Below are 72089 nucleotides of genomic sequence, written 5' to 3'. Positions count from 1 at the left end.
ATTATCAACATCCAAAATTTCTTAATGTTTTTATTCTTTTTCCGCTTTTTCTGAAACCTTCGTTAAATTTTTTCTTTATTTTGTCTGTTTCCACCAACATTATTATTCAAGGGTTAATCCTTCCATTTCGGTGGAAGATGACGGGATTTTAGTATTTATTATCATCTTTTTTTATTGTGATATTAGTTCAGTGTTTATAAGGTCACCTAGACTAGCGAAAAAAAATCAATCAAATGACTTCACTTTACTGAATTTGATAATGAAGAAAATAAGCAACAGGATTCTCCATGGTAAATAACAAATGGCAATCATTTATCAATTGATACACGTATTTTACAAGCTTTGAAAATATGTGCAATGTTAAACTTCATCCCAAGATGAAAAAAACTATAACAGTGCACGTATATATATTTGATAAATAACACCATCCATCGATGTACTAAACAGCCCACAGTATGTCGTTTTAACTTGATTTCAAAACAAAATACATTATCCTTTTGGCAATTCTTTCATCATTCATATTTAGTCTCTTCAGGTTTTTTCTGAACGCCTTCCTTTTGAGCTTGGAGCAAAAAGAGGATTTTGAATTCAATCTTGGAACAGTAAAGATACAAACCAGTGTCTCTCCATCGTCCATGTCAACTCGTTCGATATCCGTCAAGGTGAATGACTGGAGGTGTGGTAGCAAGAGAATGGAGTGTAGTCTCCGTGGAGTCATCATGGAAACATCCTTCATACTCAGCGTCTGGATCTGTGCCAAGATAATTTATCAGTTCACACCAAAGTGAAATCCACGATGGAATCCAATTATTGTCTTTACTAACATAAACACCTTTTTAAAACACAGCTAATATCAGATGAATCTGCATCTCAGTAACTTTATCATTTACTAAGTCTGATTATCTTGTCTCAATTTCTGATATAGGTCTAGTTCAACTTCAAATGAAACAACGTACCGGTATTATAATAAACCAAAAAATATTTCAATATGCATATGGCATGATGTATTTTAAAAGAGGTTCTTAAGCTATTGTATCGGTGGAAAGATATTACATCAAAATGGTAGTATTTTAATAATTCTTCTAAATTCACTAGATACCAAAGGACACTTGCATGAACACACATTGCTTTAGATATGTGATACATCTGTCACTGGACAGGCAAGCGAATTGACATTGTGCCATATTATTGATATCAGGTATACCGGTATTTTACAAGAAAATTGTAAGAACAGTCTTAGGCAATAGTTGCTACCTTATATTTGGTCATGTGGACTACGGTTAAAATCATTAAAAGTGGGATGAAATCCAAATATAAGTTGATTCCTGTTGATGTGCAGGGCTGCATACAACTCATTTTGACCTAGCTGCTAAGCTCCACCCTAAAAAAATGCTCCAGATCTCATTCATATTGTAACATCATCTTTCAATCATTCAGTGGTATGTAGCTTCACCAGAGCTGAGTCGCTATCTTAGACGTGCTGTAGCATCACCAGGAAAAGAAAGGTAATGTGGAGGCATTGTATGCAAGAATGCAATTCTTTTATGAGCATGTGCTGAGCCGGGGGAAATTACATACCACTGTCTCTTGTTAGCTCACTAATGATTGACAGATGATGTCACAAGATGAATGAATTTGTTGTTGTTTCTGAATTGGGTATGTTTTTTATTTTTTATTTTTTATTATTTTTTTACAAACGGGTATAAACCAGGGAAACATAGATAGAAAAAAAGGGCAAATTATCTTAGGAGGGAAATTTTCCTATCGTGGGAGGGGCATTTGTTCACTTCGAAGGAGCCACTTCCTGTCGGAGGAAGGGCACATGTCTCGATTTCGCAAATTGTGGGATGATGTATCAAAACCTGACCCTGGTCACGCCGCCCTGTCGAAATGATACGCATTTCTATATTCACATATATATTTTTTAAAAGATGTGTTTGTCTTTACATTATACCCGATTTCACTTTGACCATTGTTATCTAAAGTGTATTGAAGAATATAGCTATCATCACAAGAAAATAATGTGTAGTTCCAAACAAATATTCTAGAATGACTCAAATGACTGAAAGTGAGAATCGATTGAATTTATCATAATCATGACACTGAAGTCAATTCTATTCAAATGATTCACTTTCATGATTGACAGCATGGTCAGACTATTGTTATATAATGAGCGTGATTTTGACTATTAACCAAACATTATGTATGAAATAATATTATGTTTAGTTTGGAGAAAGCAATATAAAAAATTATGAAGAAAATCGTTTCCAATAGAAGGGAGAGAGAGAGAGAGAGAAAACCAAGAGACAATGCTGTGGTACGAGCAAAAAAAAGACAAACAAATGTCTTAAATAGTTGAAAAGGAGACCATGTCTTGTCAAGCAAAATAACATGTTATAGCTATATTTATATACCTCACTTAAGAAATCCAGCCATCTGATTGGTCGAATTGCATTCATAAACTTCAACTGTTCCTGTAAAATTCTCGGTAACCATGCATAAAACATTTCAATATTTTTAATAACCATGGTTATTAAAAAAAGTTGGTCAGCGTCCATGGTTACCCCATAGGTTTACATGTTAAAAAATGGTTTGAGCGATGGAGGATGCCGTATGTGTGCGAAGGATTGGTCGGTAATTTCAATACAATTGAATCTCGATCGATCTTACCGACAATTTTATCTTGCATTGTTGACATGAAGACGAAAATAAACTTCCAAAAACAAAAAAACAACATCTGCCGATAGATCTTGATCTAAGTTCGTGCCAATATGCATTGCAAAAGTAAAAGAAGAGTCCGTATATGGAGCTTTTGCGAAGCATTCATCACACGCGAAGCCGGTTTCAATCCATTTTAATGTATATATTGGAGAAAACTGCCAAGCATGTTAACGGCGGGCCATAGCCGAGTGGTCTAAGCGTTGGTTTTCGGTACACCTTTTGTTGTACGCAAGAGTTCGAATCCCGTCTTCGACAAAAATGATAAATATTTTTAATTTTTCATTTTTTAGTCTATTTTTTTCGGCATATAAAAGTATTAATGACTGCTAGTATTAAAAACAACATCTGCCGATAGATCTTGATCTAAGTTCGTGCCAATATGCATTGCAAAAGTAAAAGAAGAGTCCGTATATGGAGCTTTTGCGAAGCATTCATCACACGCGAAGCCGGTTTCAATCCATTTTAATGTATATATTGGAGAAAACTGCCAAGCATGTTAATGGCGGGCCATAGCCGAGTGGTCTAAGCGTTGGTTTTCGGTACACCTCTTGTTGTACGCTAGAGTTCGAATCCCGTTTTCGACTAAATTGATAAATATTTTTCATTTTTCATTTTTTAGTCTATTTTTTTTCGGCATATAAAAGTATTAATGACTGCTTTAATATTCGAGAAATAGTTGTTTTCATACGCTCTCGGGAAGGTTAGAATTGGGCTATTCCCCTCGGCAAGCCTCGGGGAATAGCACAATTCTAACCTTCCCTTGAGCGTAATAAAACAACTATTTCTCTCAAAGCAGTCATTAATACTATAATATTGTGCATGTAATATCTTATTGGGACAATGAATAATCGACACACAAAAAAGCTGAATACTAGGCCTATCTACAGGATATCATATGCACTTAAAAATATGCGTTTTTATCCGTCTATTTGTATGCACATTTAAAATCAATTTCTGGCAACTATTGACAAAATTTAAATAATTTCTAAAAATACATAGTGTGAAGTACTATTTGTAGGAAACGTGCTTTAAACATAAGCATTTATATGAATCTATTCATTATAACACTAAAATCCAGTCTATTCACACGACTCATGCTTCTTATTATCAGTATTGTAAGAGTTATTTATTGATATGAGGATAATTGTGACTAATGATAACAAATCATTTCTACTGATTTTTTTTATGTGAAAAACATTTTTCCACATATGTTTAGTTTGAAGATTGCAAAAACTATTGGGTAAAAAAATTGATTCCAATACAAATCGTGTTTGGGTATACCTTTGATTTTGATGCCTCAGAGGCCATCGTTGAGTAGAACTCATCACTCAGCTTTACACTGGTCAGACGCAGTGATCGAAGATGAGGCATGGAGCAGAGACATCTCGCGTAGTATGCGCATGTCATAAAAAAGTGCTACAATTGCATATATTCATGTACAAGCAGAAATGTGAAGATATGAATTGATATCATATTGCTTTTATATGTTTCTCAAAGTAACTTGATGTATTCTAGAACAAAAGAATACATTAGAAATAAAACAATAGATATAATAAGAAATAAGAAATAAAAAATACATAAGAAAATAAATAGTTGAAAATCGCATCAAATTTGCATAAATTATCATTATTAATTACATCAAAATAACTATTTTGTGTTAGAAAAGAAGTTTCATATGAATAATGAGTTTTAACATTCAAAAAGTGGAGTCTGACAATTTTAGTAATGATTCTAGGTCCCTATATATATTTCCAGATTTGATATTCATGATTGCGTAATTTGCGTATTCATAATTTATGCAAATTAACCTATGCATTTTCAAATATCATAAAAATAATGAAACCTCATGAATTTGAGATGAAGGAAATATTTATTCAATATATTTTCAAAATTCTTCACAAGTCTACGGACAAATATTCGTGTTCATCGGACATTCAACGGCCGAGATCATAGAAGGGGGGGGGGGACTCCCAGCCCCCCCCCCCCATCATTGAGGTGCTCAAAATAGCCAAGTACAGTAAGGGATAAAGCAAGAGAAAGAGAGAAGACAGATAGAGACAGAGAGAGATAGAGCTAGAGAAAAGGCCAAAAGTGAAATGGGTGTGGTAAAAGAAAAGAAACACGAGATGAAGAAAGTCAAATGTGATTAATTATGAACAGTTGAAAAAGAAAGAGAGTGTCTGTTCAAGCAAAATAAAGATGTTATTTCTTTATATCTACAGTGTTCATGTAATATCTCCTTGAGACTATTGACAAACTATAAATAATTTCCTAAACCACACATATATATGAATAATACTTTGTCAAAATAAAGTCCATTCACATGATTCATTTTTCTTGTCAGCATGCTTCTGACTCATGACAATAAATTATTTCAAAAAACATGCGAAATACTATGTATAAGATAAGGGCTTTTAAACCACGGATGACCAACCCGCGAGCTCTTTTGGTGCGGCCCGCGAAGCATTGAAAAAGTAATAATAAAAATGGCTCATAACTGAAATGCGGCCCGCATAGCAGCGATGAAATAGGGCAAAACATATACACCCAGCTATCTCTATTTCCATTCACAACATATTGATTCGTTTCTTGGTTGATATAAAACTCCTCAAATTCCCTCTCAATACATTAATATCACTCGCCGTGTTATTTTCAGTTTGTAATTTCCGCACGCAGTAACGTTTGTAAATATACATGTTGTGAATCAAGAAATATGTTTGAAATACCATACTTGTCTTGAAACAATTACAACCCTTTTCTTTCGCCATTGAATTTTCTCATGAATCTTAATCGTAAACTGTATAGTCCCCTTCTCTTTACACCGCGTTTAATGAGATGTACAGTGTACAACTAATACAGTTAGGATATTCTTTCTGCTGTGTCCTTGATTTTGTTTGAAATAACAACTATCATGGCAAGGTTCTGATGAAGGCAGAAACTTTGAATCAGATCGGTCTCTGAAGTATTTCTTCATAGAAGAGAAAAGTAAACCACCTTGCCTCATTTGTCACCAGAGTATGTAATAAAGGTTAACAACAGGTTTGTTTTTGCAAAATTACAGGTGTGTACATGTATTGCATGTAGGTGTGTGTGTGTGGGGGGGGGGGAGGGGGGGGGGAGAAGACTACTTACAGCCCGCCAAGTTATGCCAATCGTTAGCTGTGCCCCGCGAGCTTCAAAAGGTTGGCCACCCGTGTTTTAAACACACCTATAGATCCGAGAGGTAGTACGTTAGCTTCTCAGTCTGGTGATGTGACAGGACAGGTTGAATAAAGTGAATACTCATCAACATGTTTAATTGAAGTATTATTTATGTTCGGTACTTTAACATCATGATGATATTATTCGATATATATATATACTTTGACTATGATGGGCTTTTTTTAAAGCTAAATTGAAAGAAACACGTATACAGAATGAGCAAACCAATTTTTTTTGTAGAAGAATGACATTGTGTACAGGGAAAAGTGAGTAAAATGGATCATATATAATCTAATTATTTTCCTTCAATCAAAGTTTTACTTATTGCATGCTTTTTGAATTTTTCTTTCACCTTTTCAAATAGAAAGATAAAAAAAGTATGTTCTTCCATTCCAGTATAACAACTCAATATATTAACAAGTCAACGCAAAGCGTAGCATCCCCTCGCAGGGTACAAATGGCCTATATATACGTCAGAACAAGTTACCTCAATTGGACTATACTATTATATTACTAGGTAAGGAAGTTAACCACATTTTTACATATAGGTTTTGCATATTTAATGAGCTATGACCTTTCACCTTTGACCTACATACTCAGAAATCGAACTTAGGCTGTACATGTATTTTGATACCATGTACCTTCATTTTAAATTTCATTAAAATTTGTCAAACATTACTCAAGTTATCGAATGGAAACCAGGGGGGTGTTTCACAAAGATCCTAAGTCAAACTTAACTCTAAGTTGGACTTAAACATTATGGAAAGCCATTTGTAGCCTTGAAATAAAACATAATCAAAGGCAAAAATTCAAGTATTTTAGACTTTTTATAAATTCCACTTCAAAAACATGATATCTCCTTGATAATAGAAAATATGAATGATTTCAATCAACATTTTAGACCTTAAAAAATAAATTTTACAAAATATTTTCATAGATGCTAATGGCTTCCCATAATTGTTAAGTTCAACTTAGGATCTTTGTGAAACACCCCCCAGAATAGCATATTTAATGAGCTATGACCTTTGACCTACATACTCGGAAATTGAACTTAGGCTGTGTTTTGATACCATGTACCTTCATATCCAATTTCATTAAAATTTGTCAATCATTACTCAAGTTATTGAATGGAAACCAGATTCGCATATTTAATGAGCTATGACCTTTGACCTACATACTCCGAAATCGAACTTGGACTGTGTTTTGATACCACAAACCTACATATCAAATTTCATTAAAATCTGACAAACAACACTAAAGTTATGGATCCGAAACCAGATTTGCATATTTAATGAGCTATGACCTTTGAACTATATACTCAGTAATTGAACTTAAGCTGTGTTTCGATACCATGTACCTTCATATCAAATTTCATTAAAATCCGTCAAACATTACTGAAGTTATCGATCGGAAACCAAATTTGTTACGGACGGACGGACGCAAGGAAGGACGCACGGAAGGACGCACGGCAGCGTTACTATATCCCCTCCGACTTCGTCGGCGAGGGGATAATTAAATTTATATACCTCATACATAGATTGTCATTCACTGATTGGTCAAAACTATATCACATGACAAGGAGCATTTCGATCTATCAAGTATCATTGCGTCAGAGGGTTTGATATAATAGCTACATAGTGTTTTACCTTCTCAATATGCATGACCTAATACAGTGAAGGTAAAGAAAATTTAAATTCCTTTTCAGGTTAATCTCATATTCGTTAATATTGTAGAAGAAAGTTGCGCAACAGTGCCTTTTCTCGTTAGCCAATTAATGTAGAATTTACTCGATATATTGTAAGAAAAGCCTAAAATGCGTCAGAAACAAAAACAGAAATCTTGGTGTGGGGGGGGGGGGGGGGACAAAAAATCAGAGCAAATGGTGATCCATTTATTTCAGCATGAAATTCACTTTTTGGACCCTCATTTACGTCGTCAGGGGTGGGGTAGGGCGGCGGACGACACTGTTTTATCCTCTCTTGTTAATTTGGCAGTTACAGTTATATGATTTAAATACGATATTACTTGTTGAAAGTTATCAACATTGTAAAATCACTAGTACAGCTGTAAAATATGGAATTATGTTCAATCATGATCATAATTAGAGACCGACTTTCCCTCTAACATAAGAATAATGGTGTCCAGCTTTATCTTTTCGGCTATATATATTACAAGAGATGTGAATCCAATTGCCTCTTCTCTTTATATTGACAGTTTGGCTTTTACATCACTAGAAAATTTGTGAGAAATTTTCACAATTCAAAAAGTTTCTGCCAATAATTTGACCACGGTACCTTCAATAATTTCCAAGTGAAATGAAAAAGCAATTTATTTTCTCTGTAAGACTGCCCCCTTGCCCTCTTTACATAGGCTAGTGCGAAGAGGCTGACGTACTATTATCTGGTACTGATGGGGGAGGCTTGGCGCTACTGCCCCCTGTACAGGCCCCTTTCGCTCAGGAATTCAAAACATGTGGCGGGACCTGATGAAAACTGACAATATTTTGCGCAAAATAAAGTGCAAACGGCATGCGTTTTGCAAGCGCTTGGTGTAGGAGGGGGTTCTAGCGATCTAGCTTGATGTGTACGTAATGCAATGCTCTGATGTCCGACCAGCCGGCAGGACGCGCGCGCCGCAGCGGTGATTATGTATTATTGTTGCGTTTTGTTTCGTTGGCTGTCTGGAAGAATTTCAAAGTGCAAAAATATTCTCATACCCTACCCAGCCGCCTTTACAATAGGCTTACATACAATATCATGATTTTTCTTTCAAATCTGAGGGAAGATGGTTGAAATAGTACTGCAAAAAGATGCAGCAATTCTGGGTTCACTATGGGATATATCCACTGGAGGTTTTTTGTAAGTGGTCTCCCTACCAATGAATAATAATTAGAATATACCCATGGAGTTGATGTACTGTGAAATGTCTATGAAATAGAATAGCTGCATAGACTTCTTATTTCAGGGAAGGGTGGATGTAGCCCCCCCCCTCCTGCTATCCACGCTAATGAGCGTGTGGGTGTATCAACTAGAATTGCGGTAGATGTGTAGGGACGCACTGTGGGCAAGAGAAGGTGTTATGGGAACATTTGTTCCTATCTAATCCTACATCCTAGAGTGCGTGGAGTGGTAATTACAGCCCATATAAACTTATATTCCTAATGGAAAATAGTCAACAAATATTAACCTAAACAAACAATAAATATGAAGAAGAAGAAGAAAAAAGAAGAGAAAGAAGATGGTGAAATTTGTTTCTTCACAGACTTAGGGGGGGGGGGGAAGACTTTGACTGGGGTCACATTTTCCACCTCTGTCCAAAGCACCGCCAAATTGTGACATTTTAAGAGAAAATGACAAAGAAAGATACATATTTAAGATAAGTATAAAGGAAAAGGAAGAGAAAGAGAGCAAGACCATTTTACAAGCCTTTCATAATGCTTACCGGTAGATTCCAACCTTTGTGAAAAGCAGTGAACAAAGTTATGAGTGTGAATAACCAAATTTTGTTCATGATTGTATTTTTTTAAATTTAGTAACAAATAGAAGTATGCATCGATTAAGAAATAATGGTAGCTATGATTAAGGATTCATCGATATAATACAATAAATAGGCCCCTTATACCTTGGACTGTGAAGCTGCAGCAGATATTCCTGTGTAGAATTCATCATCCAGGCGCACTCTTTGAAAGATCAACCATCGCAACTTCGGCAATGTGAAAAGACCTACTGCTGCTGCTACATGTGACGATGGTGCATTAGCTTCAAAGGATTTGCTAACATCCAATGTTTCACGAATCGAAGAACTTCTTCCTACCTGTCAACAAATGGAACAAATAGAATTTTAGCATTAGATCTGTAAATTTTAATTACGATATAATGTTTGTTTAACCCTATGTTAACTGGGGGGGGGGGGGGGTCAATTTGACCCCCTCCTGTAGAAATTTCGCGACTACTCCGAAACCGCGGCAGATATAAAATTTTCCTTTCACGACTTTTTACTTTCGAGTCTTACGCATCTTTTAAAACAATTTTTTCGAAAATCGGACCTACGGTTACAAGGTCACGTGACCTTTTGTCTTTGCATGTCAGCCCGAAAATCGCTCATTTTCATGATTTGTGTACAAAACATATGTAAAAGTCATTTTTCCTAAAAATAGATAAAACATTGGTTATTGAGTCTTGTTTAAAGTTTAGATGTTTGTTTTGGGTCAAAATAGTTGAATTGTAGTTATAAATAAATAAAACAACAAAAACAATAAAATACATAAGTTAAAAAAACAATGAAATACATAAGAAATTATCAAAACAAGAGATAACATAAGGAATAACCTGGCTCTTCCAATTTTTTGTGTTGTATTATTATTCCAAATGGTCTAATAAATATATGTAGTGAAAAAGAATACTTAAATATGAATAATCTATGATTTATGGGCAGAAATGTGAATTTAATGACCTTATTTGCATAAATTAGCATAAATATGCAAATGAGTGAATTTTTCAAAAATTTGAAATTACCAAGTATTCTTTACACTTCACTTGACATGCATGCAAATTTTCGCGGCGATCGGCGGTGAAACGGCCGAGATCAACCCCCCCCCCCCAGTAAAAACATGGTCTGAAATAGCCCAGTTAAAGATAAACTTTAGTACTGGTGATGCGATTGCATTGTGAAAGAAAAGGTGTAGAAAGGATCAGAAACAGTTGATCATGTAGCATGTAAGTATTGGTGTGCACTGCAACGTTCTGGAGGGTTCAAAATCATAATAAATTTGACCGAGTCTTGGTAAAGTAACAAGCACTCACATAGAAAGCTATATATGGGACAACACACATGGTGTCGGGGCTAGTACTACCTTGATTTCCTTGTCTTTCTATGCTCATTACTTAGCCAGTATACATTTTCTTCCAAAATTGTTTGGCACATGTCATTTATTTGTAATCTTGAACATTCAGTGTAAGTTTCGTTTGATTCTGTGAGAATTATTTTTTTTTTTTACCAGTACTGGAGTTTATCTTTAAGATAGGGTTAAACTTTGAAGTAGTTTTGCGTGTGTCCATTTGTAGTATACAGTTAGAAAAAAATAGACCACGGTGTATATTATTTTCGCCACAGACAGATGGCGTGGATGTGTGTAAATACCAAGGATATAAATATACCAAGACCAAGAAAGAATGGATCCAAAATATAAATTGAATCAAATTTGAGTTATGTATAATCATAATGTGAATGTAAGAAGTACATCAACGAACGATAACGATTATAAAGGCAAATTCAAAATATGACACGATCTACATCGGATATTTAGTTTGGTTGGGTGACCTATTTCCTGTGAAGGATGTGAGTGTGGGTGTGTGTCCGTGTGTGTGTTTCATTGCTCTAAAATTGCCATTTAATATTGTTTTCCTTCCTTTTTTTAAAAGAAAGTCAAGTTTTACACTTATATGCGGAAGAGGTAAACGATGATATGACTCTCACTCATCTATGAGACTATAATTACACCTTGCAGCCTGCTATAATACCCAATAACAACAGGAGAACATGGCAGGTTCTAAAAGATTATCGGTCAGTAGAACAGAAAAACAGACAATACATTGTGTAGGCCTCTTCTGTTTGTATTCTCTTTGTAACAACATTTGCATATACAGTCAAACCTCAGGGGCGGATCCAGAAATTTCTTCCCGGGGGGCACACGTGGGTAAATTTTTGGCGAATTTGGGGCTGATTTCAACTTTTTTTTTTGGCCGGGGAGACACGTGCCCCCCCCCCCCCCCTGGATCCGCCACTGAACCTGTCAACAGCGACCACCCAAGGGAAACAAAAAATGTGCTTGTTGTAGACAGGCGGTCTTTGTAGACAGGTTCCTTTGGTACATGTTTCAATGAGAAATCATTTTCAAGGGAAACAAAAAATGTGCTTGATGTAGACAGGTGGTCACTAAAGCAGGTTTGACTGTATTATCATTGGAGGCTCAACAGATGACAGTATTTTATCAACATGATACCATTTCACAACTACATAAACGAACTTACTACTTCTTTCCCTATTGGCTCCAGTGTGAAGACATGTGCGGCGATTGGAGGATGTAACGTAAGATGTGCCTCAGTCTTCAAACGATTCCTGACGAGATCAATGGCTTCTGAATCATGTACTTCAAAAGCAACCTTAATGATGAAATCCATGTCATCAACTTTCTTGCATAGAGTTTCCAGGACCGACTTTCCTACTTCACCTCCATGAGCTGCAGTAAAGTACAAGACATATCTGAATTCCATGTACCGGTAGTTTTCTAAAAGAGTGTCTGCCATGATTCTGTTGAATTCTCGACAATCTTTGTGGAACAGCGATGCAAGGTAGAAACTTGCTATGTACTCCTGGAGTAACTTATGAGGGAAAGAGAATTCTTCGATGAATTGCTTTCGCTGACTTTCTCTGATTTGCAAGGGTGCTGGCCTTTTTTCCATGCTAAGAATCCCGACCTCGCATGCAGTCCTTGCAGCCTCTGTGCATAAGCCGAACGCTTTTTCATCAAAGATGAGCTGTCTATCCAACAGACCTTGAAATGCGATACAACCAAGCTCGTTCATACTTTCATCAGCTTTGTTCCTGCGGCTTGCATAGCCCTCTTCTAATTCATTTCGTTTGGAAGAGTATTGCTCTTGAAGTGAAAATACGAGACGCTTCAAGAGTTGAGAGAATGTTTCCATTGCCTGAATATTTTCCCGCCCAGATGGCGTTTTCCACAGGCAACATAGCATACAGCAGAATATCGGGAAGGGTGCCATGTACTCAGAAACCACTTGGTTTGTATCAATGAAGTTAATGAGGGTGGAAGCAGACTGAGAATCATCTTTGAAATAGTTTTTGATATATGTTGACATGTTTTTCTTTGTGAAGCCCTTAACCTTACCAAACGTGTAGTGGTCATTAATCGTCATGATGCTCTTGATCTGATCAGCTCCAAAAGGACGGGTTGTGATGACAACTGGGGTATCAATGAATCGGTCTCCTCTTACGATCGATACCATAGCGTCATTGCAGTTTGGCATTTTGATGTCGATATGTGCCTCATCTAGTCCGTCCAATAAGATTAGGACTTTTCTCGGATTTTTCCTCACATATGCATCGACCCGTTCCCCTTTTATTTCTGAGTCATCTGGGAAATGCGCCATGACAGTATCCCCGAAGAATCCGCTCTCTTTAATCTCTCGAAATGATTCAAGAAAAAGCAGACGGATTTCTTGAAGAATTTTACCCTCAGCCCAATCAAGAGCTATCTTGGCAAACAGCGTCGATTTCCCTACACCAGCTTCTCCAATGAAAGCTAATCGTGTTACAAAACCTTTCGATGTGTCAGTTTTTATGAATTTAAACAATCCGTCATAGTCTATTGGCTCCTCCTTTTCCCCTTCAAATCCCAACATCAGGACGAGACTGACATAGATGTGCTGAAGCCATGTCCGTGACTGAGAGTCCACAGGTGATGTTTTGATCTGACCAAATTTCTTGCGATATCTTCTTTTCAGTTGTTCTCTTAGCTTCATTATTTCACTTGGCATCGGTTCATCGTCACCTGAGGAAAAAGAGAAGAGTGTTATTGCAAAATGATGATGTAAGCAAGAAAATTAGATACCGACTTGGTTTGAAATCACTGCCGAGGAAGTTGATAATGTATTGCTGTTTCTGTTTAAAGATAAAGACCATGCAGTTATGGTCATGCGATTGCATTGTGAAAGAAGCTCTTCTTTTTACTGCTGTGAATCAAGATATGCAGGCACGAGCCCCCCCCCCTAAAATTTCCAAAATCGGCTTAACTTTTCAGACCCCTTTTTTGACCTCGATCGATTACATGTATGTGCCCCCTTCCCCCCAAACATCAAACTCTGGCTACGTGCCTGAAGGTATGTACCAACAAATGTAATGCTTGTCTTTGGACATCCCTTTAAGCGGGGTGGCATAGCGATTCAATTGTGCATTTTGTGCTTAAAGGGATAGTTGAGTTCAGTTTTCAGACCGCGAATGCCTTCAAAGTGCATGGTTATTGCTCTTATTCTTATCTATGACATTTCTAGTGCCCTTTTAGAACCTAAAATTGCTATGAAGTCAATTTAGACCCCAAAATGTGTGAAATTTAGCCAATACGATCTTACCAACTAAGCTCCACTTTAAAAAACAATACGGTGACCGTTAATCAATGTGTAAATTAAAAATAACAATACATGGCCGGCTGGTTGTGCGTAATATAACCAACACGAAAATGCGAACCAAAAAACCAACATCGGCATAGGCTGATAAACGACGTAAAAGGAGCTATTTCGTTTTTTCAACGGCTTTTTCAAATTATCAAATATTTGGGGGGTTACACAAGTATTAAAAATCGTTATATTTATGGATATTTCAGCCGTCGCTGAACCGATTTTGATCAAACAAAGATGATTTTGTCATGTAAATTGTATGTTCTTTCAAATTTGACACTCAGTTTTTCATTTTCTCACAAAAGATTATTTTGTGTAGCACCCTCTGCAACAGAGCTCAACTATTCCTTCAAAGCGCCATATTTGACACAGAGGTAGATTAACAGAGCAATGTGCCATTATTTTTTTCATGATGTAAAGAGTCTAGTTTAGAGACAGTATATTTCAAATTACCATTGACTTCTACGTTTCCTTTTTCTTCCCATTAGAGAGAATTCGTACCGTAAGTATGGAGGAACGTTCTTGGTTGGAAATTGAAAATAATGATTTTAACAGACAGACACTAACTCAGATTTTCTAAAATATTTTGATTTTGGAAAAAGCATACCCTGAAGGAGTCATTGTGAAAGATATGCACAGTGAACCCCAAGGGAATGAGGTGTCTCAACATTGAGTTTTGCTTTGAAAATGTTAGACTACCTGTGTGCCAAAGTTTATGCTTTTATCACAAGATGCACAATTGGGCTTAAATTCGACGTTATGCCGCGCCACTACCATGTCCATGATCTGCTTTGAAACTTTTGAGTAGTGAAAAAAAAGTTAATTTTCTTGTAATTCGGATTTTCTTTTTTTTCTGTATAAAACGAATCATTGACCCATTGTATACAAAGAATCTCTTACCGGGTACGGGAGTGCTTAGATATTGGTCTGCCAGGTTATCAAATCCAGCTTCTAATAGTGCAGACCTCAATGCTGCCTTTTCAGTCGAACGTGTTTGTCCCTTTCGCCACATCCTGAGCAAATCCAATGTTCCCATGTAATTCCCTCCTTGCTTGTCGTTTTGTGCAATCTTGCGACCAATTTCTCCTTGCCCAAATCCCAAGGCTTTTCCGAGATCATCGATGTCTGAATCTTTGTGTAGGGCCTTGGCTATCTCCTTCAAGAGGTCGTCGAAATCAACATTGGCCATTCTGTATATAGAATATGTATAGGTAGGAAAGGAAACCGTGTTAATTATATATAATCGTGACATAGTAAAATTGCAACATCAACAAGATTAGCAAAAAATCACTGCAGCTGCTTGTGAAACATTTATTTATTCATTTATTCATTGCAACCATGATTTGGATTTCATACAATAAAAAAGGCAGGCATAAAAATGTTTCACAATATAGTTATATGTATATATATACTTTGTACAATAAAACTGTATAAATTGACACTTTAAATACATAGATATGAAGAAGAAAAAACCCCAAGAGCAATCGCATTTAAACATAATTATAAGGTATATAGGACTTCACAGGACCAATAATCATATATCAACTGACATCAACGTATTGTTCAACAATTAAAATTGAGAAAGATTTTGAAAGAAAGAGAGAGAGACAGTCAATCCAAATTGAGTGGTGGTATAATGCATTATCTGTAAAAAATATATCCAGTCAAATTCAATTGATATCAAATTTGTTACATTCTAAATTATTTTGAAATTCATATAATAAGCAAAATTTAAGTAAAACGTCTACACGGCACTTTAATTCAATATAAAATTGGCAATACTTATTAATAATTCAATTGAATACCCTGTACAAAGCTTGAAGACAAGTACCCCCAAGTTTGATACTAATAAACCGGTGTCGTATAATAATGACAAATATGTAAAATAAGATTTAAACATAATTATAAGGTACATGGGACTTCACAGGACCAATAATCATATATCAACTGACATCAACGTATTGTTCAACGATTAAAATTGAGAAAGATTTTGAAAGAAAGAGAGAGACAGTCAATCCAAATTGAGTGGTGGTATAATGCATTATCTGTAAAAAATATATCCAGTCAAATTCAATTGATATCAAATTTGTAACATTCTAAATTATTTCAAAATACATATAATAAACAAGTGTGTAATTTAAGTAAAACGTCTACATGGCACCTTAATTCAATATAAAATAGGTAATAATGATTATTAATTAAATGTAATATCCTGAACAAAGCTTGAATACAAGTACCCCCAAGTTGAATACTAATAAACCGGTGTCGTATAATAATAACACATATGTAAAATAAGATTTAAACATAATTATATGGACCAATATTCATATATCAACATGTCTCTTCCACCTCTAGTAAGCCCGCCTTTTTGAGAGCAGCTCTAAGAATTGGAATTCGCTTGGATGGTTCGACTGTCTCTGCTTCATCAAGCATCATCACGTTACCATTAATTGTCTTTCTACCTCCAGCCCAATTCGTATCTAATGCCAGTTTGTTATCAGGAATCTGGACTCCAAGCTCAATACCAAGCTTCATTAAATCACCATCATCTAATATAGTGTTTGCCACTTTGATGATGATATCATCGAATCCATGTGTTTGACTCAATGTTTGACCGCTAGAATATAAAAAGCACAGAATTAAAGCATTTTAAACTTAAAGTTATACTACACAGATAATCAAGCCTTCTATTCATTGGTTATCACAAATTCCATAAAGTCAAAAATTTAACAAAATATTCTAGTCGATTTTCAATTCCTTCCTGCTTAATATTTTATGTCACAGGTATGTGAAGTCATTAAACAGAGTTAACATCTCTTCTTTTCCTAATTAAACCTTATGTGAGCTGGTTGTTTTCTTGGATTTAATCAATACTTCAAATATACTTAGTCAGGTTAGTGGTGGTTTCAATCAAATGAATATGAAATATTTGAACTGAACCATTAATTCATGTTTTAGACTGAGAAGAATTCTACTTTTTTTAAAACTACAATGTCGTTCTCTTACGATATAGAATACGATTTCTTCATGGGGCTTTCTATAATAATAATAATAGTAGCTAGTTCTTATATAGCGCTTTTCAGGACCGAAGGCCCTCTCAAAGCGCTTTACAGATATATATTATTACCCCGGTCATCGGATTCAGGCTTACCCGCACACACTATATGCACATTCTCCACTCCCTGGGAAGCATTCCAGCCAGGCGTAATTTTTACAAGCGCACACTTGATAATCTAAGCACATTAACTTTCGCATCCTACCGGGTACCCAATTAACACATGGGTGGAGAGTGGCAAATGTAGATCAATGTCTTGCTAAAGGACATTAGTGCCGCGGCGGGACTTGAACCGCGGACCTTCTGATCCACAGTCCGGTGACATATCCACTCGTCAACGACACCTATATATATATATATATATATATATATATATACATACAGAGTGTATATACGTATTTAGATACATATATATATATATATATCCTTTCTTATATAGGTTTCATTATAGTAGACCAGCCAAACATTACAAAAGCCTCTAGAAAAAGATTCCATGGCATGTTATGGTAATGCATGCAGGGTTGGCAATTTCCCGAGAAATTCTGGGAAATATTGGTAAATGATCATATGCGAACAAACACTATTGTACAATGGGTAGAGGGCAATCATGTCACCGATGGCAATATCTTTCATCTCACTAAATTCATCTTTCGATTAGACTTCAAATGTTTCTTAGTTGAATAACTTTCAATAACTACACATATTTCTTAGAACTTAAATTGCTTGTTAGTTCATTTTATTTTAAATGTAAAAGACATGAATTTAAGACATGTTCTGCTGATGGCTGCCTATGATTTCTCAATCTCATCCCAGTGGATGAAAACCGTATCACACTGAAAAGTTTTGTTTTTTAATGTTCTAAAACGATATACAATCAAAATATTTTGTTGTATATAGTACCACAATGTACTATACATGTAAATAATTATGGTCAGGCTCTATTTTACAAAATACATCCAAACTATGACTCAAGAATACTTAGCTGAAAAAAATGAACACCTATTTCTGATGAGCAAGATACAACTGTACATCTACTTCTGAAAAACAAACTCAAATGTTTGGATTACATAATACTTCATTGCCATGTTTGCCCAGTTCAATAGGTGACGCATAAGGGTATTGAAATTGCTCGAGGTTGATTTTTATAGAAAGCAGTTACAATCGTGTTGTACACAGCTATGTAATGGAGGGACCTTCTATAGTTCATAACACTTGCAGATTGGGAGGAGTAGGCACAACTATATACATGTAATGCCCCCTCTCCCTCCAGAAACCAAAGTCAAAGTGGCATACCTTAACTACTCAACCATCCACAAATGTCCCCCTTCAAAATGTTGAAACAAAAGGTACCTAGAGAATGGGGTAACTGTTTTTTCCTTTGTTTTGATTGCCTGCTCTTCAGATATTTTGTGTACTCCTCAAATCCTGGATCCTATGGCACTACATGCATGTGCATGTACGTCCAATGATAAAAGTGGTATACTGGGTCATTCACACGACTCTTAAGGCCCCACTGTCCTAATTGTAGCTAATTGCTCCCTCGATATAGAAAACTTCCCCAATCGGTGCCTGTTGGTCCCCCATGATCCTCTTTTTCTTATGTTAGTTGAGATCTGAGTTAATGAGATAGCCACCTGTCAGTGACCTCGCTGTGTGGTCTAATCCCCTCTGGCCCAGTCGTATTGACGGTCTTTAATCCAAGGGTTCAGGGTTCGAATCCTAACATGTACTAACATAAACAAAAAGGAAAAATGAAAAATCCGCCCAAATGCCTCTACTCCAGAAAAGCAATCGAGGACAACCAAACAACTTTTTTTGAGGTGTGGGGGGGGGGGGGGGGGGCTTATACATGTATCTAAAATGCAGCTAAACATGTTTGTACCTTTCACTTGGTGTGTCATCACTCGAGGGTTCAGTCGTCTCTTCGGTTCGCAGCCTACATGCATTTCCCATCGTGCTGAGGAGAAATGTCATCATATGAATACGTATATGAAAAATATAAAGTATAGAGATACGTATTATGAAAAATAATCACAAACATGGGCTATATGGGGGTTCAATGTTTGTCTGGGGCATATGCATGTACACTGTTGGTCATAATGGTGGAATAATTATTTTTACCCCAATTTATGGAATGATTTTGCCAATCATTTATTCCTTATAGATCTAAATAATAGTACATATTTTCAGATTTTATTAATAATAATAATAGTCCGTTTTTTTATATAGCGCTCAATACACCGATCCAACGATGTGCCTAAGCGCTTTACAAATATATTATTACCCCGGTCATCGGATTCAGGCTTACCCGCACACAATGGGTGCACATTTTCCACTCCCTGGGGAGCATTCCAGCCAGTCGCCATTTTACAAGCGCACACTTGCTCGTCTAACCACATGAACGTTTGCATCCTACCGGGTACCCATTTAACACCTGGGTGGAGAGTAGCAAGTACAGATAAATATCTTGCCAAAGGATATTAGTGCCGTGTCGCGATTCGAACCCTCGACCTTCGCATCTATAGTCAAGCGCCTTAAACCACTCGACCACGACACTCCCATATCGAATAATAATATGTGAGAGTTTGTTTTGCGTGACTGCTAAAGCATGTACGTGCTACTATGCTAATCAACTTGGGGACATACGTCCTTAGGTCATAACTGACCGTAATGAGGATTAATGACTCATACAATGAGGGCACTAATAAAGCACATCGACACGGTTTCGATCCTGGGGGCTCACAGTAACGAGGCCACTGCTTAGCCAATGAATCATGACTGTATGCAGCGGCTAGGGTAATTTGCCACTGCACTGCACGAGATAGGGATCAGGATAGAAATTTACAACCACTCTCACACCGTCTCAAAGTTAGACTTTATTGTGAAAACTTTACTTTGAACGATTGACCGATTGTAAAAAAACATTATACATGGACAGAATAATCACAATCCAAGCTTTGGTAATTCTCCGGATTCTGCCCAAAGTAGAGAAAAAGCCTGGAAAGAGAATAGTTACGCATTGTAAGTGCTAGGGTTCGGTTCAGGCCGTGAGGGTTAGGGTTTGGGGTTAGGGCACTGGCGCACTGATGGGGGGGGGGGGGGGGGAGGGGAGGGGGTGGGGCAGTTGACTCCACAAATGAAATTCAAAGGTGGTTTACTTCTAATTCGATACCCGTGATTTACAAATGTTGCTGAAATGACATGATTTTTCGGATTTTTGTTCTCACCTTTTATAATGTAAACTTTTGTATGCGTTTGTTGGACAATGACTCATTCCCAAGAATACAGTCGGGCAAATAATATGCTTATTAAGAAGCCTACATGTTAGGACCTGCGAAACGCCGATAATCGGGGGGCTACAGCCCCCCTCCTCCACTCACTTTTTTGAAAAAGAGAAATGGAAAGAAAGAAAGAAGGAATAGCGACCTGCCAGTGTCACAAAATAATTAGGTATCAAAAATACTCATCTCGGACCGTAATTCATTGCCTAAAATCCCTGAGTTTCTGGGGGCTCCGCCCCTGTACCCCAAGCCAATAAATGACCTGCAGGTGTCACAAATAAGGTATCAAAATATGCCCAACTGAACGTAATTAAATGCCTAAAACCCCTGATCTTTCGGGAGCTCCGCCCTTTGACCCCCACCTGGGCTTTGCCCCTGGAGCCCAAGCCAATTTACTCGCTTCACTTGCTACGCTCTTCCTGAGCGTAAATACATTAGCCCCCATACATAGTCTTAGTTTGTTGACCTGAAATGACCTTTGACCGTGACCTCAAATTCTACTCACATGATTGAGGATATAAGCTTTGGTTTCCCAGTCACTATCTGATATTTTGTTTTTAAATTTTGAATCTGAGTTTCGTTTTATTATAATTGTTATACATGTGTTTATTTAATTATTATGTAAATCTAAAGAAATTTATACTAAATTAGGAGCTTAAAACCAAACGATAATTGACCCACAATGTTGGAAAACTCATTCATGAAATTTGAAGAAGGAGACAATGTAGCCCTTGCCTTACTTTTTTTAAATTTATTTTTGTCCCCAGCGATGGTGGTTGTGAGTGTGCGTGAAGGTGAACGCATTGTTGTGGGGGTGTGTTTGTGTGTGTGTGTGCGTGCGTGTGTGCGTGTGTGTGTGTGTGTGTGTGCGTATGTGTAGGGTGGTTTCTGGGGACAACCATCTGAATACACACCTTCTTTGTGGGGATACGTGTGGATCTGGGGATATCCCCAGAGGGAAAATCAACAAATTAATCAAATAAATCGATTTTATGTTTGATAAATAGTGCCCTCTAGTGATATGACTGCAACTCTATGTTCTCCCCAAATCACGGGTAAAATTCATATGGGGTACACCGGCGGCATGTGAAAGTGTGTATGGCTTCCGAAAGTCAAGTTTCCCGGTGTATACCGGAAAAAGTTGAATGTTCTGGACCCGGAACACGTCGTCACGTTAACGTGTCGTGACGCGCATTCATAAGCGCAAGCGCGCAGTACGGGCGATCAACCGAGACGTCGACAGGGCTATTTGGCTGAATAAACACGGCGAACTGGGCCTACAGAACTGGTAAGTTGCCGAAAAGTGGTAATTTTGTATTCTTTCTTTTGCTTACAATTAAGAATGAACAGTGCATCATTGTAAATAAATTTCTGTAAATTTGAGTGTTAATACTACTATGTAAGCCTATTTTTGAATGATACCATGCCACGTGTACATCTACTACATTGGAACTGGGATCATATAGTAGTACTAGTTAAAAGTCATGCACTACACGTGTGTGTTAATTAATGCATTGAGAGTGGGAACATATGCATTGCAGGCTCTGTAATTCGATGAATGGTGTGTGTTTAGTACATTGGAACTTGCAATTTCCCCGCCAACAAGTTGTGGATCGGGGGGGGGGGGCAAAAGGCCCTTGCCTCCCCCCGTCCCCGCTAGAAAAAAAGAAAGAAGGAAGGAAAAGGAAAAAAGGAGAGCTAAAAGGGAACAAAAAAGAGGAAGAAGAAAAGAAAAGGGAGAAAAGAAGGGGAGATCAGTTGCGGTTAATCCCGCTTACAATGTGTAGAGCGGGATGGGGGTCAAAATGACCTTGCCCCCCCCCCCCCCTAGCAAACCTAAAAGAGAAAAGGAAGGGAAGGGAAAGGGAAAGAGGAGAGAAAGGGAAAGAAAGAAAAAGAGAATGAAGAAAGGTAAGGGATATCAGTTGCAATTTTCCCGCCAACAAGATGTAGATCGGAGGGGGGGGGGGGGGGGGGGCACTGTCGTACTGATAGGGGAGGGGGGGGGGAGGGGCTTTTGGGAAATAAAATTCAAACGTGGTTTATTTCTAATTCCATAACGGTGGTTTACAAATAATGCTGAAGTAAATTATACTTTTGTATGCGTTTGTTGGAAAATGACAAATTCCTAAATTTTCAGCCATGCAAGAAAATGCTTCTTGAGATGCCTACATATCAGGGCCCGCGGAACGGCGGGGATCGGGATCCCCCCCCCCCACACTTTTTTTGAAAAAGTATATTAAACAGAAGTAGAAAGAAAGAGAGCAAGAAAGAAAAAATAGTTAACTGCAGTGTCACATTTTAATGAGGTATCAAAATATACTCATCTGACCATGATTTAATGCCTAAAACCCCGAGGGCTCTGCCCCCTGGATTCCACCTAGGGCCTAAAGGCGGGCCCTTAGATGCTCACCTGACGGTAATTTAATGCCTAAAACCCCTGAGGTTCCGGGGTCTCTGTCCCCTAGACCCAACCAAGAGCCCTAAGGCGGGCCCCTTGATACTCATCTGACCGTAATTGAGTGCCTAAAACACTTGAGCTTCCGGGGGCTCCGCCCCCTGAACCCCACGCCAATTAGTGACCTGCCAGTGTCACAATTAGGTATCAAAATAATGCTCATCTGACCGTAATTAAATGCCTAAAACCCCTGAACTTCCGGGGCTCTGCCCCCTGGACCACGCCTAGGGCCCTAAGGCGGACCCCTGAATGCTAATCTGACCGTTAATTATTGCCTTAAACCCCTGAGCTTACGGGGGCGGACAAGGTATCAACATATGTTCATCTGACCGCAGGCGCGTAGCAAGGGGGGAGGGGGGCGATGGGGTGGTCCCCCCCCCCCAAAAAAAAAAAAAAACGCCGGCCAAAAAAAAAGAGGAGTGAAAAGGAAGAGGACGTAGAAAAAAAAGGGAGTAGACAAAGAACATTTTTGAAATTCAGACAAGGATTAAGAGTCGAGAACGGTACAACGAATCGTCTTCTTTCTCTAATAATTTGATAAAAGGTCAAAGCTTCCGCGCTTCGCGCAGAAGGGGGGGGGGAGGGGGAGGTGGAACTGAATTCAGACAAGGATTAAGAGTCGAGAATGGTAATAAGAATCGTCTTCTTTCTCTAATGAATTAATGAAACGTCAAAGCTTTTGCGCGGGGGAGGGGAAGGGAACTGAATTCAGACGAGGATAATTTTCGAGAACGGTACAACGAATCGTCTTCTTTCTCTAATGATTTAATGAAACGTAAAAGCTTCCGCGCTTCGCGCGGGAGGGGGAAACTAAATTCAGACGAGGATTATATTCGAGAGCGGTACAATAAATCGTCCTCTTTCTCTAATAATTTAATGAAACGTCGAAGCTTACGCGCTTCGCGCGGGAGGGGGGACTGAATTTATACAAGGATTAAGAGTCGAGAACGGTACAACGAATCGTCTTCTTTCTCTAATGATTTAATGAAACGTAAAAGCTTCCGCGCTTCGCGCGGGAGGGGGAAACTAAATTCAGACGAGGATTATATTCGAGAGCGGTACAATAAATCGTCCTCTTCCTCTAATAATTTAATGAAACGTCGAAGCTTCCGCGCTTCGGGCGGGAGGGGGGGGGGAACTGAATTTAGACAAGGATTAAGAGTCGAGAACGGTATAACGAATCGTCTTCTTTCTCTAATGATTTAATGAAACGTAAAAGGTCCGCGCTTCGCGCGGGAGGGGGGAAACTGAATTTAGACGAAGATTAAGAGTCGATAATGACACAACGAATCGTCTTCTTTCTCTAATGATTTAATGAAACGTAAAAGCTTCCGCGCTTCGCGCGGGAGGGGGGAAACTAAATTCAGACGAGGATTATATTCGAGAGCGGTACAATGAATCGTCCTCTTTCTCTAATAATTTAATGAAACGTCGAAGCTTCCGCGCTTCGGGCGGGAGGGGGGGGAAACTGAATTTAGACAAGGATTAAAAGTCGAGAACGGTACAACGAATCGTCTTCTTTCTCTAATAATTGAATGAAACGTCGAAGCTTCCGCGTTTCACGCGGGAGGGGGGGGGGGGAACTGAATTTAGACAAGGATTAAGAGTCGAGAACGGTACAACGAATCGTCTTCTTTCTCTAATGATTTAATGAAACGTCGAAGCTTCCGCGCTTTGCGGAGGAACGACGGGGAAACTCGCCCCTTTCTGCACCCACCCCCCCCCCACCCCCCAATTACGTCACTGCTGGTCACCATTACGTACCAATATTTGGCTCGCATAATTTCAAATAAATTTTGACGAGCATTATTTTGAGGAACGGTACAACGAATCGTCTTCTTTCTCTAATAATTTTTTGAAATGTCAAAGGTTCCGCGCTTCGCGGAGGAACGACGGGGGAAACTCGTCCCTCCCTGCACCCACCCCCAATTACGTCACTGTGTTTAATCCTCTTAACTTTGAAAATGATGTTAACAACTCCACCATTGATAGAGCTAGTGAACCATCTGTACACAGCGATACTGTTGATACCGTTCATCCAGTCAATTCGTTTGATCTCCCAGTTATAACAGATGAATTTGTTATGAAGGAAATCGAACGTATCCCAATTAAAAAAGCCACCGGCCCAGACGATGTTTCAATAAAATTACTAAAATTTGCATGCAATTCTCAAAATGTAATACAAAGCCTTACTTATATACTTAATTCATCTTTGGATCAGGGAATTTTTTTTGATGAATGGAAGATCGCACGAGTCCAACCTATTTATAAAGCTGGAAGTAAACTCAGCGTTGAAAATTATAGACCAGTTTCGTTATTGTCCATACCATCCAAAATACTGGAAAAAGCTGTGAACACGGAATTTCAAGAATATTTAAAAGTAAATAAGATATTAACAGAAAGGCAGTTTGGCTTCCGCCCCAACCATTCATGCGAAACTGCCCTGCTTTGTATGGTAGATTTATGGGCCCAAAACGTGGACAAAGGCAACTTAAACGGTGTTGCGTATATTGATATGAGGAAGGCATTCGATGCAGTGAATCACTCAACTCTATTAATGAAGTTAAAAAACGTTGGTTGCACGGATAGAGCCATAAAATGGTTTCGGTCCTATCTAGGAGGCAGGAGCCAGTTTGTGTCTATTAAAGGTAAAAAGTCATCAACGAGAACAATTAATTACGGTGTACCCCAAGGTTCTGTCTTAGCGCCATTGTTATTCTCGATATTTATTAATGACTTGCCCACTAGTATTCATAGTGCGGACATGTTTTTATTTGCAGATGACGCGACCATGTCGGTACAAGGCAAAACATTATCTGAGATCCAAACGAAACTAAATCTTGCTTTAGATGAAGTGTATTCGTGGACGCAAAAAAATAAACTTCTATTGAATACTACTAAAACAAAGGTAATGGTTATTGGGTCGAAGCAAAAGTTACAGACGCTAAACGAAAATAATTTAAATGTGCGTATAAAGACAACACCGATTGAATGTGTGACACAGTACAAATGCCTCGGTGTTATAGTAGACAGCAATCTCTTATTTTCGAAGCATGTCGAAAAAGTAGCTTTACAAATGAAACAGAAATTAGGTATTCTAAGAAGACTCAAAGGCACGTTCAATAAACATTATCTGAGTATGATATACTGGGGCTATATTCTACCTCATGCTATGTACTGCTGCACTGTGTGGACAAATAGATCCCTGCATAATTATGAAACTATAAATAAATTACATAAACGAGCAGCATATATTATATCTGGATGTTCGTGGTCAACTCCTTCACACGAGGTTTTATTACAACTTAATTGGTCAACACTTGAGGCATTGTATTCAAGAGCAATGGGGATTATGGCATTTAAATGTGTTCACCATCTTGCACCTGCCTTATTGGCAAACAAATTTATTTTACATGATGATGTAGCACAACGCATGACACGTAATTCCCATCAACTTAAGCTGGAATCCAATAGGTGCAATACAGAATTCTTTAAGCGCTCCTTTGTAAACTCTGCAATAACACTCTGGAATAATTTACCCATAGAAACCAGGTTCTCCCCCAATCTGAACGTATTCAAAAGCAATTTATCACACTGAGTCTGGAACGCTCTTGTTCATTGCCGTGCAATATGAATGCTGCAATCTCCTTTAACATTTTATTTTAATTAGCACACGCCAATAATGAATCTTGCTTACTTATTTTATCAATATGCTAAACAACATTATCATTGATGTTTTTTTTTTTTTTTTAAACCTCAATCAAGGAATCTTTGAAATTGTATTTCATGTACTTAAGCAATACCATGTTATGAATTGATTATGATACTAACATATGCATGTTATTATATTTATGTGCATAATATGTCAACTATTTGTTTTTATAATTAATAGTTTAAAGTATTAAATGGGAAAGTATTAATAGTATATATGGTATAACGTAATGGTGACGGCAAACTTTTTTAACATTGAAATATATTGCAATAATTTGTTTTGATATTTATACCATACTTTGTTTTAACTTTAACCTAATACTATGTGTTATTGCGTACAAATGTCAACTACATGTATATATATATATATATTTTAATTGTGGGTTTTTGTTGTTGTTTGTTTACAATAGTTTTAATTATAAACTGGGAAAGTATTTAATTGTATACATTTTATAATTACTCAATGGTGACGGTAAACTTTTTTTAACATTGAAATATTCGCAACAATTTTATAAATATCTATAGCATACCTTATCTTAATTTGAACTTCGTATACTATGAAATGTACTGTATCGCCTTTTTATTGCATGTCCGAATTATCTCTCATATTATAATGTGCATTTATTGTTGTTTTGATTGACATTATTATTGAACCATGTATGTTGTAAAGGGCCCTGATGAAAACCAGCTCATGCTGATCGGGCTACCCTTTTTAAAGATGTGAAATAAATAAATAAATAAATAAAACTGCTGGTCACCATTACGTACCAATATTTGGATCGCATAATTTCAAATTTGGCCCCCCCCCCCAAGAAATCCTGGATCCGCGTCTGCCGGTAGGACTAATAACAGGGGCGTAAATCCGAATTAGACCGTGAGGGGGACACAAGTTCAGTGGGGGTCAGGGGTCGGAGGACATAGAATGCGCGGGTGTTTGGAGGGTATGGTGTGGCATAAGGGTTAAAACCACCCCCCCCCCATATAAGTTTAGTATCAGACATAGTGAAATATATAGACTGAATAAAACAAAAATAATACACGAAAGGTTTAATGTTTGCATTTTTTCCTTAAAAAGCGAAAATGTTCCATAATATATAACTTACTTTAACAGAATTTAGAAACCCGTCTCTCTAAATCGCTATCTCTCTCTCTATCTCTCACCCTCTCTTTATCTCCCCTCTATCTCTATCTTTTACTTTATCTCTCCCTCTATCTCTCTCTCTCTCTCTCTCTTTCTCTATAAACTCTCTCTTTCTCCCTCTATCTCTCTCTATATATCTCTCTCCGATTTCTGTCTCTTTATCTATCCCTTTCGTACATCATGTATAACATTATTCTGCTAAAAGGGGATTTGACGGCATGGATTACCTTAATTCAGAGAAATACAGAAAAATAATGTTCTCTTAATCTCTTTGAACACCTGTAAGGATTCAGAAAAGGCTTTAAAAAAAACACTCATTCGTGACTTTGATAGTGTTTATGATTGTGGCACAGGATTGACGCCCATGACTAATAGGAGTTCCACCGGAATTTTGGCCTAACTTATCCAAACTGCTAATCGGTCCAGCCTCCAGGTTTTCTCTCGTTGTCCTCTACTTTTCTTTCCATTTACTTTTCCTGTTGTAATTACCAGTCGTTCCAGTTGTTTTTTCTCATAAGATGGCCAATGAAATGAATTAATTTAGGTTGGCGTCGTCATATTGTAGCTAATATCTTTCTAGTCTTTAAAGCTGCTTTTTTTTTTTTATTTTTTTATAAATATTCCTTGCTTTCCATGGAACTCTTAGCATTCTTCTCAAGAACCACATTCATTGACATTGTTGGTATCTTGCAACTGTGCATCTAATTTTGGATAAGCACACACGTTTCCGTGGTGACGAAGTGCCAACATTACATCCCGTTACTTAGCCTGATTAGGTCTAGAAAAATGTCAAAAATCTGAAATAGGTTGTAATTTGTAAAAAAAAAAAAAAAATAGAACTTGGCTCATGTAATAGGCCTACGTGCAAAACGTTGGAAGTGTGAACATGCAGGCATTCTAATTTAATAAATGGTGTGTTTTGTACATTAGAACTGGGATCATGTACTAAATAGTGTATTAGGAACGTATAGATCGTCACATCAGGCTTTGGAAAGTTTGGTTGTTAGGGTCATTGTGCCCAGCACTCAATGTTTAATAGTGACCTGAAGCCAAGGGCAAAATCTAGCAATTCAAGTTTGGTTGCTGGCTTAAACTTGGTCACCATCCGAATTGATTGATTGGTGGATACTCGAGATCGTTATATAACACCTTTTTCCAATTCTGTATCATGTATAATATTGTTAAAACTTGTAGGTTAACATTAATTTTTTAATTTTTGTTCAGCGATTAAGCGCTTTATAAATGTAATATTATTATTATCAATATTTTACATACACACAGACATTGTGTACTCTTCGGAATACGAATCATCAGAAGCCAGAGAAAATTATCTTACAGCAGAAGCCAGAGAAGATGGTCTGTCAGTAGAAGCCCAAGAAGGAGAACTGTCTGCAGAAACCCCAGAAAATTAAATGAGCAATACAGCTAAGTCTTGTTCAACGAAAATAGTAGTAATATATATTGTTACATGCACCCACTTCATGTATTTTAATTTGTGATGTCGAGATGTTTTGAATCGATAGGCACTCCATGCAAAAGCAAATTTCTGGTGTAAAATATCCTCCTCTTCCCGCTAAAGCCCTTTCAATCGAACGTTTTCTTTTTCTGGCTCGATTTTTGCTATTTCTATTTCAAACTCTCTCAAACAAATTTGAACTTGAGAGTCGTCATTAGGACTGCAGTGAAGACTTTCCCGTTCACTGACCGCTTCATTATGGCCACCAAAATAACCGATTTTCTCATACTGCTCTTGGCATCTGCAACTTGACCATATTAACTACAGCGCCAAAGAACAAAGACTGTACCTGTCTACACTCCTGACCCCCAAAACTGAAGTAAAAATCCACAAATTAGGATATCTGGAACCAAGACTGCACAAGAACCACCGTATGGGAGACAGAAATTATCATAGTTGGCTAAATATTCAGTAGGGCACACATTTATTTCATATATATATTTCTTTTCTGTGCTTTCAAGGCAAGAAGAAAAAGAAGCAAGTGAAGACATGCTTTAAAAAGAAGTTGACATGGACTAGAGCAGAGAAAATGTTGGTGTTATACTCTTTCGAGGATGACGTCCTGATCAAACGACTGCCTGGGAAGAATGCCATTCAAAAACTACCTGATGCCAGCAGAATCCTTCACAGACGAACATGGCGGAACGTGAAGGATTTTGTGAGAAATTACTTGGTAACCCAATCACGCAAGGGCCATTAATTTTGGACTATAGGATTTATACATTTCAAGGAGCAAATGCCGGATTTGTACCCAAAAAAATGCAGTCACATCAGACGGCTCTTTTTCTTTACAGATTATTTGTCAGACGTTTGGCACTCAATATGAGGCACACTGTTTTTTTCTCTCGCTATTTTGAGTTAAAAGTTAAAAGAATTTAAGGAGAAGTTTTCCTAAGCTTGACAGTTAAATTGTGTAACGAGAGGTATTTTACGATTACAATACACCATTAAATACAAGACAAGTGTTTTCAGGTTCTCAGGTTGAGCCTCTTTAACAGTTAAGGAAAAGAAGGATTTTTACTGTTTCATTTTGCCATCAAATACAGGGCACACATGGTTTCAGAAAGCCTACATATTGCCTCTTCCCTAGACACATATCAAGAAGATAACATTTCTCATTTTACTTTGGGAAATTGAGAAAATGTTAATTGATAAGCTTTAATGATTAAACATGAACGGTTTGGTGTGTAATAGAAATTGAAATATACACCATTAGGGCTATGCCACTTATAAGAGTTAATTTCAACATAGAGAATGTTGTTAGCAATTTTTTATAATAGTTAAAGGGCTAGTCCACCTTAATATAATTTAGCTTTGTATGACAGCATAGTAATTGGAGAAGCAGATCAGTGAAACATTTATGAAAATAGGACATATAACAAAAAAGTTTTGAAACTCTGGAAATTTAGGGAGTAAAACAAATTTGCAGCTCCAAACTTTGGAGAAAAATGGGTATTCGTGAAATTGTGTGTACAAAATAAATGGAAGGCTGCTTATCAGCAAGATTATGCTTTTTGTATTATGTATCCAATCTTTCTCAAACTCTCAATGATCTGTTTTTCTGACATTTCTGCTTTCATACAAAGGAACAAGATATAAGGGTGGACTTGCCCTTTAAATTCATTTTTTTAACTCACATTGTTGCCTTATGGATATCTGTATCAAACAAGTTCACGAACAATAAAAGATGAGTCTTTTGATATTGCACTTTTCTTTTATATTTATAACCAATTATATAAATCATGCAGGGAGGTATACAATGTACATGTGGCAACAGTGTGGTTAATAGTTGCAATAAACTTGATGAATAAAAAAGTTAATATGCCAATCCAAACAGTCAAATTTAGAATTTGTGTTTCTTTTTTTGTTTAACCTAGCTGATATAACAAAATATATGTTAAAAAGTCATTTCACTGGTCCCTGGGAGTTGTTAAAAAGTCATTTCACTGGTCCCTGGGAGTTAAATAACAAGTGTTATATGTGACATATAGTGCAATGAAACTGGGAATGGCTAGATTTTCACAATGTGATTAATGGTATGTGTTTTTGGACATTGGAACTGGGGTCATATACGTACTACATAATTGCAATACATTTGTATGTGCTATGGTACATTTAAAGTGAAAACATGCATGGTTTCTCATGTGATGAATGTGACATTGGAACTGGGGTAATCTACTACACACATGAAATACACATACAAATCATGTGTGTGTAATGGTGCATTGAGAATGGGAACATGTACGGTTTCTCATATGATAAATGGTATGGGTTTAGGACATAGGAACTGGGGTCATGCATACTTGCAATACATTTGTGTGTGTTTTGGTACATTGGAAGTGGGAACAAGCACAGTTTCTCGTGTGATAAATGGTGTGTGTTTAGGACATTGGAACAGAGGTCATCTACTGCATACTTGCAATACATTTGTGTGTGTTATTTTACATTGGAAGTGGGAACACGCACAGTTTATCGTGTGATAAATGGTGTGTGTTTAGGACATTGGAACAGGGCTCATGCACTGCATACTTGCAAAACATTTGTGTGTGTTATATGGTACATTGGAAGTGGGGTATGCACGGTTTCTGGTGTGTTTAGGACATCGGAACTGGGGTCGTGTACTACAAACTTGCAATACATTTGTGTGTGTGATGGTACATTGGAAGTGGGAGCATGCATACATATTATTACACGGTTTCTCGTGTGATAAATGGTGTGGTGTTTAGGACATTGAAACTGGGGTCACGTACTACATACTTGCAATATACATTTGTGTGTGTGTTATGGTACATTGGAAGAGGGATCAGGCACAGCTTCTCAAATGGTGTGTGTTTAGGACATAGGAACTGGGGTCATATGTACAACATACTTGCAATATACATTTGCGTGTGTTGTGGTGTATTGAAACTGGGAACATGCATGTTATATACTCATTTAACATCATGAGAGATTGTGTGTCCTCGCATCCAATGCAAACAGTCTAATTTATAATTTCTTGTTTCTTTCATGAAAGTCTCCTGAAAACATTTGCTAGACGTATTTTAGAACTATTTGTGTCATTTTGGTTGAATTAGATGGTCATCTGAGTGTTCTGACAAATATCCACATTTCCTTGGATATACTCAGATTCCCCACTTTCCACCCTATACCTGTACGTGTGTGTGTGCGTGTGTGTTTGTGTATGTGTTCTTTTGCATTTGTGGGGTGGTGTTTTGTTAGGGTTGGGTAGTAAGGGCAGGGGTTATAGTGTCTTTCTTATCATAGCTAATTTCATTCCACCCAGAAATCGATCGTTATTTGTAAATTGTATTTGTATTGAGGGAATCGAATTATGTTATTATGATGGAATAAATTGTATTTTGAAGAATTATTTGTATTGTTCCAATATTTAATACATTTTGAATAAACGTTACGGAAAAGCAAAAATGAAAATGTGTGGGTGTGTGCCTGTGTAGTGATACACCAAGCAAACAATCAGCGAATCCTGACGTCCTTCTGACATTCTTTTCAAAATGGAACTTCCTGCAAGACTCATTATTATATTTTAGTCTGCCAACGACATTGTGTGCAATTACTTTCCTGACTTGCAGCGGGAGGGTAAATCAACTTAACATTGTGCTTAAAGTAGATCATTGGTATGAACAACATGGGGCGATTGACCACGTTGACGTGTAAGAGGGATGATTTTAATATTATTTAAAAATTACTATAGCCATGTAATAATTATGAAATTATAACATCATGTAGGAAGGAGGATCTCTAAGTTGAAGACAAAATCGTCACCCGACATTTGACGATTCTACAAGTGACTTTGCTTGCAGCCTAAATTAAAAACATTGTGTTTTGTTACTGATTTTGAGTGTAGTGTTTTTTTTTCCCTTCTTCTTTGTAAAAATTTTGTAAAGGATATAGATTTGCTCATGGACCCTGGATTCTTTTAAGAGAGAGAAAGAGAGAGAGAGAGAGAGAGAGAAAAGAGTGACTTTGCCTGGAAACGACACAAATTTATGTCTGATCCCCGTTGTAGTCATACCGTGATATTTCACACGGCTGGGCTTAATTGTAACAAGGGTAAAAGAAGAAAGAAAAGCACGTTTGAAAGGAACGTTCTGAAAGGAAACGTACCTTGATTGAAATCATTTGTAATGATGTTCACGCTGGTAGGTTTGGCATTAACAAAAACAAAATCATTTTATGATGACTGATTGTGACCTGGGGCGCGTGGGTGCCTAGAAGCCCAAAACAGATTTGTCGAATAGATTCTTTAGAATAAAATTACAATGGAAAACGATTTGAAGTGTAAGCATGTCCAAATTTGGTATTAACTCGTTCCAATTTGATACAAACATTCCTCGCTGAATAATATACGAGAAAAATAAAACACACATATAATACTGGAAAATGGAAACAATATTTTGGCTCTTTTTATGACACTTAAAGGTACTTTGTCCCTTTTGTAGCCAACGTCAAATTCTGTAAAACCTAGCAGGAATTATGAATATGTCATGTATGTCTGTGAAATTTAGACATTACATTGTCCTAGTATTCAAACTATGCAAGAAAACCCGTTTACCGTCTAGACTTCACTGTCAGACACTAGGGACTTTTAGATTTGCATGGACTGAAACATGTGACGTCTATTCAAGGCAGTGCATTAAAAGGACGTCGACCGTAGCAATCCACATTGTCTTCGTGCAAATCTAAAAGTCCCTATTATTGAGTGACTGACTGACATATTTTATTTTTGGTAATAACATATATAGAATGAGCTGTAACAGTTACATGAGCATTTGTCAATAACCCACTACTTGTAATTAAATGGTAAAAATTAAACTGATTGAATCTGTGTGCAGCACAAAACTTACGACTATTCGGTAAAAAGGTCTAAAAATCAGATTATTACTCAGGTGATTGCAATCACTTAAGTCGATTCGACAACTAAGGGTCGTTATTTTTCCACTATTTCAAGCCCTTTCGTTTTGAGGGAAGTTCCAAATTAGTATTGTCTTTTAAAAGCCGTTGGATTTTAACCTTTTCATTTTGTTGGCCTGTAAATGGGACATAGTACCTTTATGTTCAGGACCACCACCCTTAACAAGATTTCGCATATACATATATGTATCATAATGTAATTCAGAAAATAAGTGAAAACCCTAAAACGTAAATACCCATGTATTTAGGTATGGTATCCTATTACTTTAACCTAAGAGGGCTTTTAACCGTTAAGCTGATGTTAAATAGATTGGGAAAACCTGCAGCGTTGAACATAAGTAAAAGAATATCAAAAGTATACAAAGTATATCTAGGCATAGATACCATGTATACGGTGAAAAACACATGGGTACATATTTCAATACTTCCCTTGCTGCCATTTGAAATGGTCAGATTACATTCTTCTGTCTTCGATACGAAATACACTGTTGCTCTTAATTTTTTTTTTTTTTACCCCAATTTATGGAATTATTTTGACAATGATTTATTCCTAATAAATCTAGATAATATATAGTATACATTCTCAGATTTTATTGAATAATAATTTGCCAGTGTTTGCTTCGCGTGACTGCTAAAGTATGTGTATGCTACTATGCTTATCAACTAGGAACTGCTTCGAACAAGATACGTTACCACTTGTCAAAATGTCTTATTCTTGCCTAGGTTTAGACTTAAGAAACTTAAGACATCGTTTGATCATGGGTTCTGTTTATTCATCTTACGACGGAGCGCTGGAATACACACAACTTGACAAACTTGAAGTTAGAAGGATTCATCTTTGTAAGAAATTTGCCGAGGCCCTCACGAAATCTAGCCACTTCAATAGCTGGTTACCCCTTAGGAGACAACATGAAGGTTCCCGATCACTTAGAAATAAAACCCACTGCCAGCAAATGCGCTGTAGGACAGAAAAAGCCCTATCCCTTCTTTCTTGACATACTAAACAATACCTCATGAAAAGTATAATAAGACTGATAATAGTAATCATATGATTGCCTTAGATGATATCATGTACATGGATATTGGTATCAATGTAGTTATAATCTAGGGATGATGTTCGGTTTACCCATATCTTAGATTTAGATATTGATGAATTTGGACTTTCTCTTTCACCTCCTTCCATTTTCTCTCTTTTACTACATTACTCATTCCTCCCTTCTGTTATTCGTTCTCTCACATACTAATTTTTCTATCTCATTCCCCTCTCCCCCCCCCCTCTCTCTCTCTCTCTCTCTCGATTTCTCTCTCTCTCTCTCTCTCGCTATCCCACTTCATCAACATCCTATAATATATACACCTGTCTATGCATTTGTTATTGCGTACTCCCTCGCATCCAATATGTTACATATTTTATGTTTTAAATGTAAATAATATCATAATTCTATTTTGTTGAGGAATCTTTATATAGTGTATAATTCATCTACTTTTATCTTTTTAAGTAGTATTTTAAGCATATAACCTTTCTAATGACGGACTAAATTTTATTTTACAATATCTTCATATCAATATATCATGTAAATCGTTGTACCTGGTTCTGCTCTCTCATCTGACGATGAAACATTTAAAAAACATACCTAAAGCCTTATTTCTGTCTTTTGTCACTCCTGATTCTGAGTTTTCCCTAATGGTATTTTTCCTTCAAAATTAGTTCTTCCTCTTTTTTTCCTTCTTCTTCTTTCTTTCAATTTTCCTTTATTTTCTACCTCCCTCTTTTACTCTTGCTATCATATCGCGGCTTGAGATATTCTTCTCTCAGGTATATACAATTACTCTTATTTTATCCTCTCTTTCTCCCTCTCCTCCTCTTTCTCTCTCCCTTTCTCTATCAAACTTCCCCCTCTCTTTCTCCGTCTTCATCTGTCTCTCGCTCCCTCTCCCTTTCCATATATTCCTCTTTATCTCTCCACCTATTCTCTGACTCCCAACTTTTTCTCTCTTCCTTCTTGATTACCTCTCTCCCTCTCTCAATCTGATCATCTATTAATGTATGTGCCTTTATACCATCTAATAATGTCGAGCTATTTCGGTTTAAAATGTAAAAGAATATTTGTTGAATATATTATGTTTCTAATTTTTTAATGCAGTTATTATTTCGTGTAATGCTTTATACAAGGTTTATTATAATCTCATGTTTTTGTGACACAGAATTGTAAAATATCGTGCAATTCAGCCATCGGGCTGCAATGTGATTTCTGAATAAATAAAATATTATATGCTAATGTGGGTATAGTCCACCTTCTCATCGTTCTCACAATACAAATAATATTTAGTCAAATTGTGTATGATATTTACTAAGAATTAGGGTTTTTGCATTACATAAATGGATTAAATGTAACTCTATTCAGATGAGCTTATACAGTGGCTGTTGCTGGGATCAACAAAATTTAGAGGTAACGAGTCAAAAATTATATATCATACTCACTGTTTGCCTAGATCCAAATGCGAAATGAATCGTGGAATGAGGCGTCGAGTCTTCTCCTCAGAAATAGTTATCCAATTATATAGCCGAGCTGAAAGGATTCACATATAATCTTACACAGTTCAAATAAAAGTAACTGGCAACAAGTGACATGAGAGGTCTCTTCTAGAACGTGTTATAAAGGCGTTTACAGTGTTTCTTTCGCAATATAAGAGGAGAGTTTGACTCCAGGCCATGAATCCGGGTTGATCGACGGATGTCAAAACATGCAGTGTGTCGAAGAAAATGATCTAGAAATCAATCTAATGCAGATTCCCTTTGCACAAATGTGCTTCGTTCAATTGGATTCCATGTAGAAGTGACGGATAACCCGTATGACATAGGCTGCGTACGTAAGTCTGTAATCACTGTCTGGTGACTTGGCATTGATGCAAGTCAGTTGGATTATTATTATGGTCCAAAAACGAAACCAGAGCAAAATACATATAACTAGAACTAACGAACCAAACAAAAGAAAACATATTTCGATCTCGCTCATCCGTGAGTTGGTCCTGATGGGCATTGTGATGCAAATGTAGGGCATTCCGCTCAACAAGTAGAAACCCTAGTCTGTTGCCAGAAACTACTTTGAATGACAATGGGGGGGGGGGGGGGGGACTTCAATATATCAACTGCCATTGTATCTGAGTACTTTTGCCACAATTCAATCATTATTTTAAATCTACTACACTAGCGAATCTAGAGAATTCCAAATTTCATCAACTCAGCTCTCAATTAACTTAAGAAAAAGAGGATCATGCATGGGGGACCAACGGGCACCGCTTAGGCATTGTTTTCTATATAGAGGGAGCAAGTAGCTACAAGTAGTGCAGTGGGGCTTTAATTTGCGAAATAAACGCAGGCACTCAGATATAGCCCAATGCACGGCTATACTCGTCTCAATTATCAATATTTTGTGCAATACTTTTTCTCTGTATGAAATGTGGAACAAACTTACTATGATTATTTTGGCTCATTAATGTTTCAACCATGGACCATGCATGTTTTTATATCGAAAATCTAATTGTGATGTATAATCTCAAAAGAAATTGAATATGTGTCTCTTTTTAATGTGGATTTGATAGTATTGAAGTGCCCGGCCCTTCAATGGCATATTGTTAAAACTTCCTCTTTCTCTCTCTCTCTCGATCTCTCTCCCATTCTTTATTCATCGGTCTCGCTCTTTTCCATCTCTCTCTGCCTCACTCTTTCATGGCTCTCTCTTCTCTCCCTCTCTCATTCTTTCCGTCTGCTCCCTCTTTCTTCCTTTCTCTGTCTCTCTCACACTCAAACCGCCAAAATAATGTATTAGGACGGTGTGACTTATAATGACAAGAACGATCGCACCAACGCGAATGGGGATTTTCGCCCTATCGCGCTGACATCGGTTGTTATGAAAAGCCCAGAAAGACTGGTACTAGCTAATTGCAAAGCTTAATGCAAGCTCAGTTCTCCAGCTACTCGATGTAAACCAGTTTGTATATAAAGCGAAGCGTTCCTTTACTGATGCAGTTCTCACCTTGACAAACATGCTGTACGAACACTTAGATAAGGCAAGGTGTTTATGCCAGAGCAACTTGCATTGTCTTCTCATCGGCATTTAACACTATAGAACCCCTTATCCTACAGAAACTTCAACATCTAAAAGTTCAGCCCTCTCTATTGTAGCCTTTAGTCAAGGCACTCGTGCTGTTATTTCCCTAAACGCGCCTGAATACATAGACTGATCGCGCGACGACTGATCCGTGGGACGAGGTGCGTCAGCATGAAGCGGCTCGGTCGAGCGATCACTGCTGTAAAGCCACACTGCGTTAGTCTATTTTCAGACTATGTTCGGCAGAGAAGCAGCGCGCGAGGCCTTGTCCAAAGGCTATCTCTATTGTGGCTGCAAAGACCTCCTCCATGAAAGGACACAGCAGGTCAAAGTCAACGGTGTTCTCTCTGACGAACTTATCACAACAATTGGTACCCCCACAAGGGTGTGTCCTCTCTGCGACCTTATTTACCCTGTACACCAAATAATGTTTGTCAAATACCCCATCTTTTCCCATAATTAAGTATGCATAAATGATACAGTAATAGGATTGATTGTAAATGAAAATGAATTTGATTACAGAGCTACGATTTCCATGTTCGAAAATTGGTGTAGGGAACACCCATTTTACTGCTGAACTCAAAGAAAACAAAAGAAATCGTTTTTTACCTAAGGCAAGAGAAAAGTTTTGAACCCATTGACAGACCTGCATACTTTAATGATGGTACCATTGAGAATGATGAAAGTTATATATACATAGGCACAGAAATCGACAATGAGCTGTCTTGGGAAGACAAGTCAATTAAAGTACACCCTAACAAAATGCAACCAGCGTATGTACTTTCTTAGAAAGCTAAAGTACTTTCATGTGAACGTTAGAATTCTGTTTCTCTTTTACCAGACGATCATTCAGAGTACTATCACATTTGATTCCATTATCTGGTTTAAAAATGCAAAGCAAAGAGACAAACAAAAGCTGAGAAGGGTTGTGAAACAAGCCAGCAGAGAGAAGAGTTCTAAACGAGACAAGAACGATAGAGAATGTAAAAAACTATGTACCGGTAAAATACCTTATACACATGTTACACGAACGTGATTTTTTTAGTATACTTACTTATACTAGTGTACCCCCTACTGTTTTACTACATCAAGAAATAATTAGAAAAAGTTAAAATACCTACTTCAGATTAGAGAATATGAGAATAAAAGAAAAGGGAGGGTATATAAGAAGAGAGAGAGAGAGAGAGAGAGAGAGAGAGAGGAGAAGAAGCAGAGGAGAAGAAGCAGAAGAAGAAGAAGAAGAAGAAGAAGAAGTAGAAGAAGAAGAAGAAAAAGAAAAAGAAGAAAGAAAGTAAAAAGTATATTCATCATGATCATGTATATTGAGTGTATACTCAGAACAGGGCCTTGAGACTAAACCAGAAGCGAGGTTGAACAAATTTCAGACAAAAATGAACTATGTGTTTATTGAAAAAAAACATACAATTCACATGTTATGATTGTCAATTATATGTTGTCCTTGTGAAATTACTGTGAAGCAAGATTGTAAATGTAAATATGAATAATTATCCTCTATGGACAAAATAAATGAAATGAAATGAAATGAAATGAAATGAAATAAACGATAAAACCTTAATTTCAAATGAGAGCTCCAGCTATATAATGTAAACAACAGTAATCGAAAATACATTAATGAATTCCGAACGCAGCAGGAAAAAAACCCGAAGCGTAATGTAGGCCTAGCCTTACTTTGTTTCTTCTTTGTGATGTTTGTCCCCCTCCATGGTGGTTGTGATTGTGCATGAAGGGAAACTCCTTGCTGTGGTGTGTGTGTGTGTCTGTGTGTGTTCTTGTGCATGGTTGTGGTTGGGTAGTAAGGGCAGGGGTTATAATTCGTTTCATAATATAACATACTTCATTCCAAAAATAATCTACAGTAATTTGTGATTGTATATGTATTAAAGGTACTATGTCCCTTTTGCAGCCAACCTCAAATTCTGTAGAACTTTGCAGGAATTATGAATATGTCATGTATGTCCTATCTGTGAAATTTAAACGTTAGCAGTGTCCTCATGTTCAAATTATGCAAGGAAACCCGTTTACTTGCTAGACTTCACTGTCAGACACTATTGAGTGACTGACTGGCTTTTTTCTTCTTTGGTAATAACAGACACGAAAAGAGTTGTAAAGGGTACATGAGCATTTGTCTACATCAATAACCCACTTCTTGTGATGGCCAAGATTAAACTGATTGAATCTTTGCGCAGCATAAAACGTATGACCATTCGGTACAATTGTCTGAAAATCAAGACTATTACTTTTGGGCTCTATAGCCCTAAAGTCGATTTGACAACTTAGAGTCGTTATTTTCCCACTTGAAGACATTTTCAAGCCCCACCTTTTTTAGGGAAGTTCGTTATTAGTATTATCTTTCAAATGCAGTTGGAATTTAAATTTTTCATTTTTTTGGCCTGCAAATGGGACATAGTACCTTTAAGTTAATTTTTGTTTTATATTATAATGAAAAAGAATTATATTTTGAAGAATTTTTTGTATTGTTCTAATATTCAATAAAAACATGAGTAGAAATTACGGAAAAGCAAAAAGGAGAATGTGTGGGTGGGTGCGTGTGTGTGTGTAGTTTATACGGGAAATATATTATTATGTTTGCTGTTCCAAACACACCAAGCAAACAATCAGCGAATCCAGACGTACTTTTGACATTCTTTTCAAGATGGAAATTCCTGCAAGACTTATTATAATATTTTAGACTGCCAATGACATTGTGTGTAATTACTTTTCTGACTTGTAGCGAGAGGGTGAATCAACTTAATAACATTGTGCTTAAAGTAGATCATTGGTATGAACAACATGGGGCGATTGGCCATGTTGACGTGTAAGAGGGATGATTTTAATATTATTTATAAATTACTATAGCCATGTAATAATTATGAAATTATAACATCATGTAGGAAGGAGGATCTCTAAGTTGAAGACAAAATCGTCACCCGACATTTGACGATTCTACAAATAACCTTGCTCCCAGCATTACGAATTTTCTTCCCTAAATCAAAATCATTGTGTTCTGTTACTGATTTTGAGTGTAGTGTTTTGTTTTTTCCTTCTTCTTTGTATATATTTTGTAAAGGATATAGGTTTGCTCATGTACCCTGGATTCTTTTAAGAGAGGGAGAGAGAGAGAGAGAGAAAAGAGTGACTTTGCCTGGAAACGACACAAATTTATGTCCGATCCCCCTTGTAGTCATACCATGATATGGACTGGCACACTCTTTATACCATGTCACAGCGTCGTAGGAGACTAAGATATTTCACACGGCTGGGCTTGTAACAAGGGTAAAAGAAGAAAGAAAAACGCAATTGAAAGGAATATTCTGAAAGGAAACGTACCTTGATTGAAATCATTTGTAATGATGTTCACGCTGGTAGGTTTTTCATTTAAAAATAAAATCATTTGATGATCACTGATTGTGACCTGAGGCGCGTGGGTGCCTAGAAGCTCAAAACAGGTTTGTCGAATAGATTCTTTAGAGTAAAATTACAATGGAAAACTATTTGAAGTGTAAATTATGTCCAAATTTGGTATTACTTCGTTTCGATTTGATACAAACATTCCTCGCTGAATAATATACGAGAAAACCAAAACAGACATATAAAACTGGAAATGGAAACAATATTTTGGCTTCTTTTTATGACACTTATATAAAGGTACTTTGTCCCTTCTGTAGCCAACGTCAAATTCTGTAGAACTTTGCAGGAATTATGAATATATCACGTATGTCTGTGAAATTTAAACATTACATTGTCCTAGTATTCAAATTATGCAAGGAAGCCCGTTTACCTTCTAGACTTCACTGTCAGACACTATTGAGTGACTGACTGACATATTTTATCTTTGGTAATAACATATATAAAATGAGCTGTAACAGGTACATGAGCATTTTTCAATAACCCACTACTTGTAATGGTCAAAAATAAACTGATTGAATCTGTGTGCAGCACAAAACTTATGACTATTCGGTAAAAGGGTCTAAAAATCAGATTATTACTCAGGTGATTGCAATCATTTAAGTCGATTCGACGACTAAGGGTCTTTATTTTCCCACTAATAGCAATTTTCAAGCCCTTTCGTTTCGAAGGAAGTTCTAAATTAGTATTGTCTTTCAAATGCCGTTGAATTTTAACCTTTTCATTTTGTTGGCCTGCAAATGGGACATAGTAACTTTATATTCAGGACCACCACCCTTAACAAGATTTCGCATATACATATATGTATCATAATGTAATTCAGAAAATAAGTGAAAACCCTAAAACGTAAATACCCATGTATTTAGGTATGGCATCCTATTACTTTAACCTAAGAGGGCTTTTAACCGTTAAGCTGATGTTGAATAGTTTGGGAAAACCTGAATTTTATAGAAACATTTCTTTACGCAGCGTTGTACATAAGTAAAAGAATATCAAAAGTAGACAAAGTATATCTAGGCATAGATACCATGTATACGGTGAAAAACACATGGGTCCATATTTCAATTCTTCCCTTGTTGCCATTTGAAATGGTCAGATTACATTCTTCTGTCCTCGATACGAAATACACTGTTGCTCTTAAATTTGGAATATTTCTTTTTTTTTAACCCAATTTATGGAATTATTTTGACAATGATTTATTCCTAATAGATCTAGATAATAGTATACATTCTCAGATTTTGTGGAATAATAATTTGCCAGTGTTTGTTTTGCGTGACTGCTAAAGCATGTGTGTGCTACTATGCTTATCAACTTGGGGACCTACGCCCTTAAGTCATAATAGTAAAGAGTACAGCACATCGACACGGTTTTGATCCTGGGGCCTCACAGTTACGAGGCCATTGCTTTGCCACTGAACCATGACTGTACGCAGCGGGGGCTAGGGTAGGGGGCAGTTCCCACAAATAAAAAAGAAAACAAGAAAATGCAATAAATTATCAATAATTCATTGCATTTTGCGGCCCCAACCCCCAACATAAAAAAATCATCTATGTGGGCATGCCTTGAACCATAATGCATGGCCCTACAGAGGAAACTATTAGGTTGGGGACCGGGGTAAAATGCAATGAATTATTGATAATTTATTGCATTTTCTTTGTTTTTTTAAAGATACTTTGCACGTGACTGAAATACCATGCAATAATCTCATGATATGAACCTATAATGGAAGGTAATTAATATTCTTGATAACTACTACGGTTTTTACTTGAATTTTAGTACCTATACATGGCATTAAATTACAAAATAAACATCAGAAGTGAGTCCTACTCCCTTCAGAAGCTTGTAATACACTAACTCCAGGAAGCTCCGACGCCGACGCCGTAAAGACCTTTTCTAGGTTCATTAAATGCAAAGTCCATTATCCTACCGGAGATCTTTAGGGAACCGCTTCGAACAAGATGATGTTCCATACGTTACCAGTGTCAAAATGCCTTATTCTTGCCCAGGTTTAGACTTAAGAAACTTAAGACATCGTTTGATCATGGGTTCTGCTTATTCATCTTACGACGGAGCGCTGGAATACACACAACTTGACAAACTTGAAGTTAGAAGGATTCATCTTTGTAAGAAATTTGCCCAGGCCCTCACGAAATCTAGCCACTTCAATAGCTGGTTACCCCTTAGGAGACAATATGAAGGTTCCCGATCACTTAGAAATAAAACCAACTACCAACAAATGCGCTGTAGGACAGAAAGGTACAGAAAAATTAGCCCTATCCCTTTCTTTCTTGACATACTAAACAATACCTCATGAAAAGTCTATTGAGACTGATAATAGTAATCATATGATTGCCTTTGATGATATCATGTACGTGGATATTGGAATCAATGTAGTTATAATCTAGGGATGATGTTCGGTTTACCCGTATCTTAGATTTGGATATTGATGAATTTGGACTTTCTCTTTCACCTCCTTCCATTTTCTCTCTTTTACTATATTACTCATTCCTCCCTTCTGTTATTCGTTCGCTCACATACTACTTTTTCTTATTCCCCTCTCCCTCTCTCTCTCTCTCTCTCGCTCTCCCACTTAATCAACATCCTATAATATATACATCTGCCTTGCATTTGTTATTGCCTATTTCCTCGCATCCAACATTTTACATATTTTATGTTTTAAATGTAAATAATATCCCCTTTTTTTAGGAATCTGTATATAGTGTATAATTCATCTACTTTTACCTTTTTAAGTAGTAGTTTAAACATATAACCTTTTTAATGATGGACTAAATTTTATTTTACAATATCCTCATATCAATATATCATGTACATGTAATCGTTGTTCCTCGTTCTGCTCTCTCTCATCTGACGATGAAACATTTTAAAACATACCTAAAGCCTTATTTCTGTTTTTTGTCACTCCTGATTCTTAGTTTTTCCCTGATGGTATTTTTCTTCCAGAATTAGTTCTTCCTCTTTGTTTTCTTCTTCTTTCTTTCAATTTTCCTTTATTTTCTACCTCCCTCTTTTACTCTTGCTATCTTATCGCTGCTTGAGATATTCTTCTCTCACGTACAATTACTCCTATTTTATCCTCTCTTTCTCCCTCTTCCCCCCCCCTCTCTCTCTCTCTTTCTCCCTCTCTCTCTCTCTCTCTCTCTCTATCAAACTTCCCCCTCTCTTTCTCTATCTTCATCTGTCCCTCACTCCCTCTCCCTTTCTATATCTTCCTCTTTCTCTCTCCACCTTCTCTCTGACTCCCAACTTTTTCTATCTTGCTTCTTGATTCTCTATCTCCCTCTCTCAATCCGATCATCTATTAATCTATGTGCTTTTATACCATCTAATAATGTCGAGCTATTTCGGTTTAAAATGTAAAAGAATATTTGTTGAATATATTATGTTTCAAATTTTTTAATGCAGTTATTATTTCGTGTAATGCTTTATACAAGGTTCATTATAATCGCATGTTTTTGTTTCACAGAATTGTAAAATATCGTGCAATTCAGCTTTCGGGCTGCAATGTGATTTCCGAATAAATAAACTATTATATGCTAATGTGGGTATAGTCCACCTTCTCATCGTTCTCACAATACAAATAATATTTAGTCAAATTGTGTATGATATTTACTAAGAATTACGGTTTTTGCATTATATACATGGATTAAATGTAACTCTATTTCTGATGAGCTTATACAGTGGCTATTGCTGGGATCAACAAAATATAGAGGTAACGAGTCAAAAATTATATGTCATACTCACTGTTTGCCTAGATCCTGCTAAATGCGAAATGAATCGTGGAACGAGGCGTCGAGTCCTCTCCTCAGAAATAGTTATCCAATTATAGCCGAGCTGAAAGGATTCTCATATGATCTTACAAGATTCAAATTAAAGTAACTGGCAACAAGTGACATGAGAGGTCTCTTCTAGAACGTGTTATAAAGGTGTTTACAATGTTTCTTTCGCAAGATAAGAGGAGATTTTGTCTCTAGGTCATGAATCCGGGTTGACAGATGTCAAAACATGCAGTGTGTCAAAGAAAATGATCTAGAAATCAATCTAATGCAGATTCCCTTTGCACAAATCATGTGCTTCGTTCCATCAGATTGTCATGTTGAAGCAACGGATAATCAGTATGAAATGAAAGACATAGGCTGCGTAAGTCTGTATTTCACCGTCTGGTGACTTGACATTGAGCAGGTACCTCATGCATATCAGTTGGATCATAATTATTATGGTCCAAAAACGAAACCAGAGCAAAATACATATAACTAGAACTAACGAACCAAACAAAAGAAAACATATTTCGATCTCGCTCATGCGTGAGTCGGTCCTGATGGGCATTGTGATGGAAATGTAGGGCATTCCACTCAACAATTAGAAACCCTAGTCTGTTGCCAGAAACTACTTTGAATGGGGGAGGGGACTTCAATATATCAACTGCCATTGTATCTGAGTACCTTTCCCACAATTCAATCATTTAAATCTACCTACACTAGCGAATCTAGAAAATTCCAATTCTCATCAACTCAGCTCTCAATTAACCTAAGAAAAAGTGGATCATGGGGGACCAACGGGGACCGCTTAGGCATTGTTTTCTATATAGAGGGAGCAAGTAGCTACAAGTGGTGCAGTGGGGCTTTAATTTGCGAAATGAACGCGGGCACTCAGATATAGCCCAATGCACGGCTATACTCGTCTCAATGATCAATATTTTGTGCAATACTTTTTCTCTGTACTAAATGTGGAAAAAACTTACAATGATTCTTTTGGCTTATTAATGTTTCAACCATGGATCATGCTTCTTTTTTTTTATATCGAAAATCTAATTGTGATGTATAATCTCAAAAGAAATTAAATATATGTGTCTCTTTTTAATGTGGATTTGATAGTATTGCAGTGCCCGGCCCTTCAATGTCCATGCATATAGTTAAAACTTCCTCTTTCTCTCTCTCTCGATCTCTCTCTCGATCTCTCTCCCATTCTTAATTCATCGGTCTCGCTCTTTTCCATCTCTCTCTCCCTCTCTCCCTCACTCTTTCATCGCTCTCTCTTCTCTCCCTCTCTCATTCTTTCCGTCTGCTCCCTCTTTCTTCCTTTCTCTGTCTCTCTTCCTTTCTCTGTCTCTCTTACACTCAAACCGCCAAAATAATATATTAGGACGGTATGACAATATGACAAGAACAATCGCCCCAACGCGAATGGGGATTTCCCCCTATCGCACTGACATCGGTTGTTATGAAAAGCCTGGAAAGACTGGTACTAGCTTGCAAAGCTGACAAGCTCAGGTCTCCCGCTACTCGATGTAAACCAGTTTGTATATATAGCGAAGCGTTCCGTTATTACTGATGCAGTTCTCACCTTTACAAACATGCTGTACGAACACTTCGATAAGGCAAGGCCGGTGTTCATGCCAGAGCAACTTGCGTTGACTTCTCATCGGCATTTAACACTATAAAACCCCTTATCATACTACAGAAACTTCAACATCTAAAAGTTCAGCCCTCTCTATTGTGGCTGCGAGACTTCCTCCATGAAAGGACACAGAATGTCAAGGTCAACGGTGTTCTCTCTGACGAACTTATCACAATTGGTACCCCACAAGGGTGTGTCCTCTCTGCGACCCTATTTACCCTGTACACCAATGAATGTTTGTCAAATACCCCATCTTTTCCCATAATTAAATATGCATATGATACAGTAATAGGATTGATTGAAAATGAAAATGAATTTGATTACAGAGCTACCATTTAAATGTTCGAAAATTGGTGTAGGGGACACCCATTTACTGCTGAACTCAAAGAAAACAAAAGAAATCTTTTTTGACTTTAGGCAAAAGAAATGTTTTGAACCCATTGATAGACATACTTTAATGATGATACCATTGAGAATGTTGAAAGTTATATAAACATAGGCACAGAAATCGACAACTGAAGCTGTCTTGGGAAGACAAGTCAAAGTACACCCTAACAAAATGCAACCAGCGTTTGTACTTTCTTAGAAAGTTAAAGTACTTTCATGTGAACAATGGAATTCTATTTCTCTTTTACCAGTCGATCTACTTTAAAGCTACTTGCGCCTTCTATATAGCAAACGATGCTTAATCAGTGACCATTGGTCCCCCATGATCTTCTTTTTCTTATGTTAATTGAGAGCTGAATTGATGAGATAACCAACTGTCAGTGACCTTGCAGGGTGGTCTAATCCCTCCCGTAAACTAGTACAGATGGGCTTTAAACCGCCTACGTAACGAGTTTAGGAATGGGGGGGGGGAGGGAAATTTTGTAGAATGTATTTGTATCTTTAGTGTTGTGATCCTTCTTTTTCTTCTCTTTTTTTCAACAGAGGATGATGAGTTTGAATGCAACCAATTCAGCACCAGGCTTCCGTCTGCTAAGAAGATGAGCATGAGACCGAAACATCCAAAGAACTATGTCCCGTCGTCACGTGGAAGGTGAAAACCAAGAATGAAGTCGAGTAATCAGCCTGGCTTTGAGAAACTGACGGAGACAGAAGACACAGTTGAGCTGGTTAAGCACTATGTCTGTACCGTCTGCGGGAAGAACTTCCCTTCGGAAGGAAGGCTTGAAGCTCATGCCATGTTCCATGAATTCACAGAAGAGCACACATGTCCGGTGTGTGGAGAAAGGCAGAGGAATACTTTCATGCTGACGAAACACATGGCGAGACACGTCAGCAGGACTCATAAGTGCACCAAGTACGACAAGGCGTACAAGACCAGAGGTGCGCTGTACAGACATGAGCGTGATATGCATGGTAAACCGGTGGTTAGGAATCATTCCTGTAGGATATGCTCCACACGATTCGCCAAGAAGCTAGAGTGCTTGAAGCACGAGATAACACACAAAGAGTTCAAGGACGTCGTAGACACACCTAAAAAGAGAGATCGCAGAATGAAACTAGAAGGTGAAAAAAGAACGAAGAAACAGACAGCGAATATTGATGAAAATATTAAAAATATTATTGGAAGTTCAAATACTATTATTGAAAAAAGAGCCTCTCTACCTGATGAAGAGGAAATTCCAAATGTAGGCAATAAAACAAGAATGCAAAGTGGAAGATTATCGATGCAGTCTAGAAACAGGAAAGCCAAAAATAAACCTCAGGAGCCCCAAGACATGTTGGGTAAAGCGGCTGACTATTACATCAGGCCAAGACCTTTCAAATGTCGCTACTGCACCAAGAGGTATGTTGATAAGACCAAAGCGTATGAGCATGAGAAGGAAGTCCATGAAGGTAAAGGAACGTATAAATGCACAGATTGCGGGAGGATGTTCATGAACGAAGCTCGTTTCCTGGATCACGTCAAGAACCACGAGCAGCATCGGTTGTACCGATGTAACCTCTGTGCTCGATCCTTTGCCTCAGAGACCGCTCTGAACAACCATCAAGGAGAACACAACGGTCTGAAGCCTTTCAAGTGTGACCTCTGCGGACGTGGCTTCCGGGTCAAGAACGCTGTCTACCAGCACAAGAGACGGATGCACCAGACACGCCCCTTACGCTTCTTCTGCCCTGTCTGCAACAAAGGGTTCTCAGATAAAGGAGGCTTGACCAAGCATGAGAGACGCCACAAGGGCATCCGACCCTTCGTGTGCTTGCAGTGTGGCAAAGGGTTCACCGTGAAGCATAGTTTACAGGTTCACATGCAGAGTATGCACGAGGAGAAGAGACCGTTCACATGCCACATCTGCTTGAAGACATTCACATTGAATCATAGCTTTACATCTCACATGTTCAGACACAAGGTACAGGGTGAGGAGCCTCCAGGACAGACTGACATTCACCTTGAATCATAGCTTTACATCTCACATGTTCAGACACAAGGTACAGGGTGAGGAGCCTCCTGGACAGACTGACATTCACCTTGAATCATAGCTTTACATCTCACATGTTCAGACACAAGGTACAGGGTGAGGAGCCTCCAGGACAGACTGACATTCACCTTGAATCATAGCTTTACATCTCACATGTTCAGACACAAGATACAGGATGAGGAGCCTCCAGGACAGACTGACATTCACCTTGAATCATAGCTTTACATCTCACATGTTCAGACACAAGGTACAGGGTGAGGAGCCTCCAGGACAGACTGACATTCACCTTGAATCATAGCTTTACATCTCACATGTTCAGACACAAGGTACAGGGTGAGGAGCCTCCAGGACAGACTGACATTCACCTTGAATCATAGCTTTACATCTCACACGTTCAGACACAAGGTACAGGGTGAGGAGCCTCCAGGACAGACTGACATTCACCTTGAATCATAGCTTTACATCTCACATGTTCAGACACAAGGTACAGGGTGAGGAGCCTCCAGGACAGACTGACATTCACCTTGAATCATAGCTTTACATCTCACATGTTCAGACACAAGGTACAGGGTGAGGAGCCTCCAGGACAGACTGACATTCACCTTGAACCATAGCTTTACATCTCACATGTTCAGACACAAGGTACAGGGTGAGGAGCCTCCAAGACAGACTGACATTCACCTTGAATCATAGCTTTACATCTCACATGTTCAGACACAAGGTACAGGGTGAGGAGCCTCCTGGACAGACTGACATTCACCTTGAATCATAGCTTTACATCTCACATGTACAGACACAAGGTACAGGGTGAGGAGCCTCCAGGACAGACTGACATTCACCTTGAATCATAGCTTTACATCTCACATGTTCAGACACAAGATACAGGGTGAGGAGCCTCCTGGACAGACTGACATTCACCTTGAATCATAGCTTTATATCTCACATGTTCAGACACAAGGTACAGGGTGAGGAGCCTCCAGGATAGACTGACATTCACCTTGAATCATAGCTTTACATCTCACATGTTTAGACACAAGGTACAGGGTGAGGAGCCTCCAGGACAGACTGACATTCACCTTGAATCATAGCTTTACATCTCACATGTTCAGACACAAGGTACAGGGTGAGGAGCCTCCTGGACAGACTGACATTCACCTTGAATCATAGCTTTACATCTCACATGTTCAGACACAAGGTACAGGGTGATGAGCCTCCAGGACAGACTGACATTCACCTTGAATCGTAGCTTTACATCTCACATGTTCAGACACAAGGTACAGGGTGAGGAGCATCCTGGAAAGACTCAACAACAACAACAACAACAACAAACATTTTAGTACACTGACAGTTCAACTAATGATTAAGATAATGGCCATTTATACTATGCCATACATAAAGAAGTACTTATGATTTATTGAGATGTAGTGTTAATACCCATTGGGTTTAGGTAATACATGTACCATAACTGGGCTCACACATGATGTAGGGCTCCTCTACCTGTTCAATGATGTCTAGCCTCTCAAGCCCATTCAGCTTAAAGGTATAATGTCCCAATTGCAGGCCAAAAAAAATAAATGAAAAGGTTAAATTCCAACGGCATTTGAAAGATAATATTAATTTTAGAACTTGTCTTCAAGTGAGAAAATAATGACTATTAGTTGTCGAATCGACTTAAGAGCTATAGATCCAGTAAATAATGGTCTGAAAGTTGTACCGAATGGTCGTACGCTTTATGCTGCGTAAAGATTCAATCAGTTTAATTTTGGCCATTACAAGAAGTGGGTTATTGATCTAGACAAATGCTCATGAACCCTTTGCAGCTCATTTTATGTATGTTATTACCAAAGAAGAAAAAAAAGCCAGTCGTTATTTTCCCACTTAAAGACATTTTCAAGCCCCCCTTTTTTAGGGAAGTTCTAAATCAATAATATCTTTCAAATGCCATTGGAATTAAACCTTTTCATTTGTTTGTCCTGCAAATGGGACATAGTAAATTTAAAATGTGAAAGACATACCTTTGAGATCATGATTCAGAATTGAAACATAAATGAAAGTATGTCAAGCAAGTGTACTCTTGTGGATTGTAATGATTAAATTATTGAACTTTTACATGTGTGTCTACTCTGTGTACCCTTGTATATACGGTATGAAGCCCATAATGTGGCGTGCGATCGTGTAAACTGAACAAGAGTGTCTAGGTACTAGAGACCATTTCACAAATGTATTCAAGCAATTCAGAATTGCATTTGGACGTCTTTAAATTCATACATTTAGGATTGATATATATAGCAGCATCATAAACCTGTGATTCTACTCCTGGCTTTTAAATTCAATACACTTTGAATGATTCAGTTCCATGTAGCATTGGGGTGGGGGGGGGGGGGCGCTTGGAGATAGAGTTGGGGAGTTGAATCAAATACATTTGTGAACTGGTCAATTCTATTTGATATACTAGTAGTCAGTAGAGCGTCCGCCTCACAACCGGGAGGTCGTGGGTTCGAACCCCGGCCGCGTCATACCGCGTTAAAAGACGGGAGTTGCTGCTACCTTGTTTGGCGTTCAACAATAAGGGATAGAGCAACGTCGATCTGGAGCTGCTCAGTGGCTGCATGCCGGGCTCACGATCAATTGGGCAAGAAGAATTTCCATTTTCGGTTTAACTTTATAAAATTTGGAGTGGACTTTAAAAGATTATCATTATTAGAGACATTGGGTTGGGCAGTAGGGGCAGTAGGAGCGAGAAGGTAATATAAAGAAGATCAATTTAGCAATGTAACTAGGGAGCAAATACTGAGAGAGAGAGAGAGAGAGAGAGAGAGAGAGAGAGAGAGGGGTTGAGAGAGAGAGAGAGGGGGTAGAGATAGAGTTGGGGAGGCGAGAGAGAGACTAAGGGAGGTAACAAAGAAAGAGAGAGTGAGGGAGATTAAAGGTAGTTGATACGGATGGGGAAAAGGGTGAGGTCATGAGAAAGGGGATTAGATGATGCTGTAGACAGTGACGGGATTAGAAGGAGATTGAGGGATGCCGTGGAGAGCAGAAGAAGGAGGTAAAAAAAGAGTTTAAATTTGAGATTTGGAGTGAGGGTTACAGAATGGAAGAGGAGCTATGAAATTACAGAAGAAAAGAAGGTCAGGAAAGCTGCTGCGATGGGAGGCCATACAGGGGGTGGATATGTAATTATATTCATAACTCCACAATACTTGACGTTAATTGTATGAAACAGCAAATTGCCAAACATCATGGATTCAAACCACTGGTGCTCTTAAATAATGAACATTACAAAGCCCCCCCCCCCTTCCTCATTCCCCGCCCTTCTTAGCATGCAATGTTGGCAGTTTTCTTCAAGACCCGACCTGGGTCGACGCCCCTTTCTTTAAAAATAAACTTTGTTTTTCATGCACACAATCAGCCTTTGCCTGTCCACATTTGTTCATATACAAGACTAATATTTATGCTATACATGTATAGGGGGGTCGTTGTTATTATGCGAGGGAATTTTGCAACCAATAAAGAAGATATCCATTATGGAGTACGGCTGAAACTATGATTTATAGAGTACGTGTAAGAGCCAAATTATGGTATTTCCTGTGGTCCATGAAAAGAAGCACTACCACTGCTTCTCGGCACGAGTTCAAAGTTTACAATTCTAAAAGCCAGTTGTCATAAATCATCCTAACTATAACTGTGGGAAGTCATTTACAACATTCGTCGTTTTGAGTACAGGTTTATAATTTTTGTTTGTTCATGTCTATTGTATCTCGTCTGGTATGTCATATTCTATTCCCCCCCCCTCTCTCTTCTTCTTCTTTCTCTTCTATTGTCATCTCTCAACTATCTTCCATTTTTATCTCTTTCCCCCCTCGGGCTTTCTCTCTCCCTTCTTCTTTATTTTCCGTTTTCATACCATTCTCCCCCTCTCTCTGTTTCTTCTTCTTCTTTCTCTTCTATTTTCATCTCTCAACTATCGCTTTTCTCTTTATCCTCTCTTGATACCTTCCTTAATCTTTATCTTATGTTTTATATCTCTTCCTCTCTGGCTTTCTCTCTCCTTTCTTCTTATTGTTTCTCATCTATTTTCAACCCATCCTCCCTTGCTTTAAATACAGCTTGAACAAAGAGAATATAACGTAACACACATTGCAAGATTCCACTTCTCTTTCCCATATTTAGGTGTACTGCACACAAACTGCCAAATCATCACAACTTGAGTAATAATGGAAACAATCATTACAAAATAGACATAAATGTAAATATATTTATAATAGAGTGTACATTTATTAGATGTAATGGTTAAAACACTGTACAGGAGCAATGGGTGTTTACACTTTATTCACATACAAAAATATAAATTCTTATATATATTTGCAAAAATTAATTCAGAAATAAAAAAACGTTTGTGGAAAGACGTGAATGAATGCAATGTGATTCCTTAGCTGAGAACAGTATACATGTTTATATATATATATATATATATATATTTACATAGTCAATACATTCCGGATATCAATAATACATTACAGCAGTCCTGCAAATCGATGAACATTGGAAATATAACAAAAAGAGAATTCACAGGCTTTTAGATGATTCCAGATTTTATCATGGCAAGAACAACGCTTTAAATAAAATAGCTCGAACAAAGAGAATATAACGTAACACACATTGCAAGATTCCACTTCTCTTTCCCATATTTAGGTGTACTACACACAAACTGGCAAATCATTACAACTCGGGTAATAATGGATATGATCATTACAATATAGACATAGAAAAATATTTATAACAGAGTATAAATTGTTAAGATGAGAAATAGGCACACATTCTAATGATATTAAATAAAACGACAATAATCCTGTTAATCAAGAGAAGTGTTCCATCAAACGCCATTTTCCAAACCATTTGATTAAAGTTAGAAAAACATGTTCAATCTCAAAAGCAAGAATTTATTGGATATAACAGAAATAAGACTAAAACTTGTCTAGATCAAGTATACACTTTCTACACTCAATATGTTCAACAATCTTTCTTGATAATGGATGTATTGTTGGTTAAACAGGAAAAAGTTGATACAAATTACTTTACCCGTAGACAATGAAATAAATCCTGGTATACCGGAAAGCTCCTTTGAATTCTTACAGAATACATGTATCACCGTGATGAAGGATATATCAACAGATCACCTTACGGATTCGATTCCTGATGACCTTGTTATGATTGTGCAATGCATTATATTATAATCATCATTACAGTATAGCCAATATGAGAAAACTCAAACCAGTTAGAGTTGTTAGTAAACAATCAACAGAGAGTTTGGATTTGTTCAAATTCACTTCAGTTCAGTTTGGTTCTTTTCATATTTCAGGTTACACATTTTCAGCTTTATTTACAAGAAATGTGATGATACTTGCAGTACAGACGTATTTGAATACACGTAAGCTCATAAAGTATATCAAATCACTTTGATTTTTTGGTAGTTACTTGTACATTAAGGACTTCAGTAAAATTGGAAATGAGGAAATGATGAAATGAAGGAGCCTAGCATAGCTTGCTGGTTATAGGCGGTATACTGTATGCTGTAGGTTGTATTGCATAGATTGATTTAACATAATAATCCATCCTATTTCCATCACCAGGAAACCTCATTTTTAAATTATATTAAATGGTGAGACCACACAAGGCGTCAAACCTTTGCTTATCTTGGAGTTATTCATTGAATTGATTGAATTGGTTTGGTTTATTGCAAAAATACATCAAACAAGCAGCTCGCAGGCTGAAAATGTTCAATTTACAAACAAAATTAAAATATAAAGATATACAAACATATACAAAACTAAAATACATATTGTACAGTAAGTCAACTTTTGCAGAAATTAAAATGAAAAGTATCAAGACAGAGTATTATCAATAATTGCTCAATAAGGTACTGTATTCCATACATGTTAACTCTAATGATCCTTCAATTAGTATACTAGTAATTTGTTATTCGGGTAGCCTGGTTACATCCACATTCGACAGGTTTTATTATCAAGGCCTTAGTAGTCTGCTGCCATCACGTGGTCTGATGAGGGTCAGCTAGCTTCTAATGTGTACAAAACGTTGATACGTTGTTACTTGACGTTGTTGCTTGATGACGAAACCGCATATCACTCAAGCGGTATCCAGATAGCCTAAGAATACAAGAAATCATTTATTCATATAAAACTGGGTGGAAATGAAAAGAATAAAAAAAGTACCATTCAAAGAAACAATGGATGATTTGCTGTTGAATTTGGCAATTGTAGTTTCTATGATATTGTGAATTTAATTAATGAAATTAAGCTTCCGTAGATTGTAATTTTTGTTTGTCAGATTTCATATATTTGTGTTAAAGGTAAAGACCAGTATTGGAAACGCCCCAATTTCAAAAAATGAAATGGAAGCTCTTATTACCAATCATGTGAAAGAATATGTTTTGAATATCACATGATAACAATTTTGACGGGAAACCGCCTACTAATTGATATATTTGGTAAATTAGTGTATCTCTCGCCTGTTGAGAGATATGAAATGCACGTGTCGCGCACGTGTGTGTAGTCCCATATACATCTTTCTGTGTACAGTGCTTCTAACTTGATGAAGACTTGGCCAAATTTCTTATCATTTTGATGATTCCAGAACCTTGCAGTACATCTATGCTAGATGATCAACCTTTTCTGATCGATTTCACAACGTTTCTTTCACTATGCAATCGCATGACCATAACTGGTCTTTAGCTGGAATAGATCATTCACTTGTTATAGATATGTTTTGTTTGATTTCATTTAACCTTCAGTCAGTAACTAAAAGGTAAGGCCTAACAATACAACTTGTTGTTGTATTGCCCTTAGCGACCGACCCCAAAATTTAAAAATATACGGTCGGCTTTTTATTACAGTTTTTTTTGTTACCGTTTTATTAGAAAAAAAAAGTTCAATGACAATAACAAAATATGTATTTTTTTTTTTAATGGGATATAGATGCATAAAATTATCAAATTATTCCCAAATTCTCACTTGTTTTCTGCCCTTGTTTTAAAATCCTGCTAGCATAAACAAGTAGACCCCGGCCTCGTGTACGTGTACATACCATGCAGTGAGTTCAAACATTCATGTATTTAAATTGTTTAATTTCTTGTCAGATTTGACTCATTTCAGACTCAAAAAACGTACACTGGGAACAATCCCCAGAACTGAAACAGGAATGAAGAACATATTCTATGAAGTGGGCCAGTTTAAATACAAACATTTGTAATAGGCTATGATATTAACCTCTTGCATGCAAAACTGTCTGGCTTTTTTTTTCTGTGTCAGTTTTGGTCCCTTCTTTGGTTAGTAAAGAGACCACTTTGTGCCTGATGGGACTACCTGTAAAATTTGTCAACAATCTTCACATTGCTACCAAGTTTTACAGGTAGTTGAAAACCAACTTCGTCAGCTGAGAAGCACAGAGTGTTTTCTCAAGACAACATTGTAAACCATGGTTTATTAAGAGGTGAAAAGATATGATTGGAATGATGTCGCTGAAACACATGTATTAAAGCATTCAAAACTGAGAAATATCAGCCCAAAGAGGGGTAAAAAAGCAACCAACAACCAACAATTGTTTTTTTTTAGGCCTAATGGATTCAAATGTTCATGTATATTCAAATTGGAGAGAAATTAATAATGATCAAATGCTAGGATATCATTTTGTAATACCAAAATTAGATTTAAATTGATTACATATATAGGCCCTAATAATTTGTAGACATTAGTGGGGTATTTTTTCCCGAAAGGTACTACAAGCATTACATTTTAGGCAGGGAAGATTTGATATTAGGCCTAAAATAAAAACTTGTTGTATCGCCCTTTGCGACCGACCCAAATATCTGATAATCTACGGTCGGCATTTCTAAAAAAAAAAAAAAATTTAACCGTTTTTTTTAGATTTTTGTATTATTAATGAATAAAAAAATATGTATTTTGTTTGTTGGGATAAATGGGATATAAATGCATAAAATCAAATCATTCCCAAAATCTCACTCGTCTTCTGCCCTAGTTTCAAAATCCTACTAGCGTAAACATCTCGATCAACCCAACATTGCAAACCATGGATTATTATGAGGTGAAAAATATATGAATGGAATGATGACGCTGAAACACATGTATTAAAGCATTACAAACTGAGAAATGCCAGCCAAAAGAGGGCGGGAAAAAAAAGTTTTAAAAAAAATAAAAAAATCCGACCGACCGACCCATGTTTTGGTACCCAAAGGGCAATACACACTATGAACACGGCTTGAAAATATCTTAAATTATGCTTGTCTTTTCCTTACCGCTGGAGACTTGTATATGCCTTGTTTATAACTTATTTTGATTCTCTTTAACGCTTCAAATTGTCAGATAAAAATAAGATATAATGACCTTTCAAAGGTATTTAACGACCATCAATACTCCAGACCTACAGGCAAACGATCTAGATGACATATTTTATGATCCCACGGGGAGTGGAAACCACTTGCTCTTTTGGTCAGCTAAACGTGTATTCTTCGCTCAAGGCCCTAATTCAATTCCAAATTTCCAACGTTAAATTGCACAAGGGTTCGTATATATCTAATTTCTGCAAAATTCAGAATAAACAATAATATTATTTGCGGAAAATAACCTCGTGTCAAGTTTAGCTGAATGTATTATGTGATGCTCAAAAAGTTGTAAAACGACTTTGAATTAAAGAGAATGTTTTTTTCTTCTTCTCAAAGTATGTGTGTTGATATGCAGAGAACATTTTGCCCAGGCCTTTATGATTAATCGTACAACGGCATAATAATTATATGCACAATTTATCATTATGAATTATGAAAGCTGCTTCTAGCCATTTGACACCTTCTTCCCTATGTATTTCTGATACTCTCTATATTTGATTGTTTCGTAACATGCAAATAGTTGAAGGGATTATACGAAAATCATTTGCATTTTTCTTCCTCATACTTACCTTCGAAATATGGGTTTCCAAACGTTTGAGTAGTCACTAGTGGGTGATTCCCTTAGCAAATGATTGAGTTTATTAGTTTTTTCATGTTGTTGGCATATCAGACCCCCCCCCCCCCCGTGCACCCCTTCAATAGAATGCTGCCATACGCCCGTGCTTCCCTATTGACTTTACACCCATGCCTATATTATTATTAATGCGTTAAGTGTGAATGATCGTTAAATGGCATTTTGTCGGTGTTTGATTTATTTCAAATTGCTTTTATGCAGAATTCTACCTATCTCAAGTCCTGGCCATTGGATGAATTCGCCTCAATATGCATGATAATAATTGTAGAAATAATATTAATGACAATGTTAAATTAGTAATAATAGTAATGATAATGATAATAATAACTACAATAATAATGATGATGGTTAAATAATAATAATAATGATAATAATAATTATAATAATAAGAATGATAATATCATTACTAATGAAGGAAAAGTGTATACAACGCAAACACTTATAGTACGCCATCTATGTAGGAAACTATTCCGGGGCGCATTATGAGACAAGAAGCACAAGAATTCAAAAGGAGAATTACAGTAGGCTAGAGAATATTGCACAATTGTGTTGAACTAAATTTATGTACTGCATGCTTTTGAAAAGAGGCACGAAGCAGGAAATGTGTCCTAGTAGGGTGGCGCCCTCTCGAGGATATTTGCGACTAGACAACCATCAAGTCATATTTTAGCAGCGGGTACCGCGTAATGAATCCGAAAGCAATCGAAATGACTGAAAAGCATCAGTCACAGTTGAAAAGCAAATTGATTTTCGGGGAAATGTTGATTAAGAACCACTTTAATATTTAAAAAAAAAGCTTACTCTGAAGAACAAAAAATAACCACACTAAAGCGATTTGTGTGTGTTTTATTTTGGGTCTACTTCCTTAAATTTCAAAAGCTAGTAATCAAGATCAAATTGAAAAATACTTTGCAATGACATTGCAACACAAAGTAAACAAATGCATTAATAGTTGTAAGTCACTTAAGGAGAAGGTTGAGTTCTGGGAAGAGGTGAAAATAATTTCTGAGCGTTATCATTGTATTATGCAAGTGGGGAAGAACATCAGATAAACAATGTTCAACTTTATCTTTAAGTCTACACATGAATAACACTTTTCAGGGAAACTGTAGGCAAAAGTGAGCGTTACAGATTTTGTTAAGGTTTGCCTTCATCGTGATATATCAACACACACCAATAAGTGGATGGGGGGGGGGGATGTTTCAAATTGGAGAGAATATTACCACTCATTTTTGTATTCGTTATCAAGGGAAAAATTGTAGTTACAGTATTAATAAAGTTCAAAGCCATTTTCATATCTCATTTCGAAACGCGTTCCCTCAAAATATTCTTGGGGCAAGAAACCAGGAGGCATACCGTGCAGGACCTGGGGCTAAATACATCAATTTGCAAATCCCTTCGCAAAAGGACTGACTTTAATGCCACTTTGCTTAATTAACATATGTAGAGTCTTATCAATTGCAATAATTATTATTAACTTTAAAGAAGCTTGATAAGTTTGCCAATTTTTTTAGTAGTTTATTTATAGAATTGAATATATTTCGTTCATTCCGACAAGCATTATGGGGCACGAAAAGACAAATTACAGCGAGCCCATCGCGTCGCCCGAATCATGAGGTGATGTGGTTGCCCCCCCCCCCCAAAAAAAAAAGATGTATTAAGGAGTTCTCAACCCCGAACTACCCCCTTCCTGTATTTTACCCCTACGGCTAGAATAGAGGGCGGTGTCCCATGTCCCATTCTGATAAGTTTTTCCATCAGTCATGACAAAAAAGTTATATGAGATAAACAAACAATATTTTAGATAACGGGTTTTGAGTTTAGTCCTGAAAATTGGGAAATGACAATTATTAAAACTCTTTCGCTGTAAATGATAATGATTACATCATCTGAAAATATCATTTTTATGTAGAGAAATACACGATAAATGAAAAGAACTTTCCCCCAACTCTTTAGATTACCAACCCCATGTACATTGTACATTCTTCATGCAACTTTCATGCGTCCATTAATTGGATATAATACCATTTTTTACCAATGATGTTGTGCTCAGCATTTTTCTTTCGACACGTTATATATTACTATACTTGTATAGACCAAAAAAAATTGTACATATCTCTTGAATGCGAGAAACATAGTTTCCATGTTTGAGAAGGTACTTGTGACAAATGACCCGAGGCATAATTATCGCAAGACATGACCACTCGATGGCAGCTCAAACGATTCCGTCTTCAAGAATATGAAATTGCTTTCATGATATAAAGTGACTCGGTAACATTGTTGAAGGTTGATAAAAAAAAATGGCATAAATGTTGTATGAAATGTTACTCATTATATTTCTTCTACTTGTGTACTAACCCTCTAAACATGCACAAAAATCCTGATTTTGTTTTCAAACCACAAATATACTTATAGTTTTCTTTAAAGGCATCACTGTGCATCACCCTCTAACAGTAAATTCTCCCATCCTCATACAGTATACAGTGATGTGCCGCTCTAATGGGTTACTTTTTTGCAAAAAAATCCCTAAACATGGAACATAACTTTGTGCTGCAAAATCCCTAAAAGTGCCCCAACTTTTCAGATCTTGGCCCTAAACATGGGGAAGTATTTTCTTCAGGAAAATATATCATTCATAATATCGCTAAAGTGAAAATTGCAGATGCAGGATCCCACACAAATAATTGAAATCAATTCACTTGTTCATGCAAAGTCCTCGCCGACGGTCGCACAGATTTATCAATATCATTAATTTGGGCTTCATGCATTGACATGTACATCACAAAAACAATGAACATATTTTTGTAATTTTTCCTCCAAAAAAGCAGCCCTGCGACTTGGCCTATTTTCGTTCCTAGAGATGTGAGATAATCAATATAATTAAAAGTGACAAAACAAGTAGACCTAGCAAGTTGGAAGAGAACCGCCTTGGAAAATATCCACCACTTTCAATAAAATCGTCACACCCGGTCGTCCCAGTTTTATTATAGTAAATTCAAGAGTAAGTGAGCTCTTTCCAGATGTGCTGCTACTCGCCATGGGTGCTGCTCAATCAGGGACCGCTCGCTATTCATAAGGACCACATTCCTATAAGGACCGCTATTCATAATTTGAGAAAAGGGTTATTATTCCTAAAGACAGCTATACATAATATGAGAAGAGGGTCGATATTCATGATACAAAATGGGGTCGTTATATTCATAGGGGTCTCTGTTCATAATACTAGAAGAGGGTCGCTATTTATTATATAAGTATTATGAATAGCAAACCTAATTTCGTATTATGAATAGCGGTCTTTATGATGAGTACAGTAGTTACCCCCTCTAAAAATTATGAATAGTGCCCCTTCTTCATGTTTATGACTAGCGACCCCGATTTTGTATCATGAATAGCGTTCCTTATGAGAAATGACCCTCAATGTGCATTATGAAAAACGACCCTTATCTCACATTATGAATAGCGGTTCTCATGCCTTCGTGAATAGTGACCCCCTTTTCCTCGTTATAAATAGCGGTCCTTATGAATAGCCGTCCTTAAAATGACTAGCAAAGTTACCCTGTCCTCCCCCCCCCCCCCCTCACCCAGCGGGGAGGAACCCTGAGCCAGGTGCGGATCAAGCCGGCGGCGAGGGAGGGGCAAAATATTCAGCCGATTGGCCAAATGAGCGTGGGGGGGGGGGGGGGGGGGGGGTAGCGAGCACAAATTTTGTTTCAGTGGCTCAACAGGGGGGGGGGGAGGGGGTTTGAGCTCTACTTTTTTTTAAAACTTAACATCCCCCCCTCCCTTTGGGCAAACAAAAATTGCCTATTTTTTGGGCCAAGGGAAGGGCCCCCTCCCCTGGATCCTTCACTGTCCTGAGCTGCCCCGTGAGTTTCATGGACAACGCAACCTAGTCTATTTCTATCTGTACAATGTTCAAGCATATATACCTACATTCAATTTCACTGAAACATTTCAAAGTCATTCTGAAATGTTTTCGGCCCTCTTGTTGGCCCTATAAACTTGATTTCTAGAAGAACCCCGGAGTGGTCCTCCTGGAGTTTGGGAAAGAATGCAACCCAGGTTTCTGCTCGATTTTTGGTACTTTTACTGAAAGTCGAATTCGCTTTTTTTGCTCTCACTAATATTGTACAGTCCATTTATATAGAAAGCATATACATTAAATTTCACTCACAAATATCAAAGTCATTCTAAAAACATGTCTCAGGCCTTGTGTAGGCCCTAAGCTGGATTTCTAGGGGAATCTCTGAGTGCATGGAGTGGTCCCATGGAGTTTGGGGGAGAATGCAACCCAGTTTTCGTATCAAAATCTGTACTTTTACAAAGTCTAATTCGCTTTTTATTGCTCTCACTAATGTTGTACAGTCTATTTCTATCTGTAATATATATAGAAAGCATTTTCATTAAATTTCACTCAAAAATTTCAAAGTCATTCTAAAAACATGTCTCAGGCCTTGTACAGGCCCTAAGCTGGATTTCTAGGGGGAATCTCTGAGTGCATGAAGTGGTCCCCTGGAGTTTGGGGGAGAATGAAACCCACTTTTCGTATCAAAATCTGTACTTTTACAAAGTCTAATTCGCTTTTTATTGCTCTCACTAATATTGTACAGTCTATTTCTATCTATGATATATATATAAAGCATATACATTAAATTTCACTCAAAAATATCAAAGTCATTCTAAAATGTGTCAGGCCTTGTGTAGGCAAGCTGGAGTTCTAGGGGTACCTCTGAGTGCATGGAGTGGTCCCCCGCAGTTTGGGGGAGAATGAAACCCACTTTTCGTATCAAAATCTGTACTTTTACAAAGTCTAATTCGCTTTTTATTGCTCTCACTAATATTGTACAGTCTATTTCTATCTATGATATATATATATATATATATAAAGCATATACATTAAATTTCACTCAAAAATATCAAAGTCATTCTAAAATGTGTCAGGCCTTGTGTAGGCAAGCTGGAGTTCTAGGGGGAATCTCTGAGTGCATGGAGTGGTCCCCTGGAGTTTGGGGGAGAATGAAACCCACTTTTCGTATCAAAATCTGTACTTTTACAAAGTCTAATTCGCTTTTTATTGCTCTCACTAATATTGTACAGTCTATTTCTATCTATGATATATATATAAAGCATATACATTAAATTTCTCTCAAAAATATCAAAGTCATTCTAAAATGTGTCAGGCCTTGTGTAGGCCCTAAGCTGGATTTCTAGGGGTACCTCTGAGTGCATGGAGTGGTCCCCCGGAGTTTGGGGGAGAATGCAACCCAGTTTTCGTATCGAAATTTGTACTTTTACAAAGTCTAATTCGCTTTTTATTGCTCTCACTAATATTGTACAGTCTATTTCTATCTATGATATATATATAAAGCATATACATTAAATTTCTCTCAAAAATATCAAAGTCATTCTAAAATGTGTCAGGCCTTGTGTAGGCCCTAAGCTGGATTTCTAGGGGTACCTCTGAGTGCATGGAGTGGTCCCCCGGAGTTTGGGGGAGAATGCAACCCAGTTTTCGTATCGAAATTTGTACTTATACAAAGTCAAATTCGCTTTTTATTGCTCTCACTAATATTGTTCAGTCTATTTCTATCTGTGATATATATATAAAGCATATATATTAAATTTCACTCAAAAATATCAAAGTCATTCTAAAATGTGTCAGGCCTTGTGTAGGCCAATGCAATGCTGGATCTCTTTAGGATCCTGTGAGCGGTCCCCAGGAGTTTGGGGGAGAACGCAACGCATGTTTGGTATTGACCCTGCTGGTAACATTAAGATTATAATTAAATGTTTTTCATTCCAAATTTGCTTTCCCATGATATAAAGAAATTTGTTATTTACATCATTCGGACATCAATTGAAAAGCCACTGTGGGAATACTTCAACAAATGCCGTATCAAAAAGTTTACCATCGCCTTGAAAATGAGTTTGTCTTGCAAACCTTTCTTGATAGAGAGTCTTTTGATGCGTTTATAACAAACTACTGTTAATTGATAAGCCCTAATCCTATCGTGCTGAAATTTAATGATCTGAATCCTAATAAGTATTATAACATTACTGTAACATTTTCATAAAATTAAACATTGTTTTTGTATTTTTTTTAATTGATTCATTTAATTTTTTCTACGCCCTCTATCATCAATTTACTCTTCTAACTATGTATTATTTTGTCAAAGGACCACATATTTTGTTTTAATTTAGTTTTTAAAGTCAACGTGTCTTATATGCTCCATCTTATATTCAATTTATTTGTTTAGGTAACTCAAGCGTGACAGAATGGACACCCAATCCTCACATATTTATGGATTTACTCTTTATTTTTTTATTTTTTTTATAGTTTATTTTGTGGAAAGTTTTCCCCTAAAGTGCAAAAATTAAAATTATATGTGTTGAAAACCTATGATATAATGTATTGGGGCAGGGCTCCCCGAAATGGAGTGCATTGTGATACTTTTGATTCACTCTCCTTAAGGGCTCATCTTTGATTTTTTTCTTTTGTAACTATGCGGGTATTATTTGTCAGTGCTTTCATGGGCCCTGAACAAGCGCATAGCTAGGATTTTATTTGAGGGTTTCGAATCACTTACAGAGTGCGCGAAGCGCCCTAGCTCCTGTGCGAATGCTGAAGCTTTGAAGTTTCATTAAACTATAAACTGAAGACGATTCGTTGTACCGTCCTCTACTTTTAATCCTTTTCTGAATGTTCAAAAATAATGTTTGATTCATTGTTATGCAGTGGCGTAATGAGTAAAAACTTTTTTTTGGGGGGGGGGGGGGCAGAACAAAAATTTGCATCACCATCCGACTCTTACATGTTGCATGCCTGTAGGCCCCGCGGAACGTTTTTTTCAAAGTGGGAGAGGAAGGGGCTAAAGTATGTACGACCAGGTAGAGTGAAGCGTAAATTGGCGTGGGGTCCAGGGCCCCTAATAGGGTCCAGGGGACAGAGCTCCAGGAAGCTAGGGGATTTAGGAATTTAACGGTCGGATGAGTATTCAGAGGCCCGCCTTAGGGCCCTTGGTGGGGTCCAGGGGGTGCAGCACGGGGGTGATACAAAATTTCGAATTTTTGTTTGCGCTGGGCTGGGCTGGTGGCTATAGAATTCAAAGCTCGTTTCACAATTACATTTTCTAATAAATGATTATGATGCATATTTATTCGTCCTCTTACTTTTTTCTCTTTTCTCTCTCTCTCTCTCTCTGTGTTTTCTTTTTTTTTGGGGGGGGGGGGGGGGGCGACCCCCCCCCCCCCTAGCTATGCGCCTGGCACTAACACCGTCCATCTGGATAGGGGCGAAAAACTGAGCGTGACAGACGGGTACAAGCAAAGTGTGCAGGCATTGAAATAATGACATAATACATTAGTAAACAACAACATTTTAAAGCATCTTTCTCTGGTGTGCTTTAGCGGTGAAATGGTCACTTATCATGATAATTAAAGTTTTGTGCAAGAGAAGTTTAATCTTCGATCTTCGATCAAAGCTTTGGAAATATAAAACGATGTAATTTCAAATTCCAAAAAGTACATGTACGTTGCAGAACAAGACCTAAAAAGGCATGAAGTCTGCAAAATTGTATTTTACGTCATTTTTATATATACATATGAAAAAAACAAATACAAGTACCTACAGCAGCGTAACGGAAGGGACACAAAATTGTTTTACCTTTGACCTGCTATAAACGTTACATTTTTGTGCATTTATATTATCTTGAAGATATTAAAACAAATTATTGACAAAACAGATAATATGAACTTCACAAACTTTTTACCATATATATGTAGTTCTTTATTAATTTATGGCTTTAAAAAGGGAATTTGGAGTAAAAATATCGCGAAATTAAAAATGTCAATATTGTTTAATGTACGTTCATCTGATACCGAAGACAACTACAATGTTATTTAGTTATAAATACAAATACACGCTTTATAGACTAAACAATTTCATGAAATTATTCACATTTATATAGTTTTTCATCAGATTTGAAGTTTGCGATTCTTAGCTTGATATAATGTCTGCGTCTTTCGTATCACAAAAAGAAGAAGAGCTTTTGTCAGCAATCTACCCATCTTTTTCTAAGCTTGTACTGATACACACCAAAAGAAGTATAATTTGTAATTATTGCTTTGATGGGGAAATTATTTAAAACAAAATTTGACCAGAGAAAACAAAAGGAGGGGGGGGGGGAGGGGAAATTTGTGTACTAGTGAAGGTTTATGGGTACTTTGATTTTGCCAGCGGGGTGAGGGGGACCCTCTCAGATCCTTAACCGAATGCACCACTGTAAATATCCCGCTTACATGTTATTTACCAAATGAATGATTAACAATTTCGATAAATTGGTCGTTGATGATTCGGACATGTATATTACAAGATTTGTGTTGTAGAAATGGATAAAATGTACTTGAACAAAGCAATATACAAAATTATTTATACTGCTGATAAGAAGAAGCAGCAGCTGTATTGACTTACTAGTTATAGTAGTAGTATGTGTAGTAGTAGTAGTATAGTAGTAGTAGTAGTAGTAGTAGTAGTAACGTATCGGAAGTTGTAACACAAAACAGTAGTAGTAGTAGTAGCATAAAAGGACACGTATCGCATCTCCGATTTATCTATGTATCTACCGGACCCCGTGCAAGGAAATGATTGATATGGCGACCATGCCTTTTTGCCTTGCCACATGTTCTTCAACGCTTTGTAATATACTCCCGGCCCCCCACTCAGTGTTATTTAGGGTACGCATATGCTCGTACCCTCTTTTTGAAAGCACCCCCTATCTGAGGACTGCCAACATTTCCGAACCCCCCTTTCGCGGGCTTTTCGCGGGCTTTTCCTGCCTTGGAGACCCCCCTAAATCAGGAAAAATGCTCAATGTACCCCCCTAAATTCGGAATAATTTCTCAGGAGTCCAAAGAGATGAAAGAGAAAAAGAAAGTCACCCCCTTTTTAAAGAAATCTCTGGGTGAAAAGTCAAATACACCCCCTTTTTTGAAAATCTCGGGCCGGACTTTGTCGCACGAAAAGTACCCCTTTACCGGACATTTTGGCAACACGCATGCGGTCATTCCGACCTCTGAGTGGGGGGGGGGGGGGGGCCGGGAATATACTTCCTTTCTACGTTTATAGAGAGCTTTGTACAATCACTAACAAACCTTCTTAGAACATATCATTTTAGCAATTGGAGGAACTTTAGGGATGTTCCATTTGCTTCCTCCCCCACCCCCTCCCCTCCCCCTCTTATAGTATACCTGCTTGATGTTATTTTGTGCGCTTAGAAACAGTATGTTATGTACTAATAGAGGACTATTTGAGACCAATGGTTATTAAAGTTAAAGTATACATGATGTAGCACATATCAAATACACCCAAGGAAAACAAAAACAAAAACAAACAGAACATTTCACAGACAGTGATGAATGCGTATGTCCGAGTAATATATGACAGTCACGTATATTATGTATCAGAGGCTCTGCGTGGCTGCACAGACTGGGATTGCAGGCTCGCAAACAAGAACATCTTTCACTAACGTGTAAAGGGTCATTTTGTGACTATACGTAATTATTTTGGTAATACATTGGTGAGGAACTACAAAATTCCTGGACTTTGTCAATTAGAGAGTATTACAAAAATGAATGGTCAAAGTGAAACTACAACTACACTACCTAAAATAACATACATAGTATTTGTAATAAAAGTAATAGTGTTACTAGAGTACCAGTAGGCACATTGACCTAATTATTTTTATTATTTATATTATAATTTTATTATCAATATTATTATTATCACTATTATTATTATCATTATTTTTTTAATTATTATTATTATGATTGATATTATCATCACTATTATTATTAGTTGTAGTAGTAGTAGTAGTAGCAGTAGTAGTATTATCATTCTTGTCATTAATACTGTAGTGTTATCATCATAATAATTGTTTAATTGTTATTAGCACTACAATGGTAGAACAAGCACTGACACCCAGTAAACTAGTTCATGTAGCATTTTTACTACTACTAGTATTGGTTGTGAGGGAAGTAGAATGGTAAAAAATGGTTTGTACGTATCATTCGTGAAAACTGGAAAAATTCACCTCACTAAGATATTTTGATTGGGGGGTTTCCATATTCAAGCTTATAAACATTGATCTTAATATTTACTCGATTCGTGAATGATTTGTGGAAGCATTCTAATAAAAAAATTAAACTGTTTCTATCAAAACCAACTTTATATCAGGGTGGACTTCCCCCTTTAACTGAAAGTATCACCAGAGACGAATATTAATGACTCCCAAATATCAGAAGCATAACTTTAATTCCATTCTAGTTCGTTTATCAGAATAAATGCTATAATCTTAACATAAATACAGTAGGATATTGAAGTCCTGTTCAGTCTCCAAAAATAAGTCTGATTGAAACTAGCGTTGGGCACTGAAACTTTAGGAATGGAATGTAGAAGGACATTTGACCAATTTTATCGTTCACTTGGGATATAATGGGATTTGTGGTGAGCTCCCTCTCCCCCTCTCTCTCTCTCTCTCTTTCTCTCAACTTATTTTACAATACTTCTTTTGATTTCATGCTCTTTCCGTCCATGCTCTTTCTTATCCAGCTCTGTTCTTTACATGAAGTTGTGCAGATATATAAATACTAGCAGGACCCGCGGAAATCCGCGGGATTCTAGAGGGGGCGGGGGGTGTAAATACATATATAGAGACTGCATAGAGACTGTCTAAATTAAAACCACCAAGAACTTTATTTGCCATTCAGGCCATTAAAAAAATATACATGTTTAGCGTCCCCGCCCGCTTCCTTTTTGGGGGCCGCCTCCTATTTTTTTTTTTGAATTTTTTTTATTTTTGAATTTTTTTTTTAAAGAAAAAAAAACAGCGTCCCCGCCTGCTTCCTTTTTGGGGGCCGCCTCCCATTTTTTTTTTTGAAAGAAAAAAAACATGAAAAGCACCACTAAAATGTATTTCTGATTTTAAAAAAGAAAAAAAAAATAGTCGGCCGCCATCTTGAAAAATAACTCGAATGTCAGGGAAAATGTACGGAGCGGCCATTTTGAAAAAAAAAAAAAAAAGGCCTCCTCCTTCCCATTTTTCGAAAAAACAGGACGCTAAACATGTTTTTTTTTTAATTTGGCCTTATATAAAAAAATAAAAAAAACGATCCAACTGTACCGGTAGTTATTCTTTAAGCCACTGGAACTGCGTAGAGTTCCGTATTTTGGGTACCGACTACGCAGAAATTCGGCTGCGTAGTAATGGGAAAAAAAGTCCCTGCGTAGGTTATGCGTAGGCTGGCGTACAGGTTTGCTTATGGTTGCTTACTGTGTGGAAAGCTTTTACTGCTTAGTCGATCTGGCGTAGGGTAGCGTACTGTTGCGTAAAAAGGCGTACTTTCTGCGTCAAGTTTCTACGCCGAAAGTACGCGAAAAAAATTAAACATGTTGAATTGTTTTCGTTCATCTTGCGTACCTCTTTCCGTCCCTCAGCATATAGTAACGTAGGCCAGCGTAGTTGGTACGCAACACTACGTATTGCCAATTAGTGACCCCGAGTGTCACAAATAAAGTATTAAAAATATGCTCATCTGACCTTAATTAAACGCCTAAAACCCCCGAGCTTTCGGGGGTTTATGGCCCCTTGAAACCCGTGGACCCCACGCCTATATTATATATACACTCAACTCGCTGCGATCTGATCTTTCCCCCCCCCCCCCCAACTTTGAAAAACGTAACCCCCGAGCTTTTGGAGGTTTATGGCCCTTTAAACCCGTGGACCCCACGCCTATATTATATATACACTCAACTCAGTACCCGCGGAAATCCCCGGGATTCTAGAGGGGGGCGCAGGCAAAAAATTAAGTTTTTCATGTCGGGGGCTCCATTTCAAATTTTGGGGAAATTTTTCGGGGGCTACTTTTTCAACTTTCGGGGGCTCTTTTTTCTGGGGCTACTTTTTCATTAATTCATAAAAAGATAGGCCTACACTTTGTTGAGATTTGTTAAGTAGGCCAAGGTTTCAGGCTTCCTACTTCATAATTGCCTATTTAAAAAAAAAAAAAAAATTCTAGTTCAATAACTAAGTTTTCATGCATTGATTTGATGCAAGAACTGTAACATAATAGACCCTAGATTGTGATTATTTCTGACCATGAATTTCGATAATCATTTTTCAAAGTAAAATTTTCACAAGAAAATCAGACAGTCGTTTAAAAACGTAGACATTAGTAATACTTTTACTAATTCTAAGCTCAGGTTTCGTAAATCTATTCACGAAACTATATTGAAATCGCGGCAATAATGATGCAAACCAACAGATAACAATTTCAAAGTGTCAAATCTCTTCGACTCAGCTCAGGTGAACTCACACACACTACAGCGTAACTCAAGAGCTCGAACACCGGCGCCGCAGGCGTCGGACGCCTACGCTGCGCGGTGCCGGTTAGGAGCTTCCTGCAAGCTCATTTCAACTCACACACCGCACACAGCAGCATTGCACTGTGTGTAGACTGAAGGCAGCTTGCGACTGAATTGTCAGTCCAATGGTTTTCTTGTGAAAACTTTCCTTTAGAAAATGATAATCAAAATTTAGTTAGCATGGCCGTAATAATCACAAAATAAGCTTTTATTTCATACCTCCATTCACGAAAACTTTATACAAATTGCGGCATTCATGACGGAAATGGGTCTCTAAGTTTGGACGTCGACGGGAAGCCCCGTGTACGACCCTGTCCATCGTGCATTTAATACGCAACTTAATGTGAGTGGATAGTCATCGGTCGTGTGTCTACGGATGTCATGTTGAATATCCATGAGGTATCTCTGTCGTCACGCATATCCTGCATTATGCATGTCGCGTCTGTTTTCGCCCTGGACGTCGACACGGAGGAGGACCTCGGGCGGAGCATAGCCAATTCGCTAGAGTAGACTCTCCCGCGGACGATGGCACCGGTCACCGGTACCCCGAGGGGAGGGTTCAGGAGGAGATAGCCGCACCAACTTGGGTCGGCGATCTCATTAAAAAACAATAGAATACAAAGGCTGGCGGAGACGTCGCGCCCCCCGCGGAGCCTTAGCGTATTACTATTATAGACTAGCAGGACCCGCGGAAATCCGCGGGATTCTAGAGGGGGCGGGCGGTGTAAATGTCTAAATTAAAACCACCAAGAACGTTATTTGCCATTCAGGCCATTAAAAAATATACATGTTTAGCGTCCCCGCCAGCTTCCTTTTTGGGGGCCGCCTCCTATTTTTTTTTTTTTTTTTTTTTTGAAAGAAAAAAAACATGAAAAGCACTGCTAAAATGTATTTTTGATTTTAAAAAAGAAAAAAAAAAATTTGTCGGCCGCCATCTTGAAAAATAGCCCGAATGCCAGGGAAAATGTATGGAGCGGCCATTTTGAAAGAAAGAAAAAAAAAGCGCCTCCTCCTTCCCATTTTTCAAAAAAACAGGA

The 72089-nt window shown here is 37.4% G+C and overlaps 4 protein-coding genes across 5 annotated transcripts in view; 1 reads left to right on the top strand and 3 right to left on the bottom strand.

The window, feature by feature from the left end:
• The window catches only part of LOC115921512, a 4851-nt gene extending 744 nt beyond the window's left edge, over positions 1-4107 (bottom strand). Inside the window, exons 1-2 of the mRNA XM_030979008.1 lie at positions 4003-4107; positions 617-751 (exon numbers count right to left, since the gene is read on the bottom strand). Of these exons, the coding sequence (XP_030834868.1) occupies positions 617-751; positions 4003-4092 (225 nt within the window). The 5' untranslated portion in view covers positions 4093-4107. The remainder of the gene's footprint in view (positions 1-616; positions 752-4002) is intronic.
• Positions 4108-9503: 5396 nt separating this feature from the next.
• LOC115921192 lies at positions 9504-13268 on the bottom strand. 2 transcript variants are annotated; one of them, XM_030978420.1, is made up of 2 exons: positions 11948-13268; positions 9504-9731 (listed from the first exon to the last, which is right to left on the bottom strand). In XM_030978420.1, exons 1-2 carry the CDS (start codon positions 13089-13091, stop codon positions 9538-9540), a joined length of 1338 nt encoding a protein of 445 aa, XP_030834280.1. In that variant the 5' UTR covers positions 13092-13268; the 3' UTR covers positions 9504-9537. The 2 variants fall into 2 exon arrangements, with proteins under 2 accessions (XP_030834280.1, XP_030834279.1); XM_030978419.1 differs by having other exon boundaries at positions 9504-9735; positions 11952-13268.
• Positions 13120-15303, bottom strand: LOC115921424. The gene is made up of 3 exons (XM_030978894.1): positions 15015-15303; positions 13175-13492; positions 13120-13124 (listed from the first exon to the last, which is right to left on the bottom strand). Exons 1-3 carry the CDS (start codon positions 15301-15303, stop codon positions 13120-13122), a joined length of 612 nt encoding a protein of 203 aa, XP_030834754.1.
• A 32910-nt stretch (positions 15304-48213) lies between these two features.
• LOC575179 (zinc finger protein 33A-like) lies at positions 48214-49566 on the top strand. Its single transcript, XM_011662778.2, has one exon. It carries the CDS (start codon positions 48214-48216, stop codon positions 49564-49566), a length of 1353 nt encoding a protein of 450 aa, XP_011661080.2.
• The last annotated feature ends 22523 nt before the right edge of the window (positions 49567-72089 follow it).

The sequence above is a fragment of the Strongylocentrotus purpuratus genome, unplaced genomic scaffold, assembly GCF_000002235.5.
Source record: "Strongylocentrotus purpuratus isolate Spur 01 unplaced genomic scaffold, Spur_5.0 spur5_scaffold_1, whole genome shotgun sequence".
Classification (NCBI taxonomy): Eukaryota; Metazoa; Echinodermata; class Echinoidea; order Camarodonta; family Strongylocentrotidae; genus Strongylocentrotus; species Strongylocentrotus purpuratus.
The sequence above is the reverse complement of the archived record's forward strand: the minus strand, read 5'-3'. Positions and strand labels throughout refer to the sequence as shown.

Bases quoted from the DNA above. Each gene is read 5' to 3' on its own strand.
- LOC115921424 (XM_030978894.1), bottom strand. From the start codon at position 15,303: ATGGCCAATGTTGATTTCGACGACCTCTTGAAGGAGATAGCCAAGGCC. The intron at 13,493-15,014 runs GTAAGAGATTCT...CTTTTTCCTCAG, and splicing joins TCTAAGCACTCCCGTACCCG to GTGACGATGAACCGATGCCA.
- LOC575179 (XM_011662778.2), top strand. From the start codon at position 48,214: ATGAAGTCGAGTAATCAGCCTGGCTTTGAGAAACTGACGGAGACAGAA.
- LOC115921192 (XM_030978420.1), bottom strand. From the start codon at position 13,091: ATGGCGCATTTCCCAGATGACTCAGAAATAAAAGGGGAACGGGTCGAT. The intron at 9,732-11,947 runs GTTCGTTTATGT...GTTGACAGGTAG, and splicing joins AATAGGGAAAGAAGTAGTAA to GAAGAAGTTCTTCGATTCGT.